This window comes from Notamacropus eugenii, chromosome 4 (genome assembly GCF_028372415.1).
Source record: "Notamacropus eugenii isolate mMacEug1 chromosome 4, mMacEug1.pri_v2, whole genome shotgun sequence".
Classification (NCBI taxonomy): domain Eukaryota; kingdom Metazoa; phylum Chordata; class Mammalia; order Diprotodontia; family Macropodidae; genus Notamacropus; species Notamacropus eugenii.
In genome coordinates, this window is record NC_092875.1 from 457,164,646 (window position 1) to 457,236,734 (window position 72,089).

At 35.3% G+C, this 72,089-nt stretch overlaps 1 long non-coding RNA gene across 2 annotated transcripts; it reads right to left on the reverse strand.

Annotated features, from left to right (window-relative positions):
* Positions 1 to 11,414: 11,414 nt before the first annotated feature.
* LOC140498663 (uncharacterized) lies at positions 11,415 to 35,851 on the reverse strand. Of its 2 annotated transcripts, none has more exons than XR_011965170.1 (3): positions 35,696 to 35,851; positions 34,847 to 34,997; positions 11,415 to 12,162 (listed from the first exon to the last, which is right to left on the reverse strand). It is a non-coding gene; the product is annotated as an uncharacterized lncRNA (long non-coding RNA). The 2 variants fall into 2 exon arrangements; XR_011965169.1 differs by having other exon boundaries at positions 35,176 to 35,851.
* Positions 35,852 to 72,089: the final 36,238 nt, after the last annotated feature.

Sequence of the window (72,089 nt, forward strand, 5' to 3'; positions counted from 1 at the left end):
CGAGAGGGTTAGAATAGATGACATCTGAGGTCCTTACAAAATCCAAAACTATTATCCTAAGGAAAAATATGTATGCATGCATTTACATGTATAATACTTGCATAGGCATCCACACGCATGTTTTATGTATGTATTGGTTTACATATGTATATGATGCTTTAAGGTTTATAAAGCACTTCACACGCATAATCTCATTTTCCCCCCACAAAACCCCTAAGAGGCAGATGCTATCCTCATCTAGATGAAGACACTTGGGCTTTAAGAGGCTTAGTACCTTGGATGTATATACAATAAATTTCTCTAGAACGTGATATTTGATTCTAAGCCTTCTTGACTTCAATTCTAGTACTTGGTCTACTGCTTTACCATACCTCTCAAGCTGTGTGACCTTAAGTTGTTTAAAGCTTCTAGAGCTTAGTTTCATTGGTAAACTGAGAAAAAATAGACTAGATGATCTCTAAGATGAAGTGCCTTCTTGTTCAAAAATATTCTAAGAAGAAACCTAACAAATACATTTATAATTATTTAAAAATAAACTGTGTTATCTTAATTTTTTCCAGAAAGAAGAGCTATCAATAAATTGTTATTATAGATATCATTAGAAAGAAAGTAATGGCATACTTCTTTTTGGTATATTATGAACATAGTAAAGTATATAGTAGCTGGAAATAGTAAAGTAGCTGGAATTCTTTTGAGAACAGAATTTCCCCCCTGCCCCACTTATTTCACCCTTAAATGACTACTTATTTACTAAGTCAGATCACAATATATTCTTTCATAATTATACTCACGTTCATAGCACATTTAGTGCATACATTTTTTGTAATTTATTTTTAATTGTTTTTTCTATTTTGGTGAGAAAGTGAATAGCTAAGACGGCCGCTAATTATTTGCTCTACTAGCTGTATTGAGAAAGTATAAAGATTCTTTTTCCATTTAGTTTCTTTCTTTCCATCAGTCTTTAAGTATGAATTTTGCTATAAAGCTGCTGTGTCTAAAATATAATGTACAGGTGAAATGAAATCAATTTATTATCCAAATGATTCAGGTATGTATCCCTGATCAGTGCCGTATCAAAATCAGTGACCAATAGTTTGATTCTGTACTTTTTAGTCCAGGAACTTAATGATTCAGTTTTACTCAATGATGACAATAGATAAGCAAATGGAGATAGAACAGTAACCTAAATTCCTTTTTATGTTTGCAAAGAAACAGTGACATGTTAGGGTTAGCCAGGGCAAAGCTGTAAGTAGAACTATAGTTAATTCTGTTTCCTGGCACCAAAGAACTAACGGAACACATTCATGAGCATTACAGAATCTGGGACAAGAAACTAAAAAGCGTGCAAGGCAAAGACTGTTTTCATCATTGGTACTGATTGAAGAGGAGAGAAAAAGACATTTTACAAAGGCACAATCATTTGTGTTCGAGAGAAGTATTCAGATTTTTGGACCACAACTTAAGACACAGGAATGATCATCTTGGGCAGGGGTAGACTGAACCTAATGATACACACACACACACACACACACACACACACACACACACACACACACACATACTGACTAAATATTGGGAGAACAAGTTAGAAAGAATTTAGACAAAGAATTGGTAGGACTCTCTGAACTATAATTCTTTGAAGATTTTAATCCAAGGGTAGTATGCTTTCAATGAACAAAATTATGATAACTTTAGGAAAAATCATTCTGAAGTGTATAAATGGGTTTGCATTTCATAGAAAATAATTTAGATGAAGGCATGGGGACATAATTATTTAATGCAGGGCAGGTTTATCTGTGCCCTAACAGTTATACTAAGAGGTTGCCTGAAGCCTATTGCTTTGGACAATTTGAATGATCTTGTTCAGATGTCTTGTATTTCGAATTAAGAGTAGTCATTGAAGATGAATACAAAAGAGTGATATAAATCTGCCTTAAACCTTTTCAGGAATGCTAGAGTTCAGAATAAACTGAGGCTGAAAGGAATGTGAAAGACATTGAAAAGGGCATACGATGAGGGCAGGAGGAGGACAATAAGGGGCAGGCATGCTGTCCTGAGCGTGTGGCCATGCACAACAGAAAGAAGTTACAACTTGTCCATTCTTACTTCTCTTTTGTTTTCTGCAGTCAATAAAATGATCTTTAGACTGAAATCAGTAGATCAAACATGATCGCCTGGGAATTAAAATCCAGCATATATGGAAGAAAGAGGGTACATAGATGGCCTCAGTGTGTTCAAGTCATAACAGTTTTGATTTAAAAGTAGAAAAGATCTTAGAGATGAACTAGTTGATTCAACAATTGTGTTGGTATTTTTGAGTCATTTCAGTTGTGTCTGACTCTCCATTGACCCCATTTGGGGTTTTCTTTGCAAGAAACGGGAATGGTATGCCATTGCCAGCTCATTTTATAAATGACCAGCGGAAGAAAACAGGGTTAAGTAGATTGTTCAAGGTCACACAGCTAGTAAGTGTCTGAGGCCAGATTTAAACTCAGGCTCTAGGACTGGCCCTCTAGCCACTACGCCACCTAGATGTCCTGACTAATTTACTGATGAAGAAACTAAAACTCAGAGGGATTAAATGACAGAATAAGAATCTGAACCAAATGTGTGTTATTTTTTTTTAAACATAACACACTGCCTATCATAGAAAGTATATCATAACAAGGCAATGGAGAATTGGCAAATGTGATTCTTGAGCTGTTATTGGCAAAGTTTGACAAATCTAGGTTATGGTACAGTTGGTGGATTTGGAATTGCTTAAATGGCTAGAATCAAAGCCAAGTTATTAATGATCCAATGTCAACATACCCTGGTGGGTAATCTCTAGTGCATTTCCTTGATAGAAGAAGAGATATATAAAGGTCCTTATTATAAAATATCAAATGATATGGTTGTAATAAAATATAAATGTGGAGACAATAAGAGCATAACTATGTACAAATGAATTCACATAGGATAATATTGGAAATAATCATCAGAGGGAAGACATTAAATTTAAAGGGGATTGGGAAAGGATTCCTGTAGAAGGTGGGATTTTACCTGGGACTTGAAAGGATCCAGGAAAGCTAGGAGGCAGAAATGAGGATGGAGAGCACTCTAGGCATGGGAGAGAGCTAGCAAAAATGCCTAGATTGAAGAGGTGAAATGCCTCATCTGAGGAATAACAAAGAGGCCAATGTTACTGGGCTAAAAAGTGTATGGAGGGTATAAGATGTATAAAAACTAGAAGGACATGGAAAAGTAGGCTATGAAGAGCTCTGAATGCCAAACACAGGGTTTCATATTTGATTTTAGGCATTATGGTAAGCCCGTAAGGTTTATTTTGTGACATGAATAGACCTGCACTTTAGGAAAATCACTTTGTTGGCTGAATAGAGGATGGACTGAAGTAGGGAGAGATTTATAATATGCAGAACAGTCAGAAATTGTCTAGGTGTGAGGAGATGAGACCCAACATCAAGGTGATGGCAATGTCAGAGGAGAGATATGTGAGTATTCAAGAGATGCTGCAAAGGTGAAATCATGTTCCAGAGTTACAATATGCTTCCTAAAATGCATTTCCTTCAACTGAACACTATACTCCAGTTGTTGTTTGAATGAGGCAGAATACAGGGGATCTATTACCTCCCTTGTGCTGGACACTGCATCATAATGCAGCCCATGATACCATTATCCTTTTCTGTTTCCTTGTTGCACTACTGACCCATATTGAACTTGCAATCCACTATTTCTCAGAGACAGTCTGACAAGGCCTCTTCCATACTATACCTGTGAAATAATTTTTAAACCAAGGAACTATTTTAATATTTGACAACCCTAATCCAGGTTTGGGCTCAAGATATCTAGAGGAATGGAAGGAGGACTAGATTTCCTATGTTCTTGTTACATTCATTTCTGTCATGAATCTTTTAAAATTATAACTCATTAGATTTGCTCATTGTTCTGTTCCATCAAAGTATTTTCAGATCCTCATATTAGCTATTCCTGCCATCTTCATCTCATTTGCAAATTTTATGACTCTCTCTAAGCCACTGATAAAATTTTTGAATAGTAACAAGGCCAAAGACAGATCCCAGAATTCTACACTAGAGATCTTTTTACAGGTTGATATTGAGCCATTAATGACTAGGCTTTGATTATTGTCATTCAAACCATTCTAAATCCATAGAACCGTACCATGATCTAAACCCATTTCTCCTTTTTGTCTACAAGGGTAGCATGAAAGACTTTGTCAAAAACTTTGCTGATTTTGATTCTTGGCAGCATTTTAAAATGCATCATTAGAATGATTTGTGAGCACTTAGGAACAGAAGCTGTGATCACCAAAAGCCAGCACAGATTCATTAGAATTGGCTAACCTCATTTTCTTTTTTGACAAGGTTGCAAGACTTATAGATCAAGCCAATGACATAGATATACTACAGCTGTATTTTTGCAAGTCATTCAATGAGTCTCTCAAGATCTCCTTGTGGATGAGATGGAGAAATATGGGCTGAATGATGGGTGAATTTTTAAAATGGTTGAACCACCTAACTCAGACACCAGGCCTTTTCCCACCAGGATTATATCTAGTACCAGACCTTCATATTCATAGGCAATATTCCCAGGACCTCCACTAGAAATATCAAAATGAATGAGAACTCAGACAACAGGCCCAAAAAGGGCCAAATGCACATATCACGTTTAGAATATCTTCTAGTTATAGTTAATAGAGGTGAGGCAAAAGAGCTTGCATCAAATTTGAGTTCATTCAGGGCTCTGAGGATTTGATCACGAAGTACTTCTTGACCCATAAGCCCAAATTAGTCGTCTGAATGTCTCAGCTTCTTTCCTGGTACTGAGAGAAAACAAATCAACATTCTAATCTTTCCTCATTGGACTTCTAAGTATATTCCTTGTAAGTAGTGCATCTCCTCTCCAATGACTAGCAAACGTCTATCTGCTCCTTCTTTAATCTTGTGATTCAGAATTATCATTTTCAAAGTTCAAGTCCTCCATTTTATGGTAACACTTTCTGTTCCTTCATTTTCACTGATAAATTTTTCACCCTCTCTATCTTGCTGTCTTGCCCTTCTATTTATTTCTCTTGAATCCTTTCTTTTTAATAAACTTCACTTTTTCTAGGGGTTCTCCTGTCCTCATGCTCTTTACTTTTCTGCATACTTTTCAGTCTAGCAGTCAATGCTCTCCATTAACTGGATTTCCAGATTTCCTATTTCCCTTTACACTTCCATTGGACCAGTCAAACTTTTCTACCTACAGTTCAGAACTTGTTATTCTATTCCCCATTCCTATAGCCTTAAATACACAGTTTATTCACCCACACCTCTTGAAACCTCTAAGATTTGCTTGTGTCACCTCATGTGCAAAGCCATTTGTGATCTGTACTTTATCCTACCTACACACTTGTGACCATTCCCTGTCTTTTCAAATAGTCTTGTGTTTACTTATTTGTATATATCCCTGAATTGAGATTAAGCTCTTTGAGGGCAGGGATTATTTTTCTTGTTTATTTCTGTCTCTCTATTGCCTAACACAGTGCTTTGTATATAATACTCATTTAATAACCATTTGTCTAATTGAATAGAGAGGTGATTAAGAGTGATATACCAATGTGTCAGGTATTCTTTAGCAGAGTTTTCCGTGGGTCTCCAGAGACCCAGGGCTATGTGACATTAGGGTTACTTGTGGGGGGAGGAGAGTATAATTGGAAAGAGACAGTAGTGTTGTTTGCATCAACAATAAAACATTTTTAAAAGACTGGAATGAGGAAGTCAAATATAAACTCAAATAATCCAATGATTCCTCCATTCATTCAAACCATATATGGAATGGAGAGTTCAGGTACCACATTACAGAGATGAAATCAACATAACAGAGCTTACCCACATGATGACAGTCTACACACACACACATACACACACACACACACACAGAGTAAATATAAAGAGAATAAGTAATAAATCCAAGATAGTTTGGGATAGAAGGCACTAGCAGTTGGTGGAATCAGCAAACTTCAAGGAGAAGCTCATACTTAAGCCATATTGTGAAGACAGCGACCTTATGAGGCAGAGGTGAGGAGGGAATATATTCTATACAGTGCTAAGGCATGGAGATGCGGGGATGGAGTGCTCTAGGTGTCCAAAAATGAAAAAGTCATTTTTGCTAGATCGCAAAGTACTGGATAAGGAGGAAAGTACAATAACACTAAAAAAAAGGAAAATGTTAGAATTATTTTGTGAAGAGTTTTAAAAGTCAAACAGGAAAATGTCTATTGATCCAATTGGTAATAGGGAGCAAGTGTAGTCTATTGAATAAAGGAATCAGATCTGCACTTAAGGAAAATCATCTTGGCATCTCTATGGACAATAGACTGGAGTGGAAAGAAACTTGAAACATGAAAACAGATTAGGAGAGCAATGACAGTCAGTCAATAAGTATTCATTTTTGATGTATTTATTTTTGCAAGGAAATCAGGGTTAAGGAACTTGCTCAGAGTCATGCAGCAAGTACAGGTCAAGTGCCTGTGACTGAGTTCAAACTCAGGTCCTCCTGACTCCAGGGCTGATGATCTAACCATTGGACCACCTAGTTGCCCCCAAGAAACATTTACTAAGTACCTCCTATGTTCCAGGCTCTATATTAATCCCTGGGGGTACAAAGAAGGACAAAAGACAGTTCATTCCCTCAAAGAGCTTTTCAATCTAATGGGGGAAGAAGTAAAAATAAACCTAAAATAAACCACTATATATGTACATACACATATATCTATATAGCTCTGTATATATGTATATAAATCAACAATATCAACACAGAAAAGATATTAGAATTAAAGAACTGGAGAGGGCTTCTTGTAAAAGGTGGGATTTTAGAGGGGACTTGAAGGAAGTTAGAGACTCCAAGAAGCAGATATGGCAAGAGGGATAATACATGACATGAGAAAAATACAGTGAATAGTTTTATAGTCAGGAAATGCGTATGCATTGTTTGAGAAAAAGCAAAGAGGTCCGTGTCACTGAATTGAAGAGTTCTGGTGGGTGGGGAGAGGTGTAAAGTATAAGAAGACTGGAAAGGTGGGGGAGGGTACACTATGAAGGTCTTGAACACCAACAAGATGATTTCTTTCAAATGATTGAGAGCTACTAAAATTATGGTGAGAGTATATATGTGTGACAGTCAGACCTATGCTTTGGGAAAATCTCAATGGTAGCTGAATGGAGGATAGGCTGGAGTAGGGAGAGTTTTATTGAAGGCAGACTCACCAGCACATTATTACAATAGTTAAGTTTTAAGAAGAAAAGGGACTCCATTTGGGTGGTGGAAGTGTCATAGGGGAGAAGGGTACATATTTGTGACATAATAAATGGAAAATTGACAAGCTTTGGGAATACATTAGATATAAGAATAGGGGGCTGAGACAGTAAGGAGTTCAAGATTTCACCTAGATTGTGAGTCTAAGTGAATGAGAGAATAGTTGTGACCTTGAAAGTAACAGGAGAATTTGGGAAGTGGAAGGGTTTGAAAGGAAAAGATTATGATTTCACTTTTGGACATATCAAGTTTAAGATGTCTGCAGGACATAAAATTTGAAAGCTCAAATAGCTACCTGTACATTTGAGAATGGAAATAAGTAGAAATGTCAGGGCTTGGTAAGTAGATGTGAAAATTATCAGCATGGAGATAGTAAAATCTGTGAGAACTGATGAGATCCCTAAGTGCAGTGGTATAAAGGGAGAAGAGAAGAATGCCCAGAACAGAGCACTGTGGGACATCTACATTTATTCATTGTCTCTTCAGTAATGATTATAAAAGGATACTGAGAATTGGTCAGATACATAGGAGGAAAATCTATACAGAAAGCCAAGAGAAAACAATGTTAGGCAAATCTACATGGAAAAGAATATTTAGAAGAAGGCGACTGACAGTGTTAGAAGCTCCAGAGAGGACACGAAGAGTGAAATTTGAGAAAAAGGTCATTGGATTTGGCAATTAGGTGGGCATTGGTAGAGAGCAGCCTGGGGCAAATGCTGAGTTTGGAAGCATGACTGGAAAAAGTTCAGAAGAGAATGAGAGGAGAGAAAGTGGAAGCAATTATTGTAGATGACTTTTTCAAGGAGTTTAGTCACAACAGGCAAAAGAGTCATAGGACAATAGTTAGTGGGAACAGAGAGATAAAGTTTATTTATTTAAATTTATTTAGGATGTAAGAGACATAGACATATTTATAGGCAGTAAGGAAGCAGCTAGAAAGCAGAGAGAAATTGAACATAAGTGAAAGAATGGGGATGATAGAATGATCAGTCTCCTGGAGGAGAAAAGATGAAGTGAGATCACTTGTGCATGTAGTGTGCTTGACTTTGGCAAGGAGAAGGGCAATCATATCATGTGAAACAGAAGTGAAGGAGGAGATGATGGCAGAATGTCTGTGAATGATTTGAGATATGGATGATATTTTCAGTAAAATATGAGGCAAAGTTCTCAGTTGAGAGGGTGTGAGGAGATTCATGTGAGTTTATGGAGAGAGGAAAAATTTGGAAGAACTGTTGTGATGAGTGAAATAGTGAGGTAAATGGGTAAGTATAAAAGGATTGGCTAGCAGCAATGAGGGCCCAATTAAGGTGATATTAGATAAATTTGTAGTGAATCCAGTCAGGAGGGTTATGAAATATTCTCTATCTTCTTTCAGAAGCACGTTCATAGGATTTTGGACATGTAGAATTTGAGATTTCTTCAGGACATCCAATTTGAAATAATTAATAGGTTAGATGAGGAACAAAATCTCAGGGTAAGAGACTAGGACTGGACATAAAGATGAATTATTTATATGTATAGAAATGAAAAAAAAAATAGGGAAATTTGGCCTGGGAGAGAGGGGTAATATGATATTGATCTTTAGAATTTCCTGTGGAAGACAGAGTACAATGGTATTGTTTCATTATTGTGGGTTGAACAGAAATTAATAAGAATAAATTTCAGAGAAATATATTTTATCTCGCTATAAAGAAAGTCATCCTAAGCGTTAGAGATTACCCAAAGTGGAGTGAGTTGTCTTAAGAAGAAATGAATTCACTACTGTATCTCTTTGAGCAGATGCTGAATAGTCCCTTTTTGGGGACATTATTGTGGCAGGAACAATAAAACTTTAATTTTAGCAATGTTTTCCATAATGTATGATTACTGTAGTTTTTATGACCTATTTTTATTCTGTATATAAGCATATGGTTTTGCTTCCTAAAATTTGATACTTTAAGTGCTTATTTTCTTCCTTAAGGAAGTATTTTATTGCTTGCTATGGAAAATATTCATATATATTCATCTACACAAATATACAAATATAGAATATGCATATGTGACAAGTTTTACATAGAAAATGTATACATATTTATACATAAGTTTTTAATACATAAGACTTTTATTTCCTTGTTATAGTCTTTGTGTAAGGGAAGTTCATTCCCTCTCCCTTTCCTTTATAAAGCTTAGTTAATATCCCACATATAGTATCACAAAGAGAAAAAGCAAAACAAAACATAAGCACCTCAACTTTTCTCATTTTTTGCTTAAGAAAACAGTTTCAGGGTGCACCCCTCATACCCACTGGAGGCAGACAACTGCCTTGAGCTCAAAAGTCAAGTAATTGATTGAAGGAATGAGTAAAAAGAGGAGAAAAAAATCAGAATATAGAATCTTACTTTCGTGACAAGGAAGACTAAAACATACAATCAGAATGAGACAACAAAGTCAAATTTCTTGCATCCAAAGCCTCCAAGAAAAATATGAGTTAGTCTAAGGTCACGGAAGAGCTCAAAAAGGATTTTGACAGTCCAGTAAGTAGAGGAAAAAGTGAGAAGAGAAATGAAACCAATGCAAGAAAATCATGAAAAACAAGGCAACAGCTTGCTAAAGGGGACCCAAAAAGTGCTGAGGAAAATAATACCTTAAAAATGGACTAACCCAAATGGCAAAAGAGATCCAAAAAGTCAATGAGGAGAATTTCTTAATGGAAATGGTGGTCCAAAGTTTTATTGAAGAAAATAATTCCTTCAGAATTGGAATGGAGTAGATGGAAGCTAATGACTTCATGAAAAACCAAGATATTATCAAACAAATCAAAAAGAATGAAAAAAAGCAGACAATTTGAAATATCTGATTGGAAAAAAAAACTGACCTGAAAAATAGATCCAGGAGAAACAACTTAAAAAATATTGGACTACCTGAAAGTCATGATCAAAAAAAGAGCCTAGACAGCATCTTTCAAGAAATCACCAAGGACAACTGTCCTGATAATCTAGAACCAGAGAGTAAAATTGATATTGAAAGAATATACCAATCCCCTCCTGAAAGAGATCCCCAAAGGAAAACTCCTAGGAATATTGCAGGTATATTCCAGAGCTCCGAGGTCAAAGAGAAAATATTGCAAGCAGCCAGAAAGAAACAATTCCAGTACCGTGGGAACACAATCAGGATAACACAAGATCTACATTAAGGGACTGGAGGGCTTGAAATATGATATCCCAGAGGTCAAAGAAGCTAGGATTAAAACCAAGAATCACCTATCCAGCAAAACTGAGCATAATACTTCAGGGGAAAAAATGGTCATTCAATGAAATAGACAATTTTCAAGCATTCTTGATGAAAAGACCAGAGCTGAATAGAAAACTTGATTTTCAAACACAAGGATCAAGAAAAACATGTAAAGGTAAACAGAAAAGAGAAATAATAAGGGACTTACTAAAGTTGAACTGTTTACATTCTTGCATGGAAAGATCATATTTGTAACTCTTGAGACTTTTCTCAGTACTAAGGTAGTTGGAGGAATTATACATACATATGTGTATATATGTATATGTACATATATACATATATGTCTATATATATAGACAGAGGGCACAGTGTGAGTTGAATATGAAGGGATGATATCTAAACACAATAAAACAAAAGGGGTGAGAGAGGAATATATTGGGAGAAGGAGAAAGGGAGAAATAGAATAGAGTAAATTATCACACATAAAAGAGGCAAGAAAAAGTTTTTTCAATGGAGGGAAAGAGGAGGTAGGTGAGAGGGAAAGAGAGACCCTTATTCTTTTCATATTTGGCTTAAGGCATACTCAATTTGGTATGAAAATCTTACAGTACAGTTAAAAAGGGGTGAAGAGGATAAGCAGAAGGTGGGGGTGATAGAAGGGAGAGCAAATGGAAGGAGGGGGTGATTAGAAGTAAACACTTCTGAGGAGGGACAGGGCCCAAAGAGAAAACAGAATAAACAGGGTGGCAGGATAGGATAGAGGGAAATACAGTTAATCATTTACAACATGACTGTTATGGAAGTGTTTTGCATGACTACACATGTATGACCTATATCAAATTGCTTGGCATTTTATTGGGCATGAGTGAGGAGGGAGGAAGGGAGAGAATTTGAAACTTGAAATTTTAAAAATGAATGTTAAAAGTTGTTTTTACATGCAATTGGGAAATAAGACATACAGACAATGGGGTATAGTAATCTATCTTGCCCTCCAAGAAAATAGAGGGGAAGGGGATAAGAGAAGGGAGGGGTGTGATAGGTGACTTGAGCTATGGGGAGGGGACAGATGGAGAGAAAATTTGGAACTCAAATTCTTGTGTAAATGAAAACTAAAACTAAAAACTAAAAACTAATTAATTAATTATAAAAAACTAAAAAAAAGCAAACAGTGTCATGGTCATTCTTTTGACATTTGTGACATAGTTGGCATCTGTCCTATTAGTTGTTCTTTGATTTTTGTTTTCATCCCTAAAAGCAGTGGTAGGATAGACTTTCTTTATCCACTTAGCCTTAGCAGAAAGGCCAAATTTCTTTGACATATGGGAAGTCTCTTCCAGAAGACTCCATAATAGTCTCAGTCCACTCCATAAAGACACACACTTACTGACAGGACAATCTTGAGGTCTTCACTGTCTATAAGGAATCCCTCTTCAACCTGGATTCTGCACTGAATCTTCTTCATTACGCTGGTTAAAGGCTTTAGTCCTCTTCTTCTGTCCTGCTTGATGTGCTTGATGAGAGGGTTATTTCTGCTACATCTTCCAAGAAAGCTTGAATAATTTTGATATATGGATGTTAGACATCTTGTTACAAGTGTCTGCAAAGATTTGTTTTGTTCCACCAATTCAAATTTTTTTCCTGTAATCCATAAAGAATAAATAAATTAGGATTTTATATTCTCCACAAATTCAGTTAATTGTGAAAAGACAAAGATATGTTCAATTGATGAATATCATTTTTAATATCTAAGATTTCCTCTGCTAACACCATTGTTGAAATTGCCTCAGTTCTTATACAGATGACTCTTACAAGGATTTTGTGTACATAGGAGAAGAGCCTTATAAGTAGATGGGTAATTATGTTCCTTTATTAGGATCAAATTAAATAACACTTCTAAAGCTGTTAACAAGGTTCCTGGCACACAGTAGGTACTGAATAAATGCTTATTAATATATTCCTTTCCCTTATTTTTTCCTTTTTCATATTACTAAATTCCAAGCTTTTTTTCCCATTCCTTTGATATTTTATCTTCTGTCATTACCTTGCATATTCTCCTCTTAATTTCCTCACAATGTGTTGCTTCTAGTAGGTGTATATATACATGTATACCTTTATATTCACTTGTCTAATTCAGTTGCTTCTTCTAACTTTGCTTTCCTCACTGACAATACTATCTTAAGCAAATCCAAGACTATAGAGGTAAGGGTTCAAATGATTTCACTGCCCTTGACTCAGAAAATAGGTTGTTAATTGATTTTCAAACACTTTTTTCTTTTTCTCTTTAGTTTGCAGCCCTGAAATATCTTTGGTATGACTGATAAACTGGCTATCTGGATTAGCTTTCTTTTGAGTGATTTTGTCCTCTATTGCTTCTTTTCACTTTATGAGAAGATACTGTTCATAATTATCCATCACCCTTTTAAGATTTTACAAATGACTGTATATTATTAATTAATGTTGCCTTTGGCAGCCATCTCTATCCATTTGGCAAGTAAATGAGATATTAGCTGACTAAGGTCTGTTCTGAACTCTTTTTGATCTGGATGCGGCAATTAATTTACATTAGTTAAACTTCTGGAAAACTATTATGATTAATGCAGATGTAATTTATTTTGTCCATTATCATTTTTTAAAAATGTTACTTTTTTAGTTCAGGGTTAAATTGTTTCAAATGTACTTCATATTTTGTCTGCTTCTTTTAAAATTTATTCTAGTGATTCCTAATATTAATATTTACTTTATAGTAATGGAAATGGAAATAACAATAAAAGGCATATGAATTCTGATTTTAAAAATTGGATTGAATGGATGACTTTGAGTAAATAAGTCAAAATGGCTTATTCATTTATAAATGCTCAAATTAACTATAAAAATATAAAAAGAAAATTGCTAGTTACATTGAAAGAACTAATAAATAGAAAAATTTTACATATGTATATCTATTTGTGTTTAATAATAGCCATCTCTGGGGGGAGCAGAGAAAAAAATGTACATGATAATTATCTATTTAAAATGAATAGCAAGTTGTACATAATAGACTTGTAGTTTCATGTGAAGGCATCTTTTTTATTGTATTACATTATCAAAGTGCTTGTTTTATTCTATAGATTATAATGAAATTAAATATAAAAAAGAAAAGACAGATGTTGAAATATCCTTTTCTACTCTCATTTGAGAGGTGAAAAACTATAGATATGCAATGTTTCATCTGCTGTTAGATTGATTGCTATGTAGGGTAGTTTTACTTTTCTTTTTCATGATGAAGTATCTTATGGAAGGAATATATTGAGAAGTAGTGGTGTGTGTGTGTGTGTGTGTGTGTGTGTGTGTGTGTGTGTGTGCGTTTGTGTATCCTTAGTTTTTAAATATTTTATTGAACATTTTTGCTTCCATATTCATTAGTGAAAATTGTCTATAGTTTTCTTTTGTTCTATCATGTTCTATTTTGAGAATTAGCATCACATTTTCATCATAAAAGGAAAGCAAGTATATTATTCTTTAATTATTGAGGAATGCCACAGGTATCAATTGCACTGTAGGCATAATATAAAGTTATTCAGATTTGTGAACAGTTACCTGTTAAACTCAGGTTTATTCTCTGAGTCACATATACACATCTGAATCTGATGTCAGATTTTTCTAAGGAGAAACTTGTCTTTAACATAAATATAGAGTTTTTGAACTTTATTTGCCCATCAACACTTCAGATACATCAAAAATTGAGGAGTTTGTTTAAGGTGCTATAAACTTTCCCTTACTTTACTAACTATATTACAGCACATTATTTACAAAAATCAACTACTTTATGTCTTCCTCCAAATTCTTAAAGCACTTATCTCAAAATCACTCATTTGAACACTTACACAGAGCTTTTTCATTAATTAGAAATTGAAGAAATATCATGGAGAAATTTATAGAATATCGCAACTAGAGTTAAGATTGGACTTCAAAGTCTTCCTCTGTCACATGCTTACTGTGTCACTGTGAGCAAGATACTAAAGGATACATAGCTCTCTTAAGATTTATTTACTGAAGGTCACATAGATAGTATATGGCAAACATGAATGCAGATCTCTCTGGCTTTGAGCCTAGGTCTCTAGCCAATACATGTATTCATTTTCATTCCCTCCTCTCTCTCTCTCTCTCTCTCTCTCTCTCTCTCTCTCTCTCTCTCTCTCTCTCTCTCTCTCTCTCTCTCTCTCTCTCTCTCTCTTTCTCATAGAAATAACAAACAACCCTTTTGCCTTACACACATAGATTTTAGGAAAGGCATAAAGCAAGAAGCTTGAAGTGTTTCTCCTCTGTGATGAAGAAGATCCAGTGCAGGATCCCAGTTGAACAGGGATTCAATGGGGATGATAAGGACCTCAAGATTCTCTTTTTTCTAAGTGATCTTACTCATGACTATCTTGTTCTACATTTGCTTTGTACTTGTTTCCCCCACAACCCCCCCCCCCCCCGGGAAAGCAACTTCCTATCAATGATGAACATCCTCACACCTAGTCATACCCAACGTATAGGGAATTTTAAATCCCTATAGGGTATCATTCAAACTATATTCCTCATCTCCCATTCATGTCCCTTAATCCTCCCACCCTAAGAACAGTTAGTAGGTAGACAATAAACTCTCTATTTTCACAAGTAATCTTATTCCATCCTGTTTTCTCCACCAGATAACCCTCCCTGCCATCCCCACTTGTTCATTTATCTTCAGTCTCTCCCTGTCTACTGGCTTCTTTTCTTCTGGCTACAAACATGCCTATGTTTTACCCTTCCTTTACAACCCTCATTTGATCCTTCCAACACTGCTATCATCTTAGGCTTCTTATGATTTCTGTATCTAAACTCTAAAATGCCATCTACAATGGGTGCCTACACCTTCTTTCCTCTCAGTGTCTTCTTTACCTCTCACAATTCCACTTCCAAAATCATCACTCCACAGAGACTGTTTTCTTGGAATTTACCGGTGATCATTTTTTCTCAAATCTTGTTCTTTATGACTTCTCTACAGCCCTTGATACTGTTGATCACACTCTTCTTGATATTTTCTTCTCTCTAGGATTCTGTGACGTTATTCTCTTCTGGTTCTCTTTCTACCTATCAGACTGCTCCTTCTCAGCCTCCTTTGCTGGATCTTCATCCAGGAGTTCCTCTGTAACCATACAGGTTTTCAGAAGGAAAAGGGAAAAACAGACAAACCTGTTCAAGATTAGATTGCATCTGAAGTCACTCAGTCAGTGACCAGTCACCCTTCATTTTAGTGGACTCTATCATCCTCCTAGGGATTCCACCAGAGTATTGACTTCTTCCTTTGTGGCCATGCTCTGAGATAGCAGTTCTTGTACCATTTCAGAAAAAAAAAGAGTCAGCAATCAATAAAGGGCCATAACCCTTCAACAAATTTCAAAGGAAATGCCAAAAGTTTGTCAGCAGTTGGCTTATTAAGGTAGAGGAAATTAAAAAGAAAAATCCTCTGAAGGAGCACTTTAATTAGTTCAGAATTTACAAAAAAATAATTTGAAATGAGTGATCTCTACAAAATCATTCATTTATATTATATATATATACATATATATGTAAATGATATATATGTGTATATATATATATATATATATATATATATATATATATATATATATATATATATATATATATATATATATATATATATATATATATATATATATATATATATATATATATATATATATATATATATATATATATATATATATATATATATATATATATATATATATACATATGTACACGTGCATGTATACATCCAAATACGTACATACATACACAGAAGACCTTTTTGGTGGGGTGGTTTCCTTTCTCTTTTTTCTTCTTTTCTTTTATTTATTTCTTCTGAGCTTGCATTGTTTGTCTCTGGTGGTAAATGCTTTAAGGCAAACACATATTTTCACTGTGTTCCCAAATAACTGTGAAAATAATTTACTCTGAATAATGAATGTGATTCTTCCATTGAGCCTTCCCACAATGAGTCAGGAGCATATAAGTATGAGCTCACATACTGGAATTGCAAATTCTCACCCTTCCCTGGCAATGAGAGACATGTTCTATCCATCAAGTTACTTGCTTATCGCTTAAGTATCCTCTATCACATGCAAAATTCTTTGTACTGAAGAAATTTACAGCCTGAAAAAATGGTCCAATACTTTATATTACATGTGAATTATTACATATGAAAAGACTTGCACAGGTTCAGTAAGTGATTTATCTAAGCTCATACAGGTAGAGAGGTAGAGGCCTGCCAAAGGGGACACAGGTTTTCATGTACATATTGATCAACACCACCTAGCCACTCCAAAAGCCCTTGGCATCTCAGAATCAGGATGCTATAACTAAAACCCTTGGAGGACCTCAACTGGATAGTTCTAATGTTGATTTTTCAATACTGACAGCAGTAGCCATTGATATCTCCATGAAAGCACAAACCCAGTATTATCTTTAAAAGTATAAAGTCCATTTTAGTTAAACATTTAGTCTACTTTGCAAATCTGTAATATATGGATGCTTTAATAGACAAAAACCAAACAGGGGTGGGGAACCTGTGTCCTGAAGGCTACACGTGGCCTTCTACGTTCTTGGATGTGGCCTTTTGACTGAATTCAAGTTTTACCGAACAAATCCTTTCATTAATGGGATTTTTTTGTGAAGTTTGAACTCAGTCAAAGGGCTGCACTTAAGCACCTAGAGTTTTACATGTGGCCTTGAGGCCACAGGTACCCCACCTCTGACAAGTACCTAATAGAACCAAAAGATGGAAATACTATAGAATATTAGAGTAGAAAAGCACCTTAGGGATATTCAACTCCAGTGCTCTTCATCAAAGACACAGATGAAGGCACAGAAATCCATGGAAGTGAGATGTTCTGGCCAGGGTGGTTTGGGGTAGTAAGCAAAATAGCACTGGGCCTAGAGTTAAGGAGGTCAGACTAAACAATCATTAGGGTAATTTTGATATTCTATGCTAGTAATAATAATATTTCACATTTATGTAGCGGTTTTTAAAGTCTGTTATTTTTTATTTTGTGGAATAAAACATGCATTTCCATAAAAGAAAAAAATGATTGCTCATAAATCTGCAAATCAACTATACACAACTTGCCATTGCTTTAAAATATAAAGCAAGGAGAGCATGGAAATATCTTTTTATCTTTCCTCTTCTTCCATCCTAGAGATGACCACCACAAGGCACAAATATGTATGTATATATACACAATATATGTGTGTGTGTGTGTAATATATACATACATATGTGTATGTGTATATGTATGTACATATATGTGTATGTGTGTATATTATATATATGATTATTCTATACGTACTTCTCTTAGTTCTTTCTGTGGCTGCAGATAGCATCTTTCTTCATATATTACTTATAGTTAATTTGGGTATTTATAATCATCAAAATAACATTCACTCAAAGTTCTTCTTAGAACAAGATTGCTGTTATTTTACATAATATTCTCTTGGTTTGGCTCATTTTATCCATCATTATTTCTTGCAAACCTTTCCATGTTTTTCTCCGATCATTGAGCTCATCATCTCTTATAGCACAGTGGTGTTCTATCACAATCATCCACCACAATTTGTTCAGCCATTCCCCAATTGATGGGCATCCTTGCATTTTCCAGTTCTTTGCCACAACAAAGAAGCCTGCTATAAACATTTAGAAACATATAGGTCTTTTTTTTTCCCCTAACCTTCTTTGGAAATACATCTAGTAGTGGTTTTTGCTGGGCCAAAGTGTACAGGCTGTTTAATAACCCTTTGGGCATAATTCTAGATTGTAACCCAGAATGGTTGGATAAATTCACAATTTCACCAGCAATGAATTAGTGTCCCAATCTTTCCACATCCCCTCCAATATTAGTAGATTTCCCCTTCAATCATCTTTGTTCATCTGGTGGGTATAAAGTGATACCTCAAGGTTGTTTTAATTTTCACTTCTCTAATCAATAATGATTTAGAACATTTTTTTTATATGATGATAAATTGTTTTGATTTTTTCAGTGGAAAACTGCCTGTTCATTTTCTTTGACCATTGATAAATTAGGGAATGACTTGTATTCTTCCAGACTTACAAAGTTCTTTATGTACTTTACGTAGTATTTTAATATTTACAATTACTTTCCTTGCAATAGCCTTGTGAAGTGGATAGTTATCTCCATTTTACAGACAGGAAAGCAGAAATTAAGAGGTTAAGTGGCTTGCCCTTGATCATACAGATAAACAACATGTCATAGTGTCCCAACGATGGAGTTATAGGACCTCAGCCCCTAAAAGGAAAAGACATTTAGAAACATATAGGTTCTTTTCATTTTCCCCTAACCTTCTTTGGAAATGCATCTAGTTCTTTGAACTACCCTTTCACTGTGGCTCTCTGATGACTTACTTCCTTTCCTTGTCTGCACCTCACCCACCCCAGCCTACTTGTCACTTCTTTATCCTATCCAAATCTTCACACACTCTTTTTTGTATATAAATCGTCATCACATTTGCACACTCTGACTGCTCCCATTGGTGATATAGTACCACAGATTTACTAGGAATCTTGCTCACAGTTCTGGTGTTGTGATAAAACCTTGTTATTTTGGTTGAAGGAAGGCTTTAGGGGTCAAAATCTTTTAAGGCAGACCCACCCTGCCAGAACCCAAAACTGCACCACTAGTTATAAAGTCCAATACCTTCTTCAGATGTGGAAACTAAGGTACCGAGAGTGTAACTGACTTGTGCAGAATCACAAAGGTAGTAATACATGTGTCAAATACATGCAAGTGGAACTATATCTGAGAAAAGCACATTTTACCTGGAGAAGAAAAGTATGATAGAAAATCCCTTGGAGATACATGATAGAGAAGCACGTTCTCTTGGCATGAAGATTTGTTTAATTAGCTCAGTAGAGGCAGAACTCCATGTATGTACTTAAAGGGGAAAGCCACACCCTTCATCCCTATCCTTCCTGCTGTTTTTAAGGTGTAAGGAAAACCCTGTGGAGGGCCTTAAGGTGAATAATGTCTTCCCTCTACCACCACAGGTCACCAGTGATGGTATAGACTACCAGGTAAGCCAGTTTTTCCATTGAAGCCAGTTCTTATTTATGCCTTTTTCCCCTTTGATTTGGTTGGAAACGAGAATAAAATAAGTAATTATTAAGTATCTCTTATGTACCAAGAATTGTGGTAAGTGTTTCAGAGATATTATGTCATTTGAATCTCACAGCAACCCTAGGAAGTAGACGTTTTGTTAAACAGTTAAGGAAAGTGAAGTAGACAGAGGGTAAGTGACTTCTCAAGGATTACATGGCTAAGCTAGTATCTTCCACTTTCCTGGGCACTGAAGCATCCTAGCAGAGGCCACTGCAAAAGTTGCAACAGTGGCAGAGGCAGACTGGCCAAAAGGGAAGAAATCACCTACAAAGAGGTAAGTCTCCTTAAAAAAAATAAAGAAACAAGACAGTCAATTTGGTACCCGTTAGGCTATATTCAATAAAAGTGAAATGTAAAATAGCTAATGAAAATTCTATTGTAAAAATCCCAGTAAGTCCCATGACTCTAAACTCATTGCAATAATGTATCTCTAAACTGATCATAAGAATTCTATTCTAAGAAATTTGGCTAGTATTATTTTTCTGGGGCACTTCACTGGGAGAAAACAAGATAATGTTGTAGGGGAAGGAGCTGAGCTCTCCCAATATTCCCTCCGAATATGTTTAAAATAATGCCTTAAATTGAAGTCTGGGACAGCTAAGCCAACAAAAGATCAGGGGGAGACATTTTTCTAGGTTAAGACAACTTAAGTAATAAAGAGAGGTCTGTGATACTGGGGTGTGATTTGTTCTGGAGCCTGTGTAGCATCTGGGAAGGTCATAGCAGCAGCAGCAGGAACTAGAACAGCAACTTTGGGAGCTCTCAAACCAGAGACAGCAGGGGAATTGGGCAACTGGTCAGAAAGAGATTATAAGTCACTGTGCTAGCACCAGGTACAAGAAAGTAAGTTGTTTGGCAATTCCCTTGCATATACTCACTTCTGCATCACAGTTCCAGGGTATAGAGGAGTGATTGCTGTCCCAAGGGAGGAGTGGCCCCAAGGAACAGTATCACTTCTGGTCTGACAGGAATAGTGACCATACCTCTCCCTTGATCACCGTGAAAGCACCAAAAACTTCCAAATCTCTATAACTAGAAGGGAAAACAACAGTGTAAAACATGCCTACAACTTTGGGAAGTCCCCATCCATCCCAGAAATAGAGGCAAATATTGGTATAAAGTCTGACATAGTGTTCAAAATGAAGAAATAAGCTAGAGAAATGGGCAAACAATGACAACAACAGAATCTGGCAGTGAAACATATTATATAGTGACAGAAAAGATCAAGACACAAACTCAGAAGAAGACACTGATGTTAAAATAGTGACATGCAAAGCCTCAAAAAGAAAAATGAGAACTAAATTTAACCCAACTGGAATAAAAATTCCTAGAAGAGTAAAAAAAATGTCTTCAAAATCGAAAAAGAGTTATAGAGGAAAAATAGAGCAAAGAATCTATAGTGATACAAGAAAATTATTAAAAAGCAATAGCTTAGTAAAAGAGGCACAAAAATACTGAAAAAATACTTCAACCCTTCAAAAAACAAAATTGATCAAATGGAAAAAAAAGGGGTACAGAACTTGATTGATGAAATAACTTTTTGAAAAGTAGAATTGGCCAAATGGAAAAAGAAGCACAAAATGTCATTGAAAAGAATAAGTCCTTAAAATGAGAGTTGAGTAAATGGAAGCTAATGATGCTAAGGTGTATCAGGAATAAATAAAACAGTCCAAAGAATGAAAAAAAGAATAAAATATGAAATATCTCATTAGAAAAATGACTGACATGGAAAATGAATTAAGGAGAGATAATTTAGCAACTATTTGACTGCCTAAAAGGCATGATCAAAGAAACAGCCTAAACATTATATTGAAGGAATTATTAAAGAAAATGCCATACTATCCTAGAACTAGAAGGCAAAATAAAATGGAAAGAATATACTGATCACCTCCTGAAAGAGATCCCAAAATGAAAACTCCCAGGAATTTTATAGTCAAATTACAGAGTTCCCAGGTCAAAGAGAAGATAATTCCAGCATCCAGAGAAAAAGTATTCAAGTGTCATAGAGCCATAGGCAGGAAAACAGGAGAGAGAGAGAGGGAGAGGAGAGAGAGAGAGAGAGAGAGAGAGAGAGAGAGAGAGAGAGAGAGAGAGAGAGAGAGAGAGAGACACTCAGTTGAGTATAGAAATCTATCTTATCCAACAAGTACATAAGACGGAAAAGTGATAAGAGAAGGGGGGAGATAAAGGGAAATGAAAAGTTAGCAGTCATAATTGGGAATGTGATTGAGATTAATTCATCCATACAATGGAAGCAGATAGCAGAATGGATTTAAAAAACAAATTCAATGATATAATGTTTACAAGAAACACATTGAAATAGAGAGAAACACAGATAATTAAAATAAGAGGCTAAAGCAGAATCTATTATGCTTCAGCTGAAATAAAAAAAAAAGACAAGGATAACAATCATGATCTCACACAAAGCAAAACCAAAATAGATGTAATTAAATGGTATAAGGAAGGAAACTACATTTCACTAAAAGTTACCATAGACACTGAAGTAATATCAACACCAAATATATATGCACCAATGGTATAACAGCCAAAATCTTAAAGAAAAAGTTAAATGAGTTAAACTTAAAATAATTTCAAACATGACAAAATACTTGGGAATCTACTTTCCAAGACAAACACAGGGATTATATGAGCACACATTTTTCACAGGGGCCAAGATGACAGAGTAAAAGCAAGGACTTGCTTGAACTCTCCCCCAAACCACTCCCAATACCTGTAAAAAATGACTAAGCAATTTCCAGAGCAGCAGAAACTACAAAATGACAGAGTGAAATAAATTTCCTGCCCAAGACAACCTGGAAGGTCTACAGGAAAGATCTATTGCACCAGGCTGGGAGAGAAGTGTAGATCAATTCTGGCTGCAGTGGCATAGATTAGGTACCCCAGGAAACCTGGAGCAGTCCTCAGGGGACTAAATCACTGGAAGCTGTGGTGCTTTCCAGAATTCTCAACCCATAAATGCCAAAGACAACTTAAAAAGTCAGTAGGAAAGGTCTGTATGACCTGAATGAGAGATGAACACCGTCTGGCCCCAGCTGGGGTAGGGGGGAAATGAGCAGGTGAAGAGAGGAAGATTGCAGGAATCTCTTTGCTGGTGCTGAAGCAGGGTTCTCTTGCTTTGTCTTGCTTGTATATGGGTTCCTGTCCTGGATGGTGGTCCTGGCGTGAGGAGAAGTGCTGGTGTGTCTGAGCTTGTGGCTGTGGTGGAGAAGGAATCTTCCTCACAGTTACAAGGTGGAAAAGAGTGCTTATGGGGTGTGCCAGAGTCATTTTTGCAGAGGACAAGTGGTACTAGGGAAGTCTGGATAAATGCCTCCCATCTCCATCATGAGGCAGCTTTCATCTGTAATCTACATTCCCATCAGCCTCGTCCTCCTGTCTGAGTCCTACACAACTTGCTTAGCAGAAATACACAGTTCTTCAATGGTTCCGTCTCTAGTGTCAGACTCAGCATTCATAGCACAGTGCTCTAATGTAGATTTCTGCTCTAAGGCTGCACAGTGTTGCAAGCATGGAATGGATGAAGATGGTTGGATTGCAGCAACTATTGGCTGGAGTCTCTGGTTTCTTACATTCATTTTGCTCTGTGTGGATAAACTCTGAAAGATAACATCTGATGAATCCAAATACATACAAGCATAAAATTTGAGACTCCATGGACAAGACTAGCAAATTCCAACAGTTTCCTACATGGAAGGAAGATAATAGTCTTGAAATAAGATTCAACTTCCAGTTTCAGCAAGGATAACAGTACTTGCACACCAAATTTCAAAAGGTTACTATTTAGTCCTGACAGTTTTCCTCTGTATATAGCTTAATATCAGATTTATTTCCATAAACATTTACTGAATTGAATCAACAGGAAGAATTTATGAACTATCAGTTGTGTTCCCAGCACTATCTTGACACTCAAGGATACAAAAAAGGAATAACCAAGATCTATTCCTCAAAGATAAATGATCACAAGATATGAACAGTTTTTGAGAGAACTGCAAATTATAAATTACATTAATTGCCATTTGGAAACTTGCTCCAAATCAATAATAATAAGAGAAATACAAATTTTAAAAATTCTGAGTTTTCACCTCTCACCCTGGAAATTGACTAAGAAAACAAAAATGAGGATAGTCCTGGAGGAGTTGTGGGTAGAAAGGAATACTCATACACTGTTGGTAGAGCTGTGAATCTATCCATTCATTTTGGCTATCCATTTGGAATTATGCAAATATATGACATTACTCCATACTTTTTGAGCAAATAAATCCCTCTACTAGACATATACCCCAAGAAGTTCAAAGATGAAAACAATTTCAACAGGACTCTGTGGTAACAACAAATACATCAAAAGCTGGAAAAAAAGTAAAGCAAAAGTCAGCTGATATATAAATGTAAGAATTCCTGCCACATAGAAAGGAGAAAAACCACAAGAAGGAATTTGAGCTGTGAGAGACTGAGAAAGAAAAAATGAAATGGTGCTAGAGAACAGACTATGGAATTTTACTTTGGTGAAAAAGAAGGTAAAAACATACGACCAGAAGAAGACAACAAAGTCAAAACTCATACATCAAAAGCCTCCAAGAAAAATATGAATCTGTCCCAAGCCATGAATGGGCTCAGAAAGTATTTGGAAAATCAAGTAAGAAAAGTAGAGGAAAAAATGGGAAGAGAAATGAGAATGATGCAAGAAAATTATGAAAAAACGAGTCAACAGCTTGCTAAAGGAAACCTCCAAAAATATTGAACAAAAAAACACCTTAAAATAGACTAACCAAAATGGCAAAAAGAGATCCATAAAGCTAATGAGGAGAAGAATGCCTCAAAAAACAGAAGTGGTCAAATGGAAAATGTCTAAAAACTCACTGAAGAAAATAATTCCTTAAATATTAGAATGGAACAAATGGAAGCTAATGACTCCATGTGAAATAAAGAAATTATAAAAAAGAACCAAAAGAATGAAAAAATATACAATGTGAAATATCTCATTGGAAAAGCACCTGACCTGGTAAACAGATTCAGGAGAGATAATTTTAAAATTATTGGACCACTTGAAAGAGCCTACAAATCATCTTTCAAGAAATTATCAAGGAAAATGCCCTCATATTCTAGAATGAGAGAATAAATTAGAAATTGAAATAGTCCTCTGATCCCTTATGAAAGAGATTACAAAAGAAAAACTCCTAAGAATACTGTAGTCAATTCGCAGAGTTCCTAGGTTAAGGAAAAATATTGTAAGCAGTCAGAAAGAAACAATTTTAGTATTGTGTAAACACAACCAGAATAACATAAGATTTAGCAGCTTCTACCTTAAGGTATCAGGGGGCTTGGAATATGACATTCTGGAGGTAAAAGGAGCTAGGATGAAAACCAAAAATTATCTACCTAGCAAAACTGAGTATATTCCTTCAGGGAAAAACATGCACATTCTGACTTTCAAGCATTCTTGATGAAAAGACCAGAGTTGAATAAAAAATTTAACTTTCAAATACAAGACTCAAGGGAAGCATGAAAGGGTAAACAGGAATAATAAATCATAAGAGATTTATTAAAGTTGAACTATTTACATTCCTTCATGAAAAGATGATATTTATAACTCATGAAACTTTCCTTAGCATTAGGGTATTTTGAGAGAACACACACACGTATAATGCCAGAGAGTACAGGGTGAGTTGAATATGAAGGAATGATATCTAAAACGTAAAAGCAAGGGGTGAGAGGGAGGAATGTACTGGGAGAAGGTGAAAGGGAGAGGTAGAATGGGGTAAATTACCTCACATAGAAGAGACAAGAAAAAAACTTTTACATTGGAGGGGAAGACTGGGAAAGTGAGAGGGAATGAGTGAAATTTATTCTCATTGAATTTGGCTTAAGGAGGGAATAACATATACACTCTATTGGGTATGGAAATCAACCTTACCCTATAGGAAAGTAGGGGTAAAGGGAATAAGAGGAGGGATGATAGACGGGATGGCAGATTGGAGGAGGGGTAGTCGGTGGCAAATACTTTTGAGGAGGGACAAGGTCAAAGGAGAGAACAGAATAAATAAGGAGCAGGATAGGATGGAGGCAAATATAGTTAGTCTTTCACACCATGACTGTTATAGAAGTGCTTCTCATACCTACTCATGTATAACCTATATCAAATTGCTTGCCTTGTCAATGAGGATGGGTAAAGAGGAAAGAAGGGAGAGGATTTGTAACTCAAAGTTTTAAAAGCTAATTTTAAAATTTGTTGTTCCATACATCTGGAAAAATTAAGATATACAGGCAATGGGTTATAGAAATTTATATTGTCTTACAGGAAAATAGAAGGGAAGGGGATAAAGAAGGTGGGGGGGCTGATAGAAGTGAGGGTAAACTGGGGGAAGAGGTAATCATAATGCATGCCATCTTGGGGCAGATGTGTAGGGGAGAGATGGGGAGAAAATTTGGAACTCAAAATCTTGTGGAAGTGAATGTTGAAAACTAAAAATAAATTAATTAATATGGAAAAAAGGGAAAAAAAAACACTTCACACAGTTAAAAACAGATCTAAGCTACTGGAGAAATATTCATTGCTTATAAGTAGGCTGAGCCAATATAATAAAAAATGATAATTCTACCTAAATACAGAGTTCACAGTAGTAAATGGTCATAATAATCTACTACTTGATAAACCTAAAGCATTTGAAAAAAAAATGCCATTACAACTGGAAAGCAGTTCTTAGAAACTAGGTATAAACAACATGTCACACTGCACACAAAGATAATGTAAAAAAAAGATACATTACTTAAACATAAAGGGTGTCATGCGAAAATGGTCTAAATAACTATCAATTAGAGAAGTTTAAATATTTCTGAGATACCATCTCACATCTATCTGAAAAAATAACTGCTGGAAGAGATGAAGGAAAGTAGTTCTCTGTCTCTGTCTCTGTCTCTGTCTCTGTCTCTGTCTCTGTCTCTCTCTCTCTCTCTCTCTCTCTCTCTCTCTCTCTCTCTCTCTCTCTCTCTCTCTCTCTCTCTCTCTCTTCCCTTGCAAATTCTCCCCTGTAAGTTCTTAGATAATGAACACTTTTGTAATCTAATAGGACTGTTTTATTTCAGGTCCATTTATGAGTCCAGGGATCTTATCTTAACAGTACTCTTTCCTAAACTTCCACATTGTTTACCTTTAGAGTGAAATTCAGACATCATCTTCTGAAAGAAGTCTTTTGGATTCCCTCAGCTGCAAATATCTTCCATCTCAAACTGGTATTACTATCTGCATATATTTGAACGCATCCATTCTATATTTATGCTATATATACTTGCATTCAAATGGAATATTGCATGTGAAAATATGAATCTTGTTATATGCAGCTTGCCTTTTTTTAAATAAACTTATAAAAATTCAACTTATTACATTCAAGACAGCCCTGTTTGTCTGAGTTTCCTTCTGAACTTCTTTCAGTTCCTTTCTTTATGTTTTTTTTTTTTAATAAATCATTCAATGCCTTTTCTTTTTATTTTTTTTTTTGGTGACCCTACCTATTTTCCTTTAACCTGTGTAAATTAAAACACAATCCTTATGAAAAGAAGCATACCCATGGAAAATAAACTCAACATTTACTGTTTCCATAAGTATATATGTTTAATTTTGTACCTTGAGACCATCCGTCCTCTGTCAGGAAGTAGGTAGCATGTTTCTTAATCAGTCCTATGTAGTTGTAGTTGATTGCTATCAGAGTTCTTAAGATTTTTCTAGTTTTTTGTCTTTATAATGTTTTCGCTACTCTATACATGGTTCTCTTTGCTCTGCTCATTGCACTGAGCATGACCTCATATAAGTCCTCCAAGGTTTCTCTTAAACTATATTGTCAGTTGTAATAGTGTATTTTATTACATTTACATTATGCAGTTCAGTCATTTCCTAATTGATAGATATTCCTTTACTTTCCAATTTTTGCTACAAAAAAGCACTGCTATAAATTTGTTTGTATATTTTTCTTGTTCTTTGATAACTTTGTCAAATAAGTCAAGGAGTTGTCTTTCTGGGTCAGATATATGTTGTCTTTAGAAACCTTGTTCCAAATTACTTTCCAGAATGGCTGGATGAATGCACAGATTCACCAACAGGACACAAACAAGCCTATCTTCCTGCAGGTCCTCCAATTGTCATTTACGTTTATTAGTCTTTTTGCCAATGTAAATGGTATAAGGTGGAGCCTCAGAGTTATTTTAATTTACGTTCCTTTAATTATCAGTCATTTGAACATTTCTTTTTCTTACGAGTGTTGATTACTTGAATTCTTCCTTTCAGAATTGTTCATTTCCTTGAATAATTTATCTACTTAAGAATAATTTAATTAAGTTGTTATGTAGCTTAGACATGATATAATTATTCAAGAAACTTGCTGCCAAGATATTTTTGGAGTTAACTGTTTAAAATTCAACTGCAATGATTTTGCACATGCACACACACACATATTCACACACACACACACACACACACACATACAATTTTCAATTTCATAAAACTAAAATGGCCACTTTATCTTCTATGGTCATCTTTATCCATTTAGTCATGAACTCTTCCCCCGATACATAATTATAAATTGTTTTTTCTTCTTCTTCTTCTTGCTCTTCCTCTGCTTTGTTTATGATGTGACTTTTTATATTTAGATCATATATCTATTTGAAGCTTATTGTCGTATATTATTTGAATTCTCAGCCTAAGTCTTTTCAGACTACTTTTCAGTTTCTCCACTGTTTTATTTTGTTGAAATACCATGGGAAAACTTAACCCTGTAATTGCTTTATTTTAGTTTAGCTAACACTAAGTTATGTTCAATTATTTTAGCATTTTGGTGCTTAATTTGTTTCAGTGATAAAATGCCCTATTTATTGGTCAATATACTTTTAATAATTATTGCTTTTTTTAAAGCACTTTTAATATGACAACTGGTAAGCCCTTTCAACTTTTTTCTTTTATTTGTTGAGAGACTTTTTGACTTATTGTACCTTTGCATAAATTGTATTATCACATTTCTATTTCTCTAAATTGATTAATTGGTTATTTGAGTAGTATGGTCATGAAGAAATTAATTTAGGTAAAATCAACTTTATTATATTGGCACTGCCTAGGAAAAGAAATTGCTTGATAATTTCCCTGTACCTATGTCTCTATTTATGCAAACAATGTTCTGTAGTTGTAATCATGTAGATGTTAGGTTTATTGATATGTGAACTTTAATATTTTATATATTCTCTAATTATTTTGAATGGAATTTATCTTTCCATCTCTTCCTTTTGGGTTTTGTAAATAAGATAAAAAGACTGTTGGGTTTTTAGGGTTTATCTTTCATCTTGCAACTCTGCTGAATTTATTGTTTCGATACTTTAAGTTGACTTGTTAGGGTTTTCTACTTAGAGCAACATATCAGTAAAAAGTGATAATTTTATGGAAATATTTTTGTGACTTCACATATATTAATATCTTACTTGCTTTCTAAATGGATGCTAGAGGCTGAAAGGAGGAAGAAAAGTGCAACTCAAAATTTAAAAAAAATGTTAAAATAGATAATAAATAGGTAGTTTAAAACAAGTAAAAAAAACTCTTGAAAAGTGGTGATTTTGTTTCTCTTTTGCCTGGACTAATTCTCAATTAATTTTTTTCTTGTTATTCCTTTAACTAGAATTTCTAGTAATGTGATGATAAATAATATTAAAGAACATCTTTAATAAAACAAAGATCGTTTTGGGAAGGAAGGCCTCTAATTTATCACCATTATAAATTATGCTGTTTTTTTTTTAAATAAATACTATTTGCAATATTGAGGCATTCTTCTTTATTATTTTGTCTTTAAAAAGTTAGTTAGTATTTTATTTCCCCCAATTACATGTAAAAATAATTTTTAATATTTGTTCTTAAACTTTGAGTTCCAAATTCCCTCCCCTCCAGCATTGAGAAGCCAAGCAATTTCATACAGGTTATACATGTGAAGTCATATAAAACACACTTCCATATTACCCATCCTACAATGAAAACATAGAGCAAAAAAAGAAAAAAAGAAGAAAATGTTAAAAAATGTGTGCTTCAGTCTGTATTCACACTCCATCACTTCTTTTTCTGGGGATGAATACCATGTTTCATTTTAAGTCCTTCAAAATTCTCTTGGATCATTATATTACTGAGAATAGCTAAGTCACTGACAGCTGATCATCTTACAACGCTGCTGTCACCGTTTACAATGGTCATCTGGTTCTACTTTGTTTCACTTTGCATCAGTTCATTCGAGTCTTTTTAGGCCTTTTTGAGAGAACCTTGCTCATCATTTCTTACAGTGCAAAAGTATTCCATCACAATCATGTACCATGACTTGTTTGCTCATCTCCCAATTAATGAGCATCCACTTGATTTCATGTAGGTCCTTTTCCCTTTTTTTATCTTTCTTTTGGGACAGAGACCTTGTAGTATTGCTGGGTCAAAGGATATTCACAATTTTATAGCCCCTTGGGCATAGTTCCACATTGTTGTACATAATGGTTGAATCGGTTCACAATTCCACTAACAGTGCATTAGTGTATCATTTTTCTCACATCACATCTAATATTTGTCATTTTCCTTTTTTGTTCTGATAGCTAATCTAATAAATGTGAGATAGTAGCTCAAAACTGTTTTAATTTATATTTCTCCAATCTATAGTAATTTAGAACATTTTTAAAAATATGCATATAGATAGCTTTCATTATTTCATTGAAAATTAACTGGTCATATACTTTGACTATCAACTGGGGGATGGCGTTTATTCTTATAAATTTTATTCAGTTATCCATATATTTGAGAAATGAGGTCTTTAGCAGAGAAATTTTCTTCAAAAATGTTTTCACAGTTGTGATTCCTAACTGTATTTCCCTCCATCCTATTTGCCATTTTATTCGATTCTACTTCTCCCTTCACCCTGTCTCTTTTTGAAAGTATTTTTTATCTAACTACCACCCTTCCAGTCTGCCCTTCCTCCTATCATTCCCACCCCCTCTTCTTTTGTCCCCTTCTTTTCCTGTTTTCCTGTAGCGTGAGATAGATCTCTATATTCAAATGAGTGTGTATGTTGTTCCGTTTGAGTCAGTTCTGATAAGAGTAAGGTTGAAGTATTTCCTGTCACAAACCCCCTCTTCCCCTACACAATAAAAGTTCTTTTTTACGTGAAGTAATTTACGCCATTTTACATCTCTCTTTACAATTCTCCCAGTACATTCCTCTATCATTCCTTATATTTTTTAGATATCATCCCTTCATATTTACCTTATGCTTACATATGACTTCTAACTGCACTAATAATGAGAAAGGTCTTATGAGTTACCAGTATTTTTTTCCCATGTAGGAATTTTAAATGTTTAATCATAATAATTCCCTTATGATTTCATTTTCCTGTTTACTTTTTTATGCTTCTCTTGAGTCTTGAATTTGAAAATCAAAATTTATATCTCACTCTGGTCTTTTCATCAGGAATACTTGAAAATCCTCTATCTCATTGAATGTTCATTCCCCCCTCCCTGAAGGATTATACTTAGTTTTGCTAGGTAGGTGATTCTTAGTTATAATCTTAGCTCCTTTGCCCTCTGAAAGAGAATATCTGATGGCCTTTGCTGCATTAAGGTGGAAGCCAGCATAAACCTGTGAATTCCTGACTGCTGCTCCACAACACTTGCATTATTTTTTTCTTGCTGTTTGCAATATTTTCTGCTTGATCTGGTAGCTCTGGAATTTAACTGCAATATTCCTGGGAATTTTAATTTTGGGATTTCTTTCAGGATGTAGTCCATGTATTCTACTAATTTCTGTTTTGCCCACTGATTCAAGAATACCAGAATAGCTTTCTCTGATAATCTCCTATACAATGTATCTATTTTCAGTTTTTAACGTTCATTTGAACAAGATTTTGAATTCCAAATTTTTGCCCCATTTGTCCCCTATCCTCATAACAGGAAAGCATGTACCCCAACCACCCTTTCCCCAAATATTCCCTCTCTTTTATCACCCCCCTTTCTTCTATCCTTCCTCCCCTCCATTTTCCTCTAGGGCAAGATATATTTCTATACCCCATTGCCTGTACATCTTTTTATCCAAGTTGCAGGCAAAAACAATTTTTAATGTTCACTTTAAAAGTTTTGAGTTCCACATTCTCTTCATTCCTCCATCCCCATCCAACCTCATTGAGAAAACAAGCACTTTGATATAGGTCATAAATGCCCAACCTTGCAAAATACTTCCATAACAATCATGCTGTGAAAGACTAACCACATTTCTCTCTATCCTGTCCTGCCTTCCATTTATTCCATTCTCTCCTTTGACCAATTCTCCTACAACAGTGTTTGCTTCTGATTATCTCTTCCCTCCATCTTCCATCCCTTCTATTATCCTTCCTCTCCTATCCTCTTCCCCCTGCCTTCCTGCAGAGTAAGATAGATTTCCATACTCAATTGAGTGTGTGTGTGATTTCCTCCTGAAGTTAAATCTGATGAGAATAAAGTTCACTTATTCCCTCTCACCTCCCCCCTTTTCCCTCCATTATAAAAGCTCTTTCTTTCTTCTTTTAGGTGGCATGATTTACTATAATCGATCTCTCTCTTTTTCTTTCTCCTGTATGTTCCTCTTAACACTTAATTTTATTTTTTAGGTATCCTCCCTTCATATTTAGCTCACCTAGTGAACAATTCAACGTTAATATATCCCTTATGACTTCTCTTACCTGTTTACCATTTTCATGCTTCTCTTGATTCTTGTATTTGAAAGTCAAATTTTCTATTCAGTTCTGGTTTTTTCAACAAGAATGCTTGAAAGTCCTCTAATTCATTGAAATTTATTTCTTTTTCCTTTAAAGGATTATACTTAGATTTTCTGGGTAGGTGATTCTTGGTTCTAATCCTACCTCCTTTGACCTCTGGAATATCATATTCCAAACCCTACAATCTTTTATGTAGAAAATGTTAAATCTTGTGTTATTCTGATTGTGCTTCCACATTACTTGGATTGTTGGTTTCTGGTTGCTTGCAATATTTTCTCCTTGACCTGAGAATTCTGGAATTTGACTACAATATTTCTAGGAGTTTTCCTTTTGAAATCTCACTTAAGACATGATAGGTAGATGCCTTCCATTCCTATTTTACCCTCTGTTCAAGAATTTCAGAGTAGTTTTCCTTGTTAATTTTCTTGAAAGATGATGTCTAGACTCTTTTATTGATCATGGCTTTTAGGTCTTCCTATAATTTTTAAATTGTCTCTCCTGGATCTATTTTCCAGGTCAGTTGTTTTTCTAATGAGATATTTGGTATTATCTTCCATTTTTTTATTCTTTTGGTTTTGTGATTTCTTGGTTTCTCATAAAGTCATTAGGCTCCACCTGTTCCATTCTAATTTTTAAAGAACTCTTTTCTTCAGTGAGCTTTTGAACCTCCTTTCCCACTTGGCTAATTCTGCTTTTTAAACTATTCTTCTCTTCATTGGCTTTTTGAACCTCTTTTGCCAATTGAGCTAGAGTATTTTTAAAGGTGTTATTTTCTTCAGCATTTTTTGGGGTCTCCATTAGCAAGGTGATGACCTGTTTTTCATGCTTTTCTTGCATCTCTCTCATTTCTCTTCCCAATTTTTTCTCCACCCGTCCTACTTGATTTTCAAAATCCTTTTTGAGCTCTTCCATGGCCTGAGCCCATTGAATATTCATTTTGGATGTTTGGGATACAGAAACTTGATTTTTATGTCTTTCCCTGATGGTAAGCACTGTTGTTCCTCATCTGAAAGGATGGGAGAAGATATCTGTTCACCAAGAAAGTAACCTTCTATGGTCTTATTTTTTTCCCTTTTCTGGGCATTTTCCCAACCAGTTTCTTGACTTTTGGGTCCTTTGTCAAGAGTAGGGTATACTCTGGGAATCTGTAAGATCTCAGTTCCTCCAAGGTGGTACAATCAAGAGTGTACACTGGTCTGGGAGTATAAAGAAATTTTTGTGCCCAGAATCTTAGCAGTTACCTCTCCACAGCCACCTGGCCTCCAGTTCCACTAAACCAGCACTGGAGGCTGACTTTCAGATAAGCTGTATGGGCAGGGCCCCCATTCAGTGTGACATAAAGATCAGCTCCCTCAGGGCCTCTATACAGGGCTGAGGTAATAATCAGCTCTTCAGTGACCTCAGGGTTTTTACAATCCAACAATGGATGCAGGCTGCTGTATGGGCTGCTGTCTGTTGTCATTTTTCTGATGTGGCCTCTGTGGTCGCTACCTGAGGCTGGAGCTATGGGAAGGCCCTTCTCCCTTCCTGGCCAGCTGAAAAAACCCTGTCACTGACCTTTGGCACCTGTGGGCTGAAGGATCAGCAGACCCACTGCTACTGTGACTGGAGATTCCACCCTGAGGTGTCCTCCTCTCTGAGCAGCCAAGGCTAGGCTGGGATCCACTCCAGGTCCAGTGCAACAGATGTTTCCTGTGGGCCTTTCAGGTCATCCTGGGTTGGAAATCTCCTCCACTCTGTTGTTCTCCACCTCTGCTGCTCCAGAATTCATTGAGAGTCCCTCTGTGGGGAGAGCCTGCATATGTGTGCCTTTCTACTCTGCTATCTTGGCTCTGACCCCTGCCCAATGATTTTATTAAGGAACTTTCTCTACCAATGCAGATGATGACTTTCTCTCCAGATTATAATCTTAGATTTTTGTTTTAGGCTCTGAAAGGTCAAATCTTAAAGACAAGATTTGTTATTGCTGGAACTTGAACTCATGTCTTCCTGACCCCCAGGTCAGCTCTCTATCCAATGAACCATCAAAGTATTGTCTGTTGACTTCTGAGGGTCACTAAGATCCTTTCAGATACTTCATGAAGTTAAAATCAATTCGATAATAAGACTAATTTGAGGAATAATGTGGGTAATTATCATATCAATATATAATCATTCATTGTAATATTATTTCTAAAATCATACATAAAATTTACATAGACAAATATTATTTGCGTATTAAAACACTTTTACCTTTACTAAATATTTGTGTGAGGCTGTATTTCTCTGACATACATCATCTAAAACAACACATTGACTGCAACAGATTCAATGCCAAAGCCAATTTAAGAATCTAGCTATGTGATTTTTAAGGCAAACATAAAAGAGATTTGTACATACATATGTAAAAGAAGGCCACTCTTCTTACAAAACTTTTTAAAACATAGAATCATTTTAAATACAGCCAGTGGCAGCAGCCTGAAGAGCAGGAACACCTGATCTGTCTGCACGTGGCTTCCTGGTCAAGCTGAGAGATGTAAACAAGCTAGCCCTAAAGACACAAACAGAAATCAAGAAGTAGAAGATGGAGGAAGAAGCTGTGACAAGCAAAGAGCCAAGTACATGGTCAAAGTGAAAACATACAAGACAAATCAGTGTAGTGATGATAACAGAACTGGGCCCCTATTGAAATAGCTCTTTCCACCAAGGACTTTCTGTGTTGTACTTACTTATTTAATGCAGGAAAAAGCAGGAGAATTTTTGAACAAGGACTCAAAACACAGAAGATAAACGTGTAGCTTTCTGGCACCAGCAGACGATTCTTCAAAACTTTTCTACCTTGAGCACTTGACTTCTGAGACAGTTTCAATCTTTTACCTCCCCACAAGACTCCCCTTTGTATTCCCCCTTCCCTTTCCCCTCCTTCTAATTTTCCCCACTACTTCTGGGAAGTAAAGAACTCAACTACATAACTGGACAACTTTCATTTCTCCTTCTTTCTTTTCTTATGAATTAAAAACATAGATTAGGAAACTGAAAATGACTTCTCCCTGAGTTGTACCCAGAGCCTCTGCTGGTGCTGCCATCTTTTCTAGGGGCCCCTCTGAGATTCTGCTATCTTTTGGGAAACTATCTCTGTCCCTTTGGCGCAATAAAGTCTTCTCAGAAACCCCCCTTTCCCCCCATTCTAGAGAGAGGGCTAGTGGGTTTGGCTTGGGCTCCTAGCAGCCTTGCTCTTGTTTATCTCACCCTGTAATATACTGGACTGTGTTGACTTGGATGAAGCTGGCAGGTGGCACAGGACATTAGGTTTCAGTGGAATTTAATGTGTACCTCATTTTTCTCTAGATTGACTTCTTTCCTCATGACATTTTTTCTCTGCTCCTAAGCTTCTACTGCCTCCCCTTTCAGATGTCCTTACTCTCCTCTCTAGAGCCCCTTTGAATCTTTATGACCTTCAAAGCAGAGTTCCAACATCAGAGACTTCTATTGTAACAGGTTGGCCTGCTGTGAGGCCAGTGTCAGTGCCAGTCCTCTCACCTACAGATCAAGTAAGATGCTTCAGAAACATTTTTCAAAATAACTTGGTGTTCACATACCCTAAATCCAAGTGTGTCTATATCTATCCCCCACTCCTCACCACTCCAAAACTTAAACCTCTAGCTTTCCCCAAGGCATCTCCTTCACAAGTGTGATGTTTTTTGAGTGTGTATTTTCCTCTGAAGACTCTTGTCTAAAGTTGTCCTTCAGGGACACCTCAAAGTTGACTTTTTGATTCTTGCCATTATTATAACTATCCCCTTCAGCCTGTGTTTAGGTGCCTGGGAAAGTGTGGTGGGGCAAGTATTCTCTGTGATTGTGTTAGAAAAATATTGAAGGGATAGTTCCTTGACCCGGTGTGTCTCTTGACCTTTGGCTAGTGAAAGTGAACCTAACTGGGGAGTGAAGACTTGTTCCTTGCCCCTAAATGACGTTTCTGTCTAATACCAATCTGATTTCCTAAGTAGCCTTGAGGGCAAGTCCCCACTCCCCTCATCCCACCAAGGTTGGTTGGGGCTTTTGCTCCTCATCCTTCTCTTTTCTCCCTAAAAGGTCCCTTTACCCCTAAGTACTATGGATGGTGCTTTTCCCTCAACAGTGAGGTAATGGTTCAGGATTCAGGGGTGTGATAAAACTGCAGCTCCTGTGCTCCAGTGGTGCTTCCCTGCTTGCCTGAACTTAAAGGAGTCATTCGTCACTTTCTTTCCTCTGGCTCCCTTTTTCTGCTTCTATAAATGACTGTCTATGTGACCTCTTAACTATTTCCTCAAAGAATTAATATTTAAATTTAAATATGTTGACTTCAAATAAAAAATTTCAAAACTGATAAAACATAAAACTATGCTATTTATTTTAACATGTAAATGGTTTATTATTCTTTAAAGGAATCAATAAGCAAATGTTTTTAATTATTTGCTTTAATTTCTAATACCATAAATATTTACAGATATAACCCATGTTTAAAAAAAAAAAACCTCTTTGGAGTAATCAATAATTTTTAGAATTATAAAGGCTTCCAGAGACAAAAAATGATTGAGAATCACTGCATTATATTATGCTGACTTTCACTGAATCAATTACAAAGCACAAAACAATATAGTCTTAACAGGAAGCACACTGAGTTCACAAAGATAGATATTGATTAAAAATGAACAGTGAGCCAAAAACTTATCATGTTGCTTCCAAATCTCAAAGGGTTTAAGCCAAGGGTAGGGAACTAGTGGCTTTGAGGCCACATATGGCCTTTAAGTCCTTGGGTGCAGCCTTTTGACTGAGTCCAAGTTTTACAGAACAAATCCTTTTATTAAGAGAATTTGTTCTGTGGAGCTTGTATTTGGTCAAAGGATTATACCTGAGGACCTAGAAGGCAATGTGTGGCCTTTAGACACTAGGACCCCACTCCTGGTTTAAGCAGTCCTAATGAGGTCAAAGTTGAATTAAAATCAGAAAATATAAAAAGCAACCAACAAGCATATTGCATTGCACTCAAAAGTTACAAACAACATAAAACATACAGAGCAGAATCTCGGTTTATGAGTAACCTGGTTTACTTATGCTTCACTGGACAAGGAAAGACTTTACACAAAATTTGACTTACAGGAGGAACAGAAGTTTGCACTTCAAAAATCAAAATTCTGTTGAAAAACATCACCCAAACAAGACTGGAGCAGTGAAAGCTGCGAATATTATTAATGATAATGCAATGTCATATTTCTGTGAAATTCTGAAAAAATGTCAAAAACAAGTACAAAACCAAGTATCATTCGATAGATTCCCAGAAAATGCAAAGAAAAAAATCAGTGAGTCAAAACATGAGAGTGATTCTGAAAAATGAAAAATAAGTGTAAACAGTAGTGTTAGTGTTACTTTTAAAGCAGTATAAGAGAAAACATTCCCGATGTTGAAACCTCCAATATTCTCATAGAAAGAGATTGTCCTTCCAAGCAATAACCCTTCCTCCTCCTCCTTCCTCTCATGTCCCTCATACCAGCCAGCAACCTCTTCTCAAAGGTTAGTTTATTTTATTTTCAGTTTATATCATGTGGTAATAATTTCTATTGCATTTCAGATATATTAGGGACAGAAAAATTTACTTAAAATTATAACTAATTATTTTTATATGAATGTTTTTGGGAATGTAGTACTGATCAACTGACTTTACATTATTTCCTATGGGATAATTCACTTTGTGGTATGAACAAATTGCCTGGTGAACAGAATCTCAGAACAAATTAAGTTTGTAAATCAGGGTCCTACTATATCTTAAATATATGCATTCCCAATAAAAACTAATAAACAAAATAAAAATAGACTTAAAGATTATAATAGTGGAATTTTTTTATTCCCCCTAACCTGTATTTGATAAAAGCAAAAAAAGAAAAATTACTAGGGAGGAATCACAAGGACAAATGGAGTATGTTGAACAAACTACTCCTAAAGCATATAAAGAGAAAAGTTGATTGGAGAAAGAATATTCCCACTTTTTCAGTATTCGCTAACTTTGTTTTAAAAAAAATTGATCATTGGTTAGGTATTGATGAGGACTTAAAATGAATGACATTGAAATTATATATTATACATCCAAATAGAAGAAGCAGTAAGGCTTTTAATGAATAAATTTTAATGAATTTTAATGAATAAAAGGTATTTTCCTAAGTGGAATTTATTTATTGACCCACAAAATAATGATGGTGTTAGAGATCAAATTATAAACAATAATAACTGATTATATAAAAAATAAGGACAGTATAATTACTACATATCCAAATCTATGGAGTGAAGCAATGAACTTTTTTGAAGAATAATTCACAATTCAAAAGAACTATGTGAATAGGAAAAGAGAGGAAATGGTTAATCTGTGGTAGCATCCAAGGGAAAAAAGAAAATGATTACAACAGTAAGTAGAAATCATAAGACAAAACAACAGCCAAAAATTAAAGAAGATACCAATATAATTAGTAACAAGGAATTAATTGATATAAAATAAGTCCAAGAGTTAAGACTAACAAACATAAACAATGAACAAGTTTAATAAAAAATTAAAAAGCAAGTTCAAAATTAGACCCAAAAAAGGAGCAAAAGAGAAAAATAAATTTAAAATATCTTGAGATTATTCCACTCAAATGTTTTAAATAGATTTGAAAATTCCCCCAAATTTATTATTACATGAAAAGTATAAAATAACAAAGTTAACAAAACAAGTAGAGGACAATCTAAATATATTAATGATAGAAGGAAAAATAAGATGGGGGTTTAGAGGTGGAGAAGGGGGGTGGAGAGCCAAGATGGCATAGTAAAGTGAGCATTTTGCCAAACTTCCTCAACATGCTCTTCTAAACCACTTAAAACAACAATACTAACATCAAACTGAATTCTAAGTGTGATAATTAACAAAAATTCACAGTGAGTAATTTTTTTGAGCCCAGGGAAGTTTGGGAGGATAGGAAGAGATGTCTATAAACACTATGATGCAGAATGGATCTGAATGTAGTAGAGCAGAAACAGCATCAGCTGTGGACCTCTGAAGTGGCAGAGGAAGTAGCTGCAATCGCAGCACTGGACATGTTACTATAAATGTCTAGTACCCAGCTATGGTAAGGTGATTGAACACTTGGTTAAAGATATATTACAGGAAACCTCTTTACTAGCATTGGGAGGTATCATTTGGCAATTCCATTGCCCACTCCACAGTTCCAAATCATAATTCAAGGATGGAAAGGAGTATTTGTGGTCACAGGGAAGTAAGGGCCACTTCTGGGTAAAGACTAGAGGGTAGACCAGGAAGGTAGTGATCAGACCTCTCCCAAATTATACCACATTGTAGAAGTACAGGCCAGTCATCCCACCCAAAGATGAGGAGAATACAATGTTACTATCAAGACCAAAATTGAGAAATATGCTAGAAAAATGTGTAAAAGACCAAATTTATGTAAATAAGATTGAGTCACCAAATGATAAATGATCAAAGGATATGAACAGACATTTTTAGAAGAGGAAACCAAAGTGATCAATAAACGTATAAAAAAAGTGCTCTAAAGCACTAATAATCAGAAAAATGTAATGAAATACTACTTCACATCCTTCAGATTGCCATACATGATGAAAGGAAAATGACAAGTGTTATAGGGTACATGGAAAAATAGGTTTATTGATTTACTATTGATGTACCTGTGAACTGATCCAACCATTCTGGAGAACAATTTGGAACTCTATCAAAAGTGCTGCAAAACTATGCATACCCTTTAACCTAGAAATATCGTCACTACTAGTTCTGTACTTTGAGATCAAAGAAAAAAGACATGCACCCACTCATATATGTAAATATCCATATATATACATATATAGCAGTTCTTTTTGAGTTGGCAAAGAATTGGAAAAAAAAGGAATGTGCATCAATTGGAGAATTACTGAAAAAAGTTTTGGTATATAATTGTGATGGAATTCTATTGTATTGTATGAAATTATGAAGGGGATAGTTTGAAAAAACTCTTATATGAACTGATGCAAAATAAAGTGAGCAAAAGTAGGATAACATTGTACATAGTAAGAGCAATATTACAACTGTAATCATATGGAAAGCCTAAGTACTCTGATCAATATTATATTCTGCTAGGGTTGGAAGCTCAATTCCATGTGGACAGTCTCGGGCGGGTAAAGGTGGGAACTTCTAAATCTTAGAGTTCTCACGAGACCCCCCAGGAAACGGCTGGGAATCGAGGTGAACCAAGCTATCTCATGTATTTCCGCCTCTTCCCGTGAGAAACGTGATGGGAGAGAGCTCTCCCCGCCCTCGAGATTGTCCCGGATCTGGGCACACTATTGTTATCTAACAGCACAGTATTCAGATGCAAACTATGTTGCTGAAGAGTTTAAGTAGGATCAGAAAAGCCTGAAAGCTCTCTTGGGTGGAGGGGCGCGGAGCGGACAGGACAACAAGGCTCTGCTTTTCCTCTCTCCTCTCTCCCCTCCCCCTCTCTCCCCACTTACACTTCTACTTCCAATCTCTTATTGTAAGATCTTTGCCTCCTTGGGAGATTCTTCACTCCCTCCTAAGGAAGAATTCCCCTGCACTTGTAACTAGACCCTGAAATAAAGCTCAACCCTTGTTCGACTGGAACATCCTTTCTCTCATACGAGCATCCGGTTTGGCCAACCGAAGACCTTGGGAGGTGAGGTAAGAAGACTAGGGTAGCCCACAGGCCTCTAGGCCTGGCAATATTCCATGACAATTCTAATACAATGGAATACTAGCATGCTTTAAGAAATAACAAAATGATGGTTTTATATGGAAAATCTCATGGATACAGAGAGAAAAAATACAGAAGCAATAATACTTTAAAGGCAAAACCAAAATAAAACAACTTTGAAAAACCTGAGAACTCTGATCAATGCAATCAATACTCTACCATAATTATAAAGAACTAATGAAAAACTTTACCAACCAACTCCTGCCATGGAGGTGATGGACTCATAACGTGTAATGAAATATGTGTTTTAAAATATGGCAAATAAAGGAATTTGTTTCACTTTTCTACAAATATTTATTACAAGAATTTGTTGAGTCTTTTTGATGGGTGAGGTGGAACAGCAAGGTGGGAGTGAATGAATATTTTTATTAGGTAATCTAAAAAACTTAAAATGCTCTAAGACTTCCAGATTCAAAATTGCACTTGAAAGTAATAATGATTAAAAATGATATGGAGAGAAAATAATTGAGAAAAGGATAAATGGAGTAGAATAGAAAGCCTAGAAAGAAAACACAAATGAGTCAAAAGATTAAGATTTCATGTGCTACTCCACTCAAAACATAACAAAAGGAAAGGAAATAGAATCATGATTAAAAAGAAACCTACAGAACAGTGAAATAAGTCTATGGTTATATGATTAAAAATTTTACCTCTCATACGACACAAAATAGTTATGCCTAACCGGCATAAATGGTCAAACTAGTGTTTGAAAGTCTTTTAAAAAATAAAAAGTATTGGGGGCAGAGCCAAGGTGGCTGAGCAAAAGCAGGTACTGCTAGAGTTATCCCCCTAATCCAGTCAAATACCTGTAAAAATGACTCTAAACAAAGTCTGGAAAAGAAAATGGAGGGGTGTGACAGAAAGGAGGGTAGTTTGGGAGAAGGGGTAATGAGAATGCAAGTCTTGGGGTGGGTAGAGGGGAGTGATGGGGATAAAATTTGGAACTCAAAATCTTGTGAAAGAGAATGTTGAAACCTAAAAATAAATAAATATATTTATTAAAAAAAACAGAAAGTAATATAAATCATATTCCTAAATTATAAGGAGGGCAGTCACCTTTACAACAAATATACAAATATATTTGTATCAAACAAATCAAACAAATATAAATAATCAAACAAATCAAACAAATATAAATCACTAGGGAGAAAGGATAGGGTTTACTTCAAAAGAATTAAAGAATTTCAAACCAAAAAAGCAACATTTATAACATCAAAAGAAATCATTTGGGAAAATATTTTGTACATTTTGAAGTAAACATATTAGGCAAATACTTGATATCTGCAATTAATAAGTTTTCATGAGACTAGCATTGCACATTTTTTAATGGTACAGTGTTCAAAGATATGAACAGATGATTTATAAAGGAAGAAATATAAGCTTAAGAACTGCATATGAAGATGCTCTAACTCCAAAATAGTCAGAAACGTAATACAAAGCAAACTTAAAATATCATCTTACAACAACCACTAGGATGGTAAATATACACACATATATGGCACATATATATATATATATATATATGTGAATATGTGTACACATGTATGAAAAATTCAAATATTGGAAAAAGCTATCTACTTCAATACATTTTTAGTATAATAATGGTATGTTATGGAGAATGATATAGTAATGAGCAGTGACCCATAAAACTAATTATATCTTTTGAGACATCTATTCTACAGTTAGAATTATGTCAATCCCCAAATCAGAAGAAACAAAGAGCACCTTGTTATAAAATACATTTGTGTATGCATGCATATTATAACCCACACACACATATACGTATATACACATATGAGTTAATAAGCAATTATTAAGTTCGTATTGTGTACTAGGCATATGTAGACATACAAATACATGTTTATATCTCTGTGTGTCCATCTAGCTGTTCTATTTGTGATAAAAAATTAGACTCAAACTTTCATTGAACAATTGTAGAATGGTTAAATAAATTCTGGAATAATAATATAATATTAAAGTCCATAAAAAATGACAAGTGCAAACCATTCTAAGGAGCTAAAGTAGACACATGAGGTCATTCATAGTGAAATTATCAGAATCTGAAATATATACACCATCTAGATAACTAAATAAATGAAGACAGGAAAATGAGATTAAAGGGGACAGAATTTCCCGAAAGGCTTGTAAAAGGACACAGAACAAAAGAATTTTATTTACTAAAATGTATATGCTTCTGTTCTGTCAAAATTTAGAGGATATGGCTACCATTCTGCTACCTTGTTTTATATGATATGTCAATGATTATTGATGTTATAATAATTAAAAATAAAATGTTGGATGGATATTACTTTGAAATATTCCCAAAACCTTTTTCTCTATTTCTGTATAGATCACACAAATCAGAAAATTTCCTAGAAACATAAAGAATTTTGCCAGAAATGAATCTTTATTTCAAAAGAAAGAAGTTAGTATATCACAAACAATGTTTTATTCATGTCACGGTCAATGTTCCTGAAATATTCATGTATTTACAAATCCTTCTGTGTGAAAATAATTTCATCCATCTGAATCTGACAACACATGCACTACTGTAATTCAGCATTATTTATCAGGAAATAGCCAACTAAATCACCAACCTCAGTTATCCTTAGAGAACATTGAATGATTGGTTTCACAGATTATTATGTTAGAGATCAAGCAAATATTAAAGAATAATCATGTTTATATAGTTTTCAAAAGCCTATTTTTTTAAAGTTGCCAGTAAAAATCCCCAAACTGGCCTCTAGCCTTCTTCTGTGTTTAATATAAAGGTGTATGATTTTTCATTAGTACATTTAAGGTCAATAAAAAAGGCATTTCAAACATATTCATGAATATTAATGAAAATTTTACTTTTAAAGGGAATGCAGACTGGGTGATGCATGTTCCACTTCTTTTTGCTTTCATATTTGCAGAAATCAAATCTGATTAAAATTGTTTGGCATGAATTTTAATTGCAATTTTTTAGTCCAATATGTTGAACTCACTTTCTTCCTCTTTCCTTTATTTCCTGTTGTGTATTGCAAGATCAGGGTAATGTGTCAGACTTCCTGTGGAGAGGTAACTCAACTCTGCAAACCAAATCACAGCACTGAAGCAGTAGGGACCTTTTTAATAGGAGAAAATAAAACTTCAACTCTGATACATGAAGATTTTGTTTTCCTGTTGGACCTGTTAATGAGTAAGGCATGAACAAACAGAGTATTAGCTATTCATCTTTTGAGAGAAATCGCATTATTTAGCATTCAAGTATCTTCTTTTAATTAAAATTATCTACTACTTTTGGACTGATTCTATTGCTTCCCTTGCTTGCCCCCAACCCAACAAATCAACAAATTCAGCAGTCAATGAATGAGCAATTATTTTTTGAGAATCTTTTATGAGTCCAGTTGTCCAGTTGCTCCCTCTGTCCTCCAGCAGAATCTATACATTAGCCTTTATCAGTTTCATCTGGGCAACTGGGGGAACCTGCATTCTAAGTTCTATGTGAGATCTGAGTGTGTGTGTGTGTGTGTGTGTGTGTGTGTGTGTGTGTGTGTGTGTGTGTGAGAGAGAGAGAGAGAGAGAGAGAGAGAGAGAGAGAGAGAGAGAGAGAGAGAGGGAGAGAGAGAACAAAAGTTTCCCAGAAGAGACTGGGATTTGAACTTGTACTAAAAAAGGCAAGACTTTGCTACAAAGATGGAACAGGGAAAAAATACCCAGAGGATACAGCAGAATGAAAAAAGTCACAAACATAGCAGTGGTCGTGGTAATAGCAATAAGAGGCGGAGGAACAGCAGGAGGAGGAGTTACTTTCATTAATGAGAATGTGAAGCTTTACAAAGAGGTTTACATACACCATCTCATTTGATCCTGACAACAACCCTATGAGGCAGGTTCTGTTATTATTTAACTTACAGAAGAGGAATTACTTGGCCACATAGCAAGTAAATTTCTGAGGCAGGATTTTAACTCACCAGGTCTTCCAAGAAGAACTCCTCTAAGCCCAGTACTAAAGATTCTAGTTATTGCTTTTCTAACACACTGGGATTTTTGAGGGACAATATGGGTCTCAAGCCTACCTGGTAAAGCTGAAGGTTCATACTGGTTAATTAATGACAAAAATAATGCTACCTGATTAAAAAAAATTCCTTCTTTGGTAGTTATCTTGCTCAATGAATGAAAACAAGCAACTGATATTGAATCCTGCTATATTTTAAAAGTGGGGAGAGGATAAAGAGAGGAGAAAAGCCTGGGAATTTGAGTCACCAGTAAAGGAGGAGTAACAAGAGAATTAGAGACTTCTCTGAAGTCTTCCCGAAGTTGCTTTGGATCTGACCTGCTTACTTTATCAGGGAAGGGACAGTGAGGACAAATACAGAAGGAGATGCCTAGAGTTCAGCTGGTAATACATCTCACTTTCCCAGGATTTTTGGTTATTGTTGCAGCTGCTGGAGATGATGGTATGTCTTTACGTGTGTATGAGAGTGCATGCTTGCAATGCAGATATTTTCATCCATAAATTTTACTTGCAGAGGATTTCTTAATCAAAGAATCAGTGTAACTGATCAACCTAGATGGGAAAATATTACTAAACTGCTTCATTCCAGTGTGCTGAAAATGACATTCACATTTTTGGGGGATGCACTCTAGGAGCTCATTTCCCATTTCATGTCAGTTTAACTCTGCTGTCACTGATAGATTTGCCCTTAATGAGTCCAGTGCTAGTCACTGACATGAACGTGAAAAGCTCCTTTTGAAACTCCATAGGATGAAACTAACCCTTTTTGAACTCCATTTCCTTTCGTTACTTTAACTGTCCTTATCTGTCACTTGGTACTTTGACAGCAAGCATTACACAGACACAGCATTTCATATACACTAATAGGTAACAAGAACTCCACTTGAACTTACCTTGCTTTATAAACAAAGGTCAATGCTTCTGAAAGTCTCTCTTTCTTGAGCAGTCATTTTATTTAGTCAATGACACAGTTCACTTATTTTAAATTTTGCTTCTTGATAAAATACATACACTTATGATGGAGACAGATTCATGCTTTCTTCCATGGTTCATTATTCAGTTGATAAAAAATTAGGAAGTGAGCAGGCAATACATTTTTACCACCCAGAATCTGTACTATCTGAAAAAAAAGAAATGATATAAAGGTCCTAAAAAGAATCTGAAAAATATTACAGAATGACACAAGTATTTTTCACACTTTCAAATTTCATATAACACCTGAAAGCACTCACGCAAAGAATTACTAAAGTGAGCATTTGAAGAAGTAAAATAAGGTCAATTTGAGGTGAGTAAATAAAGATAGCCTTCCTCAAAATAGCTCTTATGTTCCAAATTATGGCTAAAGGTGCTGTCTCCAGAGAACCCATTAAAAATGACAGTGAGCTCTGAATGGGGGTATACAAGCACAAGTCGGGTTACGAGATGAATAGAAACCTTACAGCACAGCCACAGGCCAGGTCAATACTGACAAAGAGAAGAAATGCTTCAAAATTAGGGAATTCCTGGGGAAGTCAGATTTTTAGAAGTTAAGTTGCACGTGGGGCCCTTTCCAAGAGAAAGTATAAGAGGTCTGGGCACATAGGCAAAGATGCTGAAAGAAGAGATAAAGATAGCAGTTAGCTGACCTATTAAATAAAGTGCAAGATTTTAAGTAGAGATGAGTTCAAATCCTACTTCGTATACTCCCTTGATCTCTGACCCTTGGCAAGTCTCTCAATCCATTAGATTGGATCTCAATTTTATCATTTTTAAAATGGAAATAATAATGACTGTTGTAAGTATTGAATAAGATTATATAAGTGAAGTGTTTTGCAAACCTTAATGTCTCATGATAATGATAATGAAGTTCAAAAGGGCTGAGGTTAATGTCAAAATCAAACTCTCTCATTTTCTCAATGGCATACTATTCATGCAGCAGTGAATCTACTTCTATTATCTGCCTCCTCTCCTATTAAGTTTTTGGATGGATAACAGTAGAAGTCTCTGCAATTAATTTCCTCGTTTCTGTGGAAGGTTCTAGGAGGCACCAAAGCTCACAGCTTCCAAAGTATCCTCAACTTCTTCCACTTTTCATGCTCCATATTTTTTTTTAAAAGGAAATTTCTCATCATATATTTTGTTTATGTGTAGCTTAGACTTTCCCCTGAATCCTTTCCCTCACCAATCAGAGAGCTATCCCTTATAACAAATAATTCCCACAGTGAGAAAGAAAAGAAAACAAGCAAATCCAGTTAATAACCTTGATGTTACAAGCAATGTTTCAGACTTGTGGACCACTCTCTCTTTCTCCTCCCACCTCTCCAAAGGAGACAGGTGAAGTGTCATATTTGTTTTTGAGGCATTCAGATTAGACATAAGATCTGATCATTTACCAAGTCATATTGATGCTTCCTCTATAAGTTTCCCTTCATGCAACTCAAACAATCATCCTCCTAGTTCAGACCCTATTGTCCCTTGCTTGGACTATTGTAATAATTAGCCTTCTGTCCCAGTTTCCTAGCACTCCAATCCCTCCTGCCAAATCAGTATGTCTACAGCCCAAGATGGTAAGTATGTCTTTGTCCATTGGCTGCTCAAGAAGTTGTCACCGTTCCCTTCTGTCTTTTTTCATTTTGGATTTTGAAGCTCTTTACATCCTGACTGTTGTCCGCCTTTATAGGTTTATAGCACATAAGTCTCTTTCATACATTCTGCAGGCCAGCCTATTTGCTGTTCTCCAAATCTGAGGTTCTTCCATCTATTTCTATGTGTTTGCATGGATAGGCTACCTCTTGTGGCTAGAATGTACTCTTTTTCACTTCTTCCTCACATAATCCCTAATTTATTTCAAGCATCAGCTCAAACACCACCTCCTACAGGAGGATTTAGGATGATTCTTCTGATTGCTGGTTTTCTTTTCCCTTGAAAATTGCTTTTTATTTACTTTTCATATATTTTATATATGTTTGTAATTGTAGTTCAGTCATTTCAGTCACGTCCAGCTCTTTGTGACCCCATTTGGGGTTTTCTTGGCAAAGCTGGTGGAATGTTTTGCCATTTCCTTCTCCAGCTCATTTTATAGATAAGGGAACTAAAGCAAAAAGCTTAAATAACGATCTCAAAGTTGGACAGCTAGTAAGTGTCTGAGGCCAGATTTGCTCTTAGGTCTTCTTGATTCTAGGCCTGGTGGTCTATCCACAGTGCCAAGTAGCTACCTGCTTAAATTTATATATTTCTCCTAATAGAATATAAGCTAATAGAATATAGACTCAGAAGACTTAAAAGATTTAATTTTTGTCATTGTATTCACAACCCTTAGTACACTGTCTTTCACATAGTAGATGTTTAATACATGATTATAGAATGAATGAAACAAAAAGTCATAAACTTTCGCCCCATATCTAAAGTATATCTGGTGAAACATGGTATTAGATATGTGATTAATGAAATTTGGGGGTGCATAAAGAGTTAAGGATACCATATGCCTTTCTTTATTTTTCCAGTTTAGATATTTTGAATGCTTTCTAAATGTTCACAATTAAAACTAAGCTTTTTCACTATTATTCTGGGGTAAGGAATGAAGTTAATGAATACGATGATAATAGATTGTGTCTTCCTCCATCTGTTTAATGTGCCACTTATATATCTGATTCAGTAGCCTACACTGAAGACAATAACACACTGAAGTATTAAATAAATATGCGTGCTTTAATCACTGGGGTTGGATCAATTCTATTTCTGTATTTCATATTTATATATTATATATGTTTATAGTCACCTCAGAAATCCTGGAAATTTCATCTTAGTTCATTGCTTTCCCATGCCATCTGTCTTAGTGGAATACCACAAGTATTCTGTTCAATAAACGATTGCAGTTGGCAAGAGATCTAGAAAATCTAATTGCATTAAACACTTGGCATCCTTGCTTTTTACTCTAGAAACGTCTACGTGCTGTTATATTTGTCCTATGTAATACTGGTGAACAACTCAGATGACCGAAGATTTTAGAACTGTGCCACAATTTTATCAGATAATAAAAAAATATTCTGCCAAAAAGACTATCCAATTTAAGTAAACCATAACATTTATCCTAAGATTACTTATGTTACAGGCTCATTTATCCAGAGCACTACTGAAATATTAAAAGTCACCAAAAATACCATTGAGCAAACTGAAATAGATATAGCAAAATGCACTAAAGTTCACACACTGCGGCAGTGGGAGAGTACGTGCACTGCATTGGATTTTAGTTCATATAATATATTTGACCAATTTAGCTATCTGATTTCTTGCACTGCTGTAGAGTATATTTAGTGTAATCACATGACATATTCTTCACATCTCACATTTTTCCCCTCAACTCTAATCCTATCACAGTCTGATCAGGTTTATCATCTACCTTTTTTTGTGTTTTTGTTTTTGAATTTGAGTGAGTAAGGAAAGTAACTTAGCCAGTGCCCTGATAGACTTGCAAGTCCCTAACTCAAGCATGCCATTTGATTTAGTGATTACTCTACTAAACTTACATCCTAAAAAGATCAAAGGTAGAAAAACTGGATCTATATGTACAAGAATATGTATAGTAGTTCTTTTATTGTGATGAACTAGAAACTTAAAGGGTGCCCATCAGTTGGAGAATGGTTGAAGAAATGATGTCACACAAATGTAATGGATTATAATTGTGTCACACACACATGCACACACACACAGGCACTCAAAACATGGCAGAATGGATAGTTTTATAGAAACCTGTCTCCATGTCAAATAAAGAGAACTAGAGAAAATCAGTGCCTAGTTAAAAGAACACAGGATTTCTGTAGGCCAGTGTTCCAACTACATTTTAGAATGTTAGGAATATCTAACCTTAGAACTCATGTAAGACTTTCATGCATTGTCAAAGAATGAAGCAAACAGAACATGGAAAATGAATTTTGCAACAATTCTACTCTCTTCAGTGGGTGCAAAAGATTAGAGGGAGAGAAAAGAAATACTTGTTAATTGGAAAATCAGCACATACAAGAGAATTTTTGAGTTTCATTAACATGTGGATCCTAAATTGGTCCCAAGCAAAATGCAGTGCAGGAATCTGAGATTTCACTGGAACCCCAAAGGCATGATTACTACATTGGGACTCATAAGTAGGAGAACAAGAGGATTACTCTCTTCCCCTAATTTCCTTTTGGAATGGACAATTTAAAAAAAAGCAAGTGCCCAGTCAAATTTTGTGTGGATGATAACAATATCTACGATTTACATCATAAAAATGAGTTCAATGCTAAAGGTTTGTTGACAATTTTTAACAAATCACACTGATTTGTTGAAATTTTTCATAGAAGGCAATAATAGTAATAATAGCTTATGCTTATATGGTACTTAAAGGTTTGTAAAGTGCTTTATACATACCATTTCTTTGCATAATGATCTGAGATGATAAACTATGGTTATGTAAAACACAGTAGCAGGTGATCATAATGAACCAAGACATACACCAAATGAAACAAAGGACTAAAAAATAATAATCCAGAAGAAATTTAGCTAAATGATTAATGAGAAAGTTTAATTAGATTAATTAGATTAATGAGAAAGATGATTTCTACCTTTAAAAACTAAAGAACATGTTTTCCTTCCATTAAAACTCATTCTATAAGGTGGAGCCAAGATGGCAGAGCAGAAATAGGGACCAGCTAGAACTCTACCCCCAAACCCCTGAAAAAACTAAAAAATTACTCTAAACAAATTCTAGAGCAGTAGAAGCCACAAAAATGATAGTCTGAAGCAAATTGCCAATCAAAGAAAATCTGGAAGGTTGATGGGAAAGGTGTATTGCTCCTGGCTGAGAGGAGACTTCAGTTTGATGTGGATGGAGCCAGCTTGGACAGAGCAGGACCAGGACTTAGAGGACTGAACTGGGTTGGCTTCTGCAGATTCCAGACTTCTCAAACAACAAACACTAAAGATAGCTTCAAAGGTCAGTGGGAAGTGTCTGTCACCTGACTGATAGTGGCGTGCTCCAGCTCCAGCCCCGGTCCCACTTAATGAAGCTCAAAAGTAAAATAATTGGCTGGAAAAATGAGCCAATGAGGATAAAGAAACAGACTATAGATTCTTACTTCATCAGTGAAAAGGTACTTTATTACACCATTGGTGAGGAGGAGGATTGAAACACACAATCAGAAGAAGACAACAAAGCCAAAGCTCCTGCATACAAGGTCTCTAAGAAAAATATGAATTGGTCTCAGGCCATGGAAGAGCTCAAAAAGGATTTCAAAAGTTAAGAGAAGCAGAGGAAAAATTCAGAAGAGGAACGAGAGAGATGAAAGAAAATCATGAAAAACAAGTCAATTTCTTGCTAAAGGAAACACAAAACAATTCTGAAGAAAATAACACTTTTAAAATTAGACTAGTCTAAATGGCAAAAGAGGTCCAAAAAAAAACAATGAGGAGAAGAATGCCTTAAAAATCAGAATGGGCCAGATGGAAAAAAAGGTCCAAAAGGTCACTGAAGAAAATAATTCTTTAAAAATTAAAATGGAGTAAAGAGAAACTAACGACTTTATGAGAAATTGGAAAGTCCTAAAAAAAAAAAAAAAACTAATAATGAAAAAAAAGACAATGTGAAGTATCTCATTGGGAAAAAAAGAAAACTGACCTTGAAAATGAATCCAGGGGAAATACTTAAAAAATTATTGGACTACTTGAAAACCATAATCAAGAAAAGCCTAGACATCATCTTTCAAGAAATTATCAAAGGAAACTGTCCTGATATTCTAGAAACAGACAGGAAAATACAAATGGAAAGAATCCACTAATCACCTCCTGTGAGTGTTACCAAAAGAAAAAACTCCTGGAATATTGTAATCAAGTTCCAAAGTTCCCAGGTCAAGGAGAGACACTGCAATCATCCAGAAAGGAACAATTCAAGTACTGTGGAAACACAATCAGGATAATACAGGATTTAGCAGCTTCTACACTGGGGAATTGGAGGGCTTGGAATATGATATTCCAGAGGTCAAAGGAACTAGGATTAAAACCAAGAATCACCTACCCAGGAGAACTGAGTACAATACTTCAGAGAAAAAAAGGAACTTCAATGAAATAGAGGACTTCCAAGCATTCTTGTTGAAAAAAACAGAACTGAATAGAAAATTTACTTTCAAACACAAGAATCAAGAACATTATGAAAGGGTAAATAGGAAAGAGAAACCATAAGGGACATATTAAAGTTGAACTATTTACATTCCTACATGGAAAGATGATATTTGTAACTCATGAGATCTTTCTCAGTAATAGGATAGTTGGAGGGAATACACATACACACAGACACATACATTTATATGTAGTTATATGTATATGTATGTATATATATATGTATATGTATATGTGCCCTATGTCTCTGTCTCTTTATATATATATGTGTGTGTGTGTGTATGTGTATATATGTATGTATACACACACACACACACACACACACACACACACACACACATATATATATATATATATATAAAATGTTTCTGTCTCTAGAGAGACAGAGACAGAGAGCACAGGGTGTGCTGAATATGAAGGGATGTTAGCTCAAAAAGAAAATTACGGGTTGAAAGGAATGTACTAGGACAAAAATAAAGGGACAGGTAGCATGTACTTAGTAATCTTGCATAAAAGAGGCCAGAAAGAGCTTTTATAATGAGGAGGAAGAAGGACAAGGTGAGAGGGAATAAATGAGCCTTCTTTTCATTGGATTTGGCTTCAGGAGGGAATAACATACACACTCAGTTGGGTATGGAAGTTTATCTCACACCACAGGAAAGCTGGTTGGAAGGGGATAAGAGAAAGGGGATAATAGAAAGGATGGTAGATTGGGGGAAGAGGTAATTGGAAGCAAATACTTTGGTAGAAAGAGAATTGAATAAAAGGAAGGAAGGACAGGATAGAGGGAAATATTGTTGGTCTTTCACCACATGACCATTATGGAGGTCTTTTGCATGACCATGCATGTATAAACTATATCAAATTGTTTGCCTTCTCAATGAGGGTGGGTGGGGATGAGGGAAGAGAGAGCATGTGGAACTTAAAGCTTTAAAAATGAATGCTAGAGGTTGTATTTACATGAAACTAAGAAATAAGCTATATAGGCAATGAGGTATAGAAATCTATTTTACCCTACAGGAAAACAGAAGGAAAGGGGTTAAGTGGGGAAGGGTGATAGAAGGGAGGGCATATTAGAAGAAGGGACAACAAGAAGATTAGGCAATCAGGATGTCCTGGGATAGGGGTAGGGGAGAGATGGGGACAAAACTTGAAATTCAAAAGTTTGTGAAAGTGAATGTTGAAAACTGAAAATAAATAAATATGAAAAACTCATTATGCTCTCTCAGAAATAATTTATGTCTATGAGAATCACATGAATTAGAACTACTCTTCTAACAATTTTGGAAAACCACAGCTATAAAATCCTCAGTATCTAGAACTTCTAGGAGTTGCTTATAATTCCTCATTATTTTCCCTGACTCTGTTTTCCCATAGAAAAAGTATAATCAATCCCAAGTATAGAAATCTTAGGACACCTTAAGAAAACCTATTTGATTTGAAATTAGTCAGCATACTTTCCATTGCCTACAAATGTGATTCAACAAATTAAACAAATATTTATTCTGAGTATACTACTTTTGCTTATTGTGTGAAATGCCAGCAATGTAAAAAAGATGATAATGGAGTCCCTGCCTCTTAAGGAGCTTACACTATATTGTGACACAGTATGTGCTGTCTTTGTTTATTTCCCAAAAGATACGACTTACATCGATCTACCTACATTCTTTTTCTCTTGTCTATGACCTGTGATACATATTTTCAAAGTGCTTGGCTAGATTAATGTAGTACCAACTTGATGTTCACAATGCCTACAGCATCCATGAGTATCTTGGATCAATTCTGAATCTCAATATACAACAGCTCTCCACATGGAAAACGAAACCAAAACATTTATTCAGAAACCAGAAAGCCAAATTCATCATAGTAACAAAAATCTATACACAATAACAATGCAGAGGACAACACCATCCCCAAGCCTTCCCCCTGCTAGACTTTCCACAAACCAGCAGCATTAAACAATACACAAGCAGGCTTTCTTAAACAAAGTGACAAACAAGCTCTTTTCTTCACGTTAGCTAGCTGCCTGCATCCTTCTTAGCTCTGACTAGACTCTGTCCAATTTCCCCTCAATTCTGCTCTAGCTCTGCTTCTTCTTGTTTCACCCTTCAGCAAGCTCCATCAACCACAGGCTCCATGTGACTCAGACTCATGGAACTCAGACTTCCACATGACCCAAGCAGGTCAAATTGGACTATTCATGAATGGGAAAGATCACTTCATTTAAATTACCGTTGCAATCAAGAATAAGAAAACAGGACAAAATTAAGTGACCTGTACAGGGTCACTTTAAGGTTATGTTGCATCATTCTCTAGTAAACTAAGCAAATCAAATGCAAAGAAGATAGTGCATAGAAAGCAAAGAAAATGTGAACAGAAATATGGCTTTTATTGTCAACTTTTTAATATAGTGAATCTCAACATGAATAGTGCTAGAATTACTTATCATTTCATTCATAATGGCAGATTAATAAATACTTGTCAAAAATGTTCCATCATTAGTGAAAACTATAGTTCCTTTGAAGAGATGCTGCTTGGGTGCACTGGAAAGGCTTCTGACAAAAGGACTTCCCTGAGGTTCCTGGCCATGCCATCTACTGAGTGACCCCTTCATTAGTCGCTGGAGAATTCTATTTCCTTTTTGCTAGAATGGAGATTTTAATATTTCATTACCAACCCTCCTAGTCTCACCATAAGAATTAAATGTTATATGCTAAGATGGTTAGTAAACTTAAAAACAAAAGATGAAACCAGCTATTATTAATATGCTTACTGTGAATGGTATCATCTATAAATGCTGAAGCACTAGTATGATAATTCATGGTAGAGATTTTTAAAGTACCTTCCTCACAATGAACCTTGTATGATAAGCAGTTAGAGTATTATTCTTCCCACTTTACAGATAAATAAAAAAAATTGAAGTGACTTGCCAATCATCTACTACTAAGTATTTATGGACATCAAGCCATAGAGTAATAAGATCATCATTTTGGAGTTGGGAGTGAACCTTGGGGACTGTCAAGGCCAATACCTTCCTTTTATGGATAGGAAACCTAAGCTCTTGAGAGGCTGCATCTTTAAGGTCACACAGTTCCATGATTTCCATGTTCAATGCACTATAGTGAGATTCAAACACATATCTCTTGGCTCCAAACTCAGAATTCTGTTTACTATGCCACACTGCCTCTCACAGAAAGCACTAAAATACAAGTAATTGAAATTGTAGGCTAAAATACATCAAACACATTATAGCGAACTCCACAATGACTATTGCACCCATATAGCTAAACACAAAATGTCCCTGAGGCTTTCATACAATTCATTTGTTGGTGTTTATTAGTTTTACATTATAAACCATGGAGTATCATAATCAGCCTGGAGAAATGCTGTATAAATTACACTGGGAAATTAAAAAAGAACATGAGATGAAAAGCATATTTGAAGCAGGAAGAGGGGAGAAAACCTTAGAAATATTATAATGGGGTAATTTTCCAAGTGGAAGTATAATAGCATCTTTTAAGTGCAAAGCTTCCAGTGAAAAGGCTAACAAGTCTACAAGCAGTGTTGTGGAAAAAAAAAAGTACTGGAACCCAAATATGCAACATCAAGGGAAGCAGCAGCTCTTGTTTAAATAGAATTAATATGAAAAATCACAGAAAATTTTAAATATATTACAGTCCATATCTCATAGCAACAAAAAAAGCTAAGAGAAATGAAGACCATAAAAATACTGAAATCATATTTATTTTCTTCAAACAGCAATATGTATATATCTCCATATGTAAATATATAGATCTGTATGTATGTATAAAATATACACAGATATGTATATGTATGTATGTGTATGTATGCATATATACTCATGTGTGTATGTGTATTTATATATGTATGTGTATATACATATATTTATACACACACACATCTGTAATCTGCGAGGTGACGCAGTGGACACAGTGCTAGACCTAGGGTCAGGAAGACTCTTCTTCCTGAATTCAAATCCAGCCTCAGATATTTATGAACTGTGTGACCATATTAACTTTGTTGCCTCAGTTTCCTCATCTATAAAATGAGCTAGACCAGGAAATGGCAAACCACTCCAGCATCTTTGCCAAGAAAACTCCCAATGGATCAGGAAGAGTCATAAACTACTGAAAACAATTGAACAACAACAAATATATGTGTGTGTGTGTGTGTGTGTGTGTGTGTGTGTACATACACACACACATTTAAGATAAATGTCTGTCTATCTATGTTTACCTTGAGCAGGAAAGATGTTATGACCACCACAAATTATATTCATGATATAGATTATTTTGACCCACAAGGATTGTTGTAATGTCTTCAAAATTATAAATACTGAAAATATGTAACATTTTGAAATTTTAGTACTAATACTTGGAACAAAATGTGATTTTTGTTGCCTTTTTCTCTATATATTTTGAAGACAGATGAGTCTTATTGCAAGAAAGATCTAAAGTCGATATTGGGAAGAATTTTCTGTTGAGGTTGAATAGTTGCATATGCATTATGGGCACAGAACTGAGTATTTAGTTCACATTTAAATTAATTAAATAACTGAAGCAAAATTTGGGGGTAATTTTTATATTAAGTATGATATTATATTTTTCACTACCAGTAGTAGGCCCTGAAATAATTCATCAAAAATAGAACACAAAACAAAACACTGTTGGATAAATCTAGATTTTTTTTTTATTTTCATATACTATTAAGGATAGTTCTATGAGGATTCAGAGCAATGGGATGATTCAGATTTTTTTTTTCCCATGTGAACCAATAAGAAAGAATTAGAGCAGTCTTTTCAGGTACATGCAAGCTCCATCATCTATGTATATATGATTTAGGAGCAAGAGCCATATCTATAAACAATCTGTCAGCATTGCGTTAGATGCTAGTGTTGCAAAAATTGAAAATGACATAAACCAGGGAGAGGGACTTGCCTTCTTGACGCCGTATATAGCCTTCTAGTTCTTTGGACATGGCGTTTAGACTGAGTCTAAGTTTTAAAGAAAAAAATTCCTTTATTAAGGGGACTTATTCTGTGAAGTTTGGATTCATATGTGGCCTTGAGGCCATAGATTAGCCACTTCTGAGTCACACACCCTGTTCAGAAAGAACCTTCAGTTTTTTGGAAACTTATATCTGATAGACTGATCTGTTAACAATTAATAGGACACTTGAAAAATTCCCATGAAAATTAAAGTTCAAAGCATGAAATAATAGCTTTGATTATTTTTTTTCTCATTTTCTTATAAGATCATTGATTAAAATTTTGTATATCTAGCAAAGATAGACCATAGTTACATCATAAGGACCAGTTGTTCTTATCCATGTGGAACCATGGATAACCATGTTATGAGCTAAAACATTTGTGAAGTCTCTTTGTCTCCTAGTCATCTGAGAGACCTATAGCAAATTGTATTTCCATCTACATAACTACAAAAATGTTTGAGGTAAATACAAGTTTGCTTATAGTGTGTGGAGTTATGTTTCAATGACTTGAATGTATCTGTCTGATTAAACATTTAATGAAACTTCCTAGGAAGTCAATATATCCAGTTTTCCCTCAACAGAACTTGTCTTTTATGTTCCTGGGACTGTATCAGCTTCTCCTCATCAGATTGAACCATTATAGGATTATGAACATGTAAGTCAGGTAGCTATAGCTGGGTGCAGTCTCCTTAGCTGATATCCAAATTTACTCCAGAGTCCATTCAAATTCTTGGACGACAGGATCTACAGGGTCAATTCAGAAAGACAAGAGAAAGGGAATAAAATTGAAATTTATAAAATCACACGATGGATAGGCTGACCCCACAAACCTTTCCACAAATCCTGAAATGTTATAAATAAAGGGTGGCCTTTGAAACCTGAAAGAAATAACTTTTTGTAACTTGAGGAGGAATAAAAGCATTATCATCTTGAATCAGAAGTTCTTACATTGGAGTTTCTGAAATTAAAGTGAAGCAAAGTAATATTTTATTTCCATGTACTTGCTTTCATTTATAATCCTGTGTATTTTATTTTATGCGTCTAAAACTGTTGTTCTAGAGTCTATAGACTTCATGAATCTCCCTTTTAGAATAATGTATTTAAATTATTAAATAAAATATAATAGTGTATCACCAAGGCAAAATTCACAGCACTGATGGCAACTATAAATATGCCAGTAATTCTGAATCACAAAGTATAACAGAGTCTCCATATAGAAGGCAAAAGAAAAACATTTATTCAGACACCATAAAGCTGAATCCCAGGACCAGAAAGCCAAATCCATCATAGTAACCAAGAAGTCAATACACATTATCATAATGGGGGACAATGCATTTCCCAAGCATATCCCCACCCTACTCCTGGCTGCAACCTTCCCACAAGCAGACACTTACAAGTCCAGCTGTTCCTGCCTGTGTCCTCTTTCTCCTCTTCCCTAACTGCTCTTAGCAAAGTCCTCCCAGCTCTGCTCCACCCTTCTTATTCCACCCATGCAGCAAACTCCTCCCACCATATGTGACTTAGGCTTCCAGGTGATTTAAGCAGGTCATATGCACCTATTAATGGGTGGCAAATATCCTCAAATTAAGCAAAAATACCTTAACAATACAGTTAAACTAACAAAGAAGTCCATGACATACACAAAAAGGTTGAATCCCTGATATATACAGTGGGCAGCAAACTTGTGAAATGCAAAACCATTGGCTCACAAGAGAAATATTTCCATACAAGGAAGCCTGGGGCCTGAGGTATGTATTCTATATCTTTGAGAGGTGATGTGGTATAATAAGAATGATGGGCTGGGAATCATGAGAGGCTTGAGGTTCAATTCCTCTGGTTCCACTTAGCATTTAGGTGACCATAAGCAGATTACTAAGCCTTCATGAAGTTCAGTTTGCATATCTGTGAATTGGGAAACATTTCTCCTGGTACAGTAGATAGAGCACCAGCCCTGGAGTTAGAAAAACTCCTCTTCTTGAGTTTAAATCCTGCTTTGGACACTTACTAGCCATGTAACTCTGGTCAAGTCACTTAACTCTGTTTGCTTCATTTTCCTCATCTGTAAAATGAGCTGGAGAGGGAAATGTGAATCACATGGTTAAGATACTTACCTGACCTGAACATGGTGGGAATGGAGTGATATTTTCAAAATAATAGCATCAGTCCAATCACAACTCAAAGAGAATCTTACAAACTGACTCTTTATACATCAATTGTAACTAAGCAGTACGGAGTAATCTCTACATGTGGATTGTCAAGAAACTGAAGCTCACAGGACTACAGGTTGTGTTTTCTTCACTATTGTCCACTGAAGGTTAAGAGTTTAGAATAGAAAAACTAAATTAGGAAGTGAATAGCTAAACAAAGGGATGGTATCTAAGAATGGTATTTTGATTTCATGATTACAGCAAAAGGGTTGACTGATTATGGGTCAGAAAGAAAGCATACTTAACAAAGGCTGATCAGAATGTATTTGTCACATTTTAAAAATTCAATCAAAAGAGCCACAAACTCTAAAGAATAGGGGAAGTAGATGATTGCTTATGAATATCTCTTAAGCTAGTCACCGCAAAGAGTAAAGATGGAGAATGAAGAATAATAGTTGAGCTATCGATACATTCAAATGAGATAATATCCAAGAAAGAAACCAATAGTAAAGATGTGGCCTGAAATGTCTATTACATAAATGGTGAAAGTTTAGACAAAAGAAACTAGAAATCTAATTAAAAGAGGCATATTTGACTTCATAAGTATCAATGAGGGTTGCTGGTATAAAAACACATTATGGGAATATGAGTCTGAATGAGTACATCTTCATTTCAGTTCAATAAACATTTATTAAGGGACCACTGTGCTAAATTCTGGGGGTACTCATGACAAAATCAGTCTTTTCCTTCAAGGATCTTACAATCTAATGGGGGGATGAAAACATACAAAAAGGAGAGGGAAAGGAGGAGGAGAAGGGCCATTGGTGCTTAAACATGCTGTTTCTTAGAGTCATAGTCTGGCAAAGGTGGAAAGTCTGGAAAACACCAACAAGGTAGTGAGAGTCCTATAAAGGAAGGTTTTGGGAGGAGTTTAGTGCTCTGCTATCCAAACAGAGGGAAGAGGCAACTGAGGGCTAAGGGAGAATGTGTAGACTACTGAACCTTGAATTGATCTTTGTGTTAATGAATTTTCAGGTGATCAGTTTATCCTGAGGTGGGATGGGAAGAGAATCTTTTTGTTCCCTGCAGTTGAAGACAAATAGAGCTATTGATGGAATTTTCTTTTTAAAGGTGGGATGTGAGGGGCTTTGTAATAGACAGGGGGTAGCATTGTATATTAAGAAATACTCATGTGAGAAATCAAAGACCCCAATTGAGGAAGTAAGACTAATTTTACACAAATATCAAAAGAATGACAAGCTGAAGTAATGTTCCCAATGGAACATACAGTAGACTCTCTGAACACTGAGCCACCTAGCTATTTTTATTCTTTAGCTGCTCCAAATTTACCACCCCTGAGTTAGCAGCATCCCCTATGTCCCATGTGACTTACAAGTCTTACAATCTTATCTTTTCCAAAGTTTAAGTATTTCCCCCTAGAACTGATAAAGCCAGTGAATATTCATAGGCCTACCATGTCCACATTAGAATTAGAATTAGAAAGAGTCAAATTCATTCAAGAATTTATTCATTCAGCTAGCATTTACCAAATGCCTAAGAGATTCCAGGTACTATATTAATTTCTAGGGATATGAAAGCAAAACGTGAAAAACCTCTGAGCTTAGGAAGTTTACATTCTACTAAGGGAGAAAAAAAGAGCAAGGGTAGGTACCCAGAAAATTAAGTACACAGCATATGCAAAGGTGACCCAAAGTAATTTCCTTTGAGAGGGCCTGCTAACCTAGGGTAACAGAATAGGCTTCCTGTAGGATGGGCCACAAGTTGAACTTTGAAGAAATCTAGAGGATGTGAAAGTGTGGAGGCTCACATGTCATTCATGAATAATGGGAGATATCAGGAGGCAGCTCAGTGGCTTAGTGGATAGAGCATTGGTCTTGAAGTTAGGAAGATCTGAGTTCCAATCCATCCTTAGACACTTATTAGCTGTGTGACCCTGGGAAGTCACTTAACTTCTCTTTGCCTTAATCCACTGAAGAAGGAAATGGCAAACCATACCAGTATCTTTGCCAAGAAAAAGCCACAGACTATACTGGTGTAATATGGGCCAGGAGGTAACTAAAGGTAAGATATGACAGAATGACCCTACTATAGGGGATGTCACAACATTCCATGTAGTAGTCCCAAATGTAAGTTTCATGTAATACATAACCTATCCTGTCACATAACACAGCTTCATGCTATACTCAAATACATAATTCTCATTCAGAAACCTACATATATAATTTACATTGGCAAGCAGGATAAAAAGGTATAGTGCAATAAGAAAATGTGTTCCATAGCAATAATATAGGCTATAAATAATGGATAGCATCATATGCTGTGATCATAAAAACACATTTCATGTATTTCAGCAATAGCTGTTGTCTGGCTATGTGGGCATCCAGTTCTCTCTCTGTTTGAAAATATTATACATTAGTTAAGTCACCGGTCAAATATTGCTAGACTACCTATTGTATACTAACTACCTGATTTTGTGGATGGTCCATTCTGGTAGCCATTTTCCCAGGCTCTGAGGATGTTTTTCATTCCTCAGGTATTCCCACAATTGGAGCATCAGGATATAAAAGGGGTACTTCTTAATAACCCCCCTCCACCTTGATCAGAGGTCCCCCTGAAGCAGTAAATTTCCCTTATGTACCATCCAGTGGCAACATGGCATCCTCTTCTTCATATCTAGAGTCCCATTGTATGAACAACTGTCTATCTCCAAGGACATATTAGCAACAGTTGGGCAAGCTTTTCTTGAATTTCTGTACCTCTCCTTCTGTTCTACACTGAATTTTACCAATTCTCTTAAGGGCAACAAATGGTTGATTATGCCAGGCAAGTTCTTGGGGAGGGTATAGGCAATCTCGTTATAGTAATTTTTTTTTCCTTTTCACTCTATGAAACTCAGACCCCTAGCCTTTGAGCATTATTGCATTCACTAAAGGCATTTTTAAATATTTTTACAGCAAGGGTTTTAGTAATACACAAAGTCTCTTGAGCTTTTACAAAATACATCAAACAGTTACCTAGAGGAAGACAATCTATCAAATTTTATACAGGAATTTATTCACTTACCCTTCCCCTTGCCCCTTGCCACCATCACAGTCTTTTAAGGTCATGGAATAAATTGGAGTAAACTTGGATTTATCTGCAGTCTATATAGATCTGACTCACTGTTCTAGTCCACTCAAAATGACCAATTGTCCATCTTAAAATGAAGCTACATATTTTATTATATGTAGGTTAGCCAGAGAAGGGTCTATAGCCTTTGTGGATCTCTTTAAAGCATCAGGGATATTATCATATTTATGGCCTTGGAACTGAGGAATTTTTTACCTGGACCACAGTACTCTAGATCTTAGTCAGAACAGACATAGTTTAAACATACAACATTTCAAGTGACCTTGTGATAAGTAATCTTAATGCAAAAAATTATTTTTCCTCTTACTTAGTAATTTAGAGAATTAAGAATTCCGTAAAATCTTAATTTCAATGACTACCCTTCTCCTCCCCCTCAACTGATTTATTTTGTAAGTTCTTATTTTGTATATAACATTTTAGAAATGCAAAGCATGGCTCTGCAACTGGATTGGGTAAGAACCAACCATGAACATATATATGCAAAGAAAACAGTTTCATAAGTTCTCAGTCAGTTGTCATAACTACTAACACTATGTGTACTTAAAATTACTGTATTTCTAGTCATTTTATTTTTTTCTGACAGCTTGTTACTTTTTTGAAATTTATAAATATGATTTTAGATAAGTTATTTGGTTTGAAACTTAATGAGTTTAATGACTCACTCAACAGATGAAGGATTTCAAGAAAAAGACTGCAAAATACATCTTGGAGGTTTTTCTCATTCCATATTGTTTTCTGTTTAGAAAAAGCCTTAAAAAAGATAGGATGTATTGTTGCAAGTGAAGTCCCTCTTTGATAAAGAAAAGAGGGAAGGAGAGGAGGTTAGGAAAAAAGAGGGAGTCAAGGAAAGGGAGAAGGGAGAAAGGGAAAGGAAGTGAAAATAGAATGAGATAAGGGAGACAGAAAAATAGAGAGAGAGATGGAGAAGAAGGAGAGAATGGGAGAAAGAAGGAGAAAAGAAGAGGTAAAAAGGAGAAAAAGGAAGATAAGAGGAGAGGGAAGAATGGAGAAAAGGAGAGAGATGAAAAGGAAATCAATTAACATTGATTACTTTGATTTATCTTTTAGTGTGATTATAGGATTAACATACCTTTCTTTTTTTAATTTATTTTCAGTGTTCTACAATCACTACCATATAACTTAGATTTTTTTCCCCTCACTCCCCCTCCCTTTCCCCTCTCTCTCCCTTTCCTCCCCTAGATGGCATACAATTTCATATAGGTTCTATACATATATTCCTACAAAATACATTTTCACCATAGTCATGTTGCATAGAAGAATTAAAATGAATGGGAGAAATCATATAACAAACCAAAAGGTAATATAAAAGAAAATGATCTGCTACATTCTGCAGTCAAATTCCATAGTTCTTTTTCTGTATGTGGAAGGAATTTTGCCTTAAAAGACCACTGGGAATTTTTTAAGTAGTTGCATTTCAATGAAGTTCTAAGTCTACCAGAAAAAATCCTTGCACACTGTGCTTGTTGCTGTGTACAAAGTTCTCCTGGTTCTGCTCCTTTCACTCAGCATCAGATCATATAAGTCTTTCCAGGCCTCTCTGAAGTCTTCCTGTTCATCATTGCTTACAGCACAATAGTATTCTATTACATTCATATACCGCAATTTATTCAGCCATTCCCCAATTGATGGGCATCCCTTTGATTTCCAGTTTTTGGCCACCACAAAGAGAGCTGCTGTAAATATTTTTGTGCATGTAGGACCTTTTCTTAACATACCTTTCTGTAGCAAAAGCTATTGCATTTCACTCCATAATAATCACAGATTTTCCCCTTTTTTTGCAAAAACTTGGGGTGTGACCATTATGAGAAGCTTTTAAAAAAAAAATTGTGCTGGTCTTACTTGTCTTTTAGTTTCTGTTAGTCTCACACCAACTTTTCACTCACTGAAAACTGTTTCTGTAGCTCTGTTTCCATGCTGTTCAACAAACACAATCACTTTCAATGTGAAGCCTGAAGAATAGTTTTTATATTTATATATAATCAGAAAGAAATGTCATTTAAGTGGCATGTGGAACAGAATTATGCCATGCAACAATTATACAATAAAAATTGTAAACCAATTTTTGAACGAAGAAAAAAAAAGAGTGAGATGATTATGAAGTGATGACGATTATGTGATGAAACAGTAGTCCTAAAAGTAAAGCTGGACTAACATAGATCATTTCTTAAGTCTAGGTTCCCTATAGATTAAGTGAATAAACGGAGAAGACTTTATCATTTAGTACCAGATAATTTAGTGTAAGACATAATAAAACATACTATGTAAGACATAATAGAACAATTACAGTATTACTCTTTTTAAAATCTAAATTCCCCTTTCTAGTTCTCTAGCTTCTAACAAAGATGGGAGTTGTCCAAAGGCTGGATTCCCCTTTCTGGCAGCTGGAGAAAGTTTAGCCAGAGGCTAATTTCATTTCTCCAGTCTTAGTGGTTAAGCTTTCATTTATTTATTTGTTTATTTATTTTTGAGCTAGAGTCTGAGTTGACTAATGGAATCTTCTGAGGAAGAGGGAGCTGACCGCTAACTACTAACCACAAGTTCCTCTTTCCCAGGATATTTTCTTGTTACAAAAGATACCACATGTAAGGTTAAGAAAGCCTGGGAGAAGCTCATTCATGAAAATCAGCTACATTGTACAATTGAATTATGTCCAAACCAAGGTTCTCTCATTCTTTATCCCTCTTTTCTGTATAAAAATCAGCTCTGTAAATCACTCCTTGTCTCTGATATCTGAGTCAGGTGACCTGATATGATATGCAAATGTTAGATTTGCAAATTAAATCATAGAGGGCTTTGTAACTTTGTCCTCAATTTCTTTTTCATTTCAGATAATTTTAAAAGGAAAGAGAAAGGAATAGAAAAAGAGGGGAGAAAGTGAGGAGAAAAAGAGAGCAAGTGAGAGAAACAGACAGGGAGATAGACATAGACAGAGACAGGAAGATAGATTGAGATATTAAGTAGTAACATCAACAGTTATTGGTACAGAGCTTCCTTCTATCCTTCCACTTTTGTGGTCCACTTGTTTATAGCAACATTAATTCAGAATACAATAAAAATCTGATTGTCAGGAGATAAAAATGTGTTATTAAAGTATATGCATGAAATAAATACAATTTGAAGAGAATAGGTAACTTCTTACTGTAAGTGATACCAGTCCTCCAGATAGTGATAAAGCAGTGGAGGGGGAAAAAAAAACAGAAAGGATAAATTATCAGATTCTAAATGGTGAAAGTCATTAGGAAAACAGTAAATCATATTCAGGCACATCATTTCTTAAGTGGATCAGTGAGCTAGACAGGTAAACAAGGCTTCAGCTTTTCATGATTATAAATTCAGGATGGCACCTTTCACTTGCAACTGGCAAGCAGCTGGTGATAGTGTCTGACAAAGTCACAAGATCCCTTTACTTTCATGGGAGTCTCAGTGTTTCCAAGGCTCAGCTCACCTGTCCCATAAGACTTCTACCTTCTATGTCCATTCAATTCATCTCTCCAGGTAGGAAAATTACAATTTCCATTGTACTCCTTAATGAAAAAAGGCACCATAACCAAATGTGAAGCTTAACTATAAAAGTTCTTTAAAAAACTTAATCATTTATTTGAAAAAAATTGAGTTCTGAATTCTTTCCCTCCTTTTTGCTTCTCCCCTTCCTGTTGAGAAGCTTACCAATGTGATATCAATTATCCATATGAAATCATACAAAACATGTTTCCATATTAGTCATATTGCAAAGAAAAAGTAAGAAAAATAAAGAAAATTTTAAAAAATGATTTTACAATCTGTGCACAGCATTTTTTTTTATCAAAAGTCCTCAGAAATTTTGTTGTGTCTTTATGTTGATCAGAATAGCTAAGTCTTTCACTATTCATCCATATTTACTTGTCGTAAATTATTCTCCTGGTTTTGTGCTCTTTGTATCAATTCATGTAAGATTTTCCAAGTCCTTCTGAAACCAGTGTGTTTATTATTTCTTATACTACATGTATAATAGCATACATGCTATCATAATCTTATACCTCAATTTTTTAACCATTCTCCAATTGGTGGGCATCTCTTCAATGTCCAACTCAGAAAGAACTGCTATTACTATTTTTTTTTCGCATATAGGCTCTATTTCTTTTTCTTTGATGTCTTTGGACAGACCTAGTATGGACATTGCTGGGCATGCACAGTGTTATAGCCCTTTGGGAATAGTTTCAAATTGCTCTGCAAAACGTTTGGATCAGTTTGTTGTGCATTCATCCTTTGTTGCCGAAGAAGACCATGTCGTGAAAGAAATAATAATATGACTTGCACTTGACTTTGTTTCTGAGTGAAGGAGTGCTGTGCAGGTCACCAGCCTCACTTCTCCTCCAGAATCATCTGAATTCAGTGACCAGATATTCATCAGGATGACTGGAGATGACTCAGGGTGAGGCAATTGGAGTTGAGTGACTTTCCCAGGGTCATACAACTAGTGAGTGTCAAGTGTCTGAGGTGAAATTTGAACTCAGGTCCTCCTGATTCCTGCACTGGTACTCTATCCACTGCACCACCTAGCAGACCCTTGGATCAGTTTACATTTCCACGAATAGTCTATTCATGTCTCAGTTTTTTTACATCCCCTCCAACATTTGTCATTTTTATTTTCTATCAAATTAACCAATCTGATAAATGTGAGGTGGTTTTTGAAAGTTGTTTTAATTTAAATTTCTCTAATCAATAGTAATCTAGAATATTTTTTTTCCGATAACTAGAGATAGTTTTGATTTTTCCTTTGAATAACTGCCTGTTCATATCCTTTGACCATTTATCAGGTGGGGGATGGCTCATATTTATAAAATAAATTGGTTATCTATGTATTTGAGAAATTAGATCTTTATCAGAGAAACTTGTTATACCCTCAGTCTCCCTCCACCCAATTTCCTGCTTTTCTTCTCACCTGGATTGTATTGTTTTTGATTGTGGAAAATCTTTTAAATTTAATGTCATCAAAGTTATCAATTTTACTTCCTGTGATCCTTTCTAGCTCTTATTTACTCATAAATTCTTCCCTAATCTGTAGATCTAACTGGTAAAAATGCCCATGCTCTTCTAATTTGTTTATAATATCATTCTTTATGCCGAAATGATGTATCCATTTTGCCTTTTCTTAGTATATGGTGTAAGATGTTAGCCTACATCTAGTTTCTGCCAAAATGCTTTCTCTTCTTTCCAACAATTTTCGTCAAAGAGTTATTCTTGTCTGAAAGCTTGTGTTTCTTGATTTATCAAGCAATAGATTACTATGGTCATTTACTAAAGTGTATCGTGTACCTAATTTATTTCATTGTTCTATCATTCTATTTTTTTAGCTAGTATGAGATTGTTTTCATGGTTACTGTGTTGTAATATAGTTTGAGATTTGGTACTGCTAGGTCACTTTATTTCAGACATTTTTTTTCATTGATAATCTTAATATCCTTGACTTTTTTCTACTATAGTATCTTGAATCACATTTTTATAAATTAAGACTTTCTAAGCATTTGTATATGCTTCCATCATTTAAAGAGAAGAAAAATGTGATACCTAAAAAAAGAATTACAATAACTTTATATATCATATATTTGTGTATACGTAGACATACATACATACATATATATATATATATATATATATATATATATGTATATATAAAATCATCTCGTAAAAAAGTATCCAGTACCACTTAAAACAAATATGTTAGTAAAGTAGTTTATAATGTGTTCAAAAAGTCCTAACAGGAGAGTAAATCAAGGACATAGAAATGACCCTGAGTTCTCAAAAACCTATGGCAGTGAGGTATAAGATCTGACAAGTTATAAAGAGCTATAACTTGCTATTTTGGTATCCCATGTCATCTCAGAGAACTATGTCTGGAACAAGTAACTATGAACACAAATATGTTCTCATATCAACTATGTATTTTGGTGCTAGAAGTGAAAAGATACCATATGAGTGGGAAAGAGCTTTGGGATATTACTATATCAGAGAAGGGTCAGATGTGAGGAAGGGGAAAAAGTGTGGCTGCTGAGGAGACCACTGTCCAGAAAGGATTGGGGGCCGAGAGCTCACATAGTTTACATTTTTAAAACCCATCCGATTTCAGTACACTGTCATTAAGTTCCAGGGTTCAATCCTAGCTATGCCTCTGACATCTCTCATGCTGGAACAATTTCTGGCTCCCGTCTAGCTAGTGTGGAGAGACTTTCATTAAAGAGTGAATTATTTGACTATAGTACTCTGTTGAATTAAAACAAAAGAAAGCAATATACCAACCTTTTCCCCTAGTTCCATATGGACTCTTCCAGCTTCTACAGTGATGGTGATACAGTTATGGAAGAAGAGGTAAAATGCACTAAGAATCAGATAGTTTTTAGAATGTGAACAAGCATTTCCTTAACTTATAATATGATGAATGTAAAATGAATGATTAGTCACTAGTGTAGGAAAGTCATCTTGACATTCTGATGATAAAGGAAGCAAGAAGAAAAAAATGATAAATTACAATTAAAATTGAAGTATAACTCAAAAGTTCTCCCCAGTTAGGGAAATAAAAGCTTGGGTAGAGCTACTTTTGCTATATGTTAAATTTAAAATTTTATGAACAGAATTATTACTCAAATGGATCCATGATATTATTAATTTGTGTATTGTCTCCAAATAAAACAGATCTTAACCCATATATGACTTTCTATCCTGAAAGACTCTTGTTCAGGTATTCCCATAAGTTTGACATGGTGGGGGGTGGGAGTATGGAAGGTGGAATATTTTTGGCTTTCTTCTAAAATTGTGTTGTTACTGTTAGAAGACTTAGGTCATCCACCTCTTGCTTCTCACTCTTTCCACATGACCAGCCCTCTTTTTCCCCTTGTACGTGGCACTCATGACAGATGGCAGATACATATCTCCATGTTTTCTTTTTCTCCTGGTATTTATGCTCAAAAGTAAGCAAACAAGGTTGTCTCTGTTATTATATCTTTTAATTTATCTTGAATAATTTTGATATATGTATTAGACATACCTTGTAGGAAAAGAAGCATAAAGTCCACTTAACCAAATGCCTATTTACAATCAACAAAAAGCAAGCGCACTCACATCTTCTATTCTTAATATCACTCATCCAATTGTGTCATAACAAAGATACCATAAACCATCAAACATTGCTTACAAAGGTCTTCCTATTCCTCTTAGTGTCATGAGTTGTTACGATCAAGCAATTTACCCTCAGATGTTCCACCTAATGGCAAATAGTCTACGTGCTTGTATCATAGATGTAGAAATACACAACACTTCACAAGTTTTCTCTCCTTACCCTTTCCTTTTAGAAATGAAGAAATAGAAATAAGGAAGTTAAGTAATTTCCTCACTGCTATAAGAACAGAAAGCTTCAGAAGCAAAATTTGAATCCAGGTATATAATCATAGATCTAGATCTGGATAGGCTTGCTAGTCAAACACTCTCCCTTCTTACTCTAAATATATTAATTCTAGTATGGAAATATTTTTAATTTCACTTAATGAAAATTATATTTTTTCCGTAAGATCAAAGACTTAGAATTGAAAGTCTTTCAAGGTCATATATTCAAACCCATTCCTTTCACAGAAAGTAAAATTGAGGTCAAGGTAGATTGAATGACTTTACTAAAGTTACAAAAGTAGTTCATTTTAATGATAGGGTTTGAACTCAGGTTCTCTGACTGCAAAACCAGTATTTTTTTTTTAATCTACCAGGCAGCATTCAATAAGTCTGCTCTTTGGAAAGCAGACTGGCTCTGTTGCTATCTGGAAACCATCTGTCATCTGTCATCTGTAAACATTAACTTGACCATTGGTATTCTGTATGCCCAATGCAATGGTTGAAATATTTTTAAAAGAAATTAATAATTTCAATCTTGACAGTTTCCCTATAAATTAAACCAGAGGACAAAAGGAGACTGAAGTGAAATGGAAATATGCCTCACAAGTTCTCCTCAGAGAGGCAAATAAAGAAATTGTTTTTTATCATGTATCTATGATTGAAGATTACTTGCAAAAATTGATTCATGAAACAGTCAAAAAAAGAGTGGAGAGAAAATCTGGTTTACAAAAAGTTAGCAAGATATTCAATTAAGTCAGATAATTCACAAGAACATTTAAGAATAAAACTATAAAGACATGAAATGAAAACTGAAATTATTTACTAAGAACTTTGCAATGAATTCTTTGCTCACATTTGTAGCTATTTCTTATTGAATCCAGGATCAAGCTATGCTTTGTTTTTCTAAAATATGGAGGCTTAGAGACTAGCATCAACAATTAGCTGAATCCCAAGGGTTGTGGACCTGTACCAGTTATTGGTCTTTACCTTGTCCAGAGTCACCTCTAGGGAAACTCAACTCTAATTATGGAAAATAGATCCCACTACCACCACCACCACACTCTCACCCCCCACATTCTCACATTCACTGATCCATCACTCCTACTCTAACTAATTCATGAATAATTTGTAGTTTTGGCTCTTAAATTCCTAGCAAAAGAGGTATGCAATATGAACTGGATTTAGTATAGGTAGGTTATTCACAAGAAGAAAGAAACAATAACCATAAAAGAATCAGAGTATGTTTTAACAGAATTATTTAAACAGGCTTCAGTCTCCAGTGCCAGCTTTTCATCTGGTGCCACTCCATTCCTGATATCCATTAAGTACTCTTTCTTTGATGCTTCTCTGGTACCGGAGGAGAAGCTATCTGCCATTGCTTTAGAGCTTAGACTCTTTTGTTGCTCAGATGGTAGATTCTGGGTTAGGAAAACTTGAAAGAGAAAGAAAGTCAGTCAGGGATTTAAAGACAAGCCTATCTATTTGAATCCATGCTTGACATGGAGAATAGTGGTCCCAACCATGATTATGTGAGCGCTTAAAATGGTACAAAGGATATTGGCAAAGAGATGAATAACCAGAAGAGTTTTGGGGTCAATCATTATATGTGACCACCTGTGTGCTCCTTTTATAGTCATGCTATATTGAAGTACCTAGAAAAAGGTCAGTAGAAAATGTTGGATGGAATCCCTGTGCATAAATTAGGGGAGGATACAGCCTAGAGGCATAGTATGTGAAGACAGGGATAGGTTTCTTTCTGCCTTATAGAAAAGAGCATACATATGTATAATATATATACATATATGAATATATATATATATATTTGATATCACAAATGCATCAAAATATTAAAAAAAGTTTTTAGGACAGAACCCAAGAGGTAAGCAATCCTACGCATTGTTTCCTCACATGTTTTATTTGTTGTGGCTGATTATCATCAGTCTGTTCTATCACTACTGAAATGCTTTGGAGTATGTTCGAGGTAGGTGATAGTAAGAAATAAAAGATAGTATTTAGTAGTGGAAGAGGGCAGGATTTGGAGGTGGGAG